This window comes from Petromyzon marinus, unplaced genomic scaffold, assembly GCF_048934315.1.
Source record: "Petromyzon marinus isolate PM22_M1 ecotype Great Lakes invasive population unplaced genomic scaffold, UKy_Petmar_22M1.pri1.0 PM_G_Scaffold_155, whole genome shotgun sequence".
NCBI lineage: Eukaryota > Metazoa > Chordata > Hyperoartia > Petromyzontiformes > Petromyzontidae > Petromyzon > Petromyzon marinus.
Window position 1 is genome coordinate 61,314 of NW_027422712.1, and position 72,089 is coordinate 133,402.

A 72,089-nucleotide genomic window follows, 5' to 3' on the forward strand; every position below is an offset into this window, starting at 1 on the left:
CCCGGCCACGTAGTTTTACCCGGGCCCGCTCACCATCATGAAGGTCCTTAATGATCGTGAGCAGAGGGTCCGGTACTCCAAAAGCACGAAGAACAACCCAGAGCCCAGGCCTATTGATGGTATCATAGGCCTTGACCAGGTCAATAAAGTAGAGATGTAGGTCTTGCTTGAATTCCCTACACCTCTGCTGTAGCAGACGGACAGAAAATATGGCATCTGTGCAGGACCGCCCTTTCCTGAAACCGCACACACACACACATACACACACACACAACAACAACAACCGCCATTCGCCACTAAGTGGCGGTGACGTCACCACGACGCTTGTGCCAGGACATGTGCACCTTGAGGCCACGTGGAGTGTCGAACACCCGCTGCACATACACACATACACACATACAACAACAACAACAACCGCCATTCGCCACTAAGTGGCGGTGACGTCACCACGACGCTTGTGCCAGGCTATGTGCACCCTGAGGCCACGTGAAGTGTCGAACGCCCGCTGGCAGGAGGTCACGGGGCAGACCCAGGTGCCACGGGTCGACTGACTGAGATGACTGGCTGATGCACCACCTGTGCCCCCTACTGTGCCAACCTGCTGTGCTTTAGCCACCCGGCGCTCCGCTCGCTGTTGTGAGCGTCGCTCCTCCGCCCTCCGTTGTTGTTGGAGGGCGACTGCCTCCAACTGCCCAGTAGCATCCTTCACGAGCCTCCTCCACAGAGGCCGATCTTGACACCGCTGGTACCAGTCATCGGCAAGTCCACTCAGCTCCACGTCCTCCTGTACCACATCACTCCATCTCTTCTCTAGCCCGTGCCGCGCCCGCTTAGCCCCCTCAATCCGGCCAAACAAAAGCTGTTTCGGCATGCGGTGGCTGGGCATGCGGGCTACATGACCCAGCCATCGCAGCCTTTCCCGCCGGAGGAGCTCACCGATGGGACCTTGCCCAGATCTTTCAAGGATTTGTGAGCTCCTCACACAATCCAGTCTGGTTAAACCCAGGATGGATCGTAGGCAGGTCAGCCTAAATGTTTCTAACCGGCGAAGATGTTCCATTAGGGGGGTCCACGTTTCGCAAGCGTAGAGAAGGGAGGGAATGACCGTGGCCGAGAAGACCTGAAGCTTAGTGCGGAGCGACAGACCAGGTAGCTTCCACACAGCGTTACGCAACCGATGAAAAGATATTGCCGCTCGACTGATTCGGAGTGAGACCTCTGCTGTTAAACTGGAGCCAGTCATAAGCACACTGCCCAGGTATGGGAAACTCTCCACTCTCTCCACAACTGCCCCATCACCGATTGGGAGTTGTGGGGGTGGAGTGTCCGATGGTACAAAATACCCAGGCAGGTGCTTAGTTTTGGTGGGGCTGATGGTAAGGCCCCACCTCTTAGTGGCACGCTCCAGTCTCAGCAGCAGCGTCTCCAAATCCTCCTCTGAATGAGCAGCTATTACCAAATCATCAGCATACATAACGTGGTTGAGCAATAGGGAGCCATCCCTTGACCGCACACGGGCGTCGATCAGCCTCCCATTATATCTGTACCATATGGAGATTCCCCCGGTACAGCTATTGAAGGCTTCACGAACTACGTGGTCAAAATAGATGTTAAATAATGTGGGAGCCAGAGGACATCCCTGTCGCACCCCAAGGTGTACAGGGAATGGCTCTGACTCCCGGCCACGTAGTTTTACCCGGGCCCGCTCACCATCATGAAGGTCCTTAATGATCGTGAGCAGAGGGTCAGGTACTCCAAAAGCACGAAGAACGACCCAGAGCCCAGGCCTACTGATGGTATCATAGGCCTTGACCAGGTCAATAAAGCAGAGATGTAGGTCTTGTTGGAATTCCCTGCACCTCTGCTGTAGCAGACGGACAGAAAATATGGCATCTGTGCAGGACCGCCCTTTCCTGAAACCGCATTGGGGCTCCGCAAGCCTCTCCTCAGCGTGCCTGGCAAGGCGATGCTGAATAATCCTTGCCAGGACCTTTCCCGGCACACTGAGGAGTGAGATGCCCCTGTAGTTGTTACAGTCTGTGCGGTCCCCCTTCTTAAAAAGGGGGACCACCAGGGCATCCTTCCAATCCTGCGGAACCCGTCCAGTGGTCCAGACTGTTGTTATGATGTCATATAGGGCAGTCTGTGCACAAACGCCACCCTCCCTCAGCATTTCGCTTGGGAGATCATCTCTGCCCGCTGCCTTTCCTGGTCTCAGACTCCGGATCGCCTTCAATACTTCCTAAGCAGATGGCACCTCAGCCAGCCACTCGCAGGGGGTGACTTCATCCAATATTTGAGGCACCGCAGCCTCAGCAGGGTCATCCTCACTTTGTGCCACGATGTTTTCCTGGCTGTGGGATTTTCCCTCCCCCAGGATCTCACAGAAATGCTCAGCAAATCTGCGAACCTGTTCCTGGGGGTCGGAAATTGGATCACCGTTTTTTCCCCTAATGATGGTAATAGGTGTGGCGCTGCAGGTTACTTTTTTGATGGAGTTAAATAGCGATTTGTGATCACGGGCCACTGAGGCAGACTCCATCTCCTCAGCAACCCGCGACCACCACCCATCCTTGCAGCGCCTCACGGCTCTCCGAACCTCCGAGCGAAGGCTGCGGTAAGCCTCCTCATTCTCTGACGTGGGATTCTGTAGCCGATGACAGTGGGCCTGTCGCTTTTTCTCAACCATCCTGAACAACTCCTCTGTCATCCAGGGTGTCTGGGGAGGTCTGGACCGCGTACCCAAAGCAGCCATTGCAGCTGCATGAGTCACCGTCCTAAACCTCGCCCATTTACCCTCGACATCAGGAGGAGTCGGGGACGATGCCAATCCCAGCTGCAAGCGATGATGAAATTCTCGCTTGCAACTTTCATCAGATAACTGAGACCAGGCCACTTTAGGTTGGAATGGGGTCCTGGGTGTACACCCACCACCGGAGTGGAAGAATGGCAGGCGCATCTTACAGATGACTAGTCGATGGTCAGAGGGCAGATCAGCTCCACGGTAGGTCCTGGTGTCAAGGACATGGGCTCGCATTCGCTGGTCCGTCACTATGTAGTCCAGCAGATGTTCTTGCTTGGACCCGGCATGCATCCATGATGTTGTGTGGATGCGCCGATGCCGGAACAGCGTGTTGGTAATTACAAGCCCATGGGCTGCACAAAAATCTAGCAGCCTCCTACCGTTGTTATTGAGCTGATCTGGCCCATGCCCTCCAATCACTCCAGACCAGGTGCCAGTATCATGACCAACTCGGGCATTGAAGTCACCCAACATGATGACTCTATCCCGAGGGGCCACTTTAGCCAGCACCTGTGACAGGAGGTCATAGAAGGCATCTGACTCATCGGCTTTGCCTGCATCCCTCCACGGATGTTCATCTTCGGTGGGGGCATAAGTAACCACGACCACCATTCCTCGCCTCCGGTTGATGGGAAGGCGAGCCCAAAGTAGCCTGGGGCTTACAGCTTCCCACACCTCACCGCCACGCTCCCACGCCCCCTTCATTCTTTTGTTCAAAAGAAGACCCACACCCTGTTGTTTGGCAGTCTGCTGCCCCGAGTAGAGGACTGTCCACCCCTCATGGTGGCAGGAGCCAGAGCCGGTCCACCGGACCTCCTGAATGCCGCATAGATCCAGGCGGTACCGGTCCAGCTCCCGACAGAGGAGTGGCAGCCTCTCCTCTGCAGTGAGCGTTCGAACATTCCACGTGGCCACCCGTAGTGGCTTTTCGTTGTTTCTGGAGTAGCCCCGAGGGTAGGTATTCAATCTCCTGGCTCCGCCAATTGGGGTTTGGCCAGGAGACGTCATAGACGCCTGGCCCCCCGGGGCCTCCGGCACAAGCTTAGTTGTTACATATTTCACTTTAATTCGTGGTTTTGTGGTAATTAATTGAAGGTGGAGGGGTTACCAGCCCCTCGCACCCGTCCAGAGCCCCCGTTTAGCCCCTGTGGTGGACACATATGCCATGAGGGGAGGAGCCAATCAAAATTGGAACTCCCCCCACAGCACTGTCCACGACAGAGATGTGTATGTGTGTACATACACACATACACATACACACGAATGTCTTACCGCCCGCCCAGCCTCTCGATGCGTTTCCTCTCCACTGGATCCTCCGGCTTGTGGTCGCGTGTCAACGCCACGGCAAGTAGCGGCACCACCTCGTCCACCACCTCGTCCACCACCTCGTCCACCACCTCGTCCACCACCTCCTCCTCTACCTCGTCCACCACCTCGTCCACCACCTCGTCCACCACCTCCTCCTCCTCCATCTCGTCCAGCACCTCCTCCTTGTCCACCACCTCGTCCACCACCTCCTCCTTGTCCACCTCCACCTCGTCCACCACCTCCGCCTTGTCCACCTCCACCTCGTCCACCACCTCCTCCTTGTCCACCTCCACCTCCACCTCGTCCACCACCTCCTTCTTGTCCACCTCCACCTCCACCTCGTCCACCACCTCGTCCAGCACCTCCTCCTTGTCCACCTCCACCTCGTCCACCACCTCGTCGTTGTCCACCTCCTGTCGGGGCGGTGGCGGTGGTGGTTGTGACAGTGGTGGTTGTGGTGGTTGTGGTGGTTGTGGTGGTGGTTGTGACAGTGTTGGTGGTTGTGACAGTGGTGGTGGTGGCGGTGTTGGTGGTTGTGGTGGTGGTGTTGCCACGGCTTGGCCGATGGCCGCTATGAAGTCCGCCGCGACTTGGCCATGCGTAGGTGGGGGGCCGTCCCAGGCTAGGTGGGCCTTCACAGAAGGGGGGCCCGTTGCCGAAGGGGGGCCCATGGAAAAAATGGGGTGCATTGAAGGGGGGGGGTCCGTCGGGGTGGCGCTGGGCGATGACGGCTCGCGAGTGCCCCACGTGGGCGACGTAGAGCTCGTCAGCGCCCCTGATGAGGCAGCAGCAAGCCGTGGTGCCTGCCGTGCTGGGATGGCCCTGCGGTGTGCGCGGCCAGCTGCCTGTAGGGGGGGGGGGGGTTAGACAGGGATGTGGGTGAGTGACTGAGTGGGTGAGTGACTGTGTGATTGAGTGCGTGGGTGGGTGACTGAGTGGGTGAGTGACTGTGTGAGTGGGTGGGTGGGTGAGTGATTGAGTGGGTGGGTGAGTGACTGAGTGGGTGAGTGACTGTGAGTGGATGGGTGAGTGATTGAGTGGGTGGGTGAGTGACTGAGTGGGTGGGTGAGTGACTGAGTGGGTGAGTGACTGTGTGGGTGGGTGAATGACTGTGTGGGTGAGTGACTGTGTGAGTAGGTGGGTGAGTGATTGAGTGGGTGAGTGGGTGGGTGAGTGACTGAGTGGGTGAGTGACTGTGTGGGTGGGTGAATGACTGTGTGGGTGAGTGACTGTGTGAGTGGGTGTGTGGGTGAGTGATTGAGTGGGTGGGTGGGTGTGCCAAAAAAAACCTCTCGAAGGTAAGATGGACAATTGTTGCTCGGAATTTTATGTTATTAAATTGTTAAAAAATTTAAAATTGTAAAAGTTTTTTTTGTATTTTGAAACGTTTTACAATTTTCAATGTTATTGAACAAAAATATATCAAACATGAAAAATGTTGCGAGAATCTCTTACACATTAGCCATGGGTGAAATAAATGTATCGTGCAACATTCACTGCCATTAATGCAGTGCTACAGTGAAATGCAGCGAAGTGTTTGATGACGTTATTTCTGTCAATATTCCCTGCCATTACATTGAGACAAAATAAAATTAGACTCTGATCAATTTATTGGTAACTCTACCGCTTCTCTTTGCTCTTCGTGATTTCCTAGGTAACTTCAGACAGCATCAGCCACACACACGTTTCTTCACTCTCCGCTATCAAGCAGCATCCATCGGAGAAGATCAAATTCATTATGAGACCTCCTTTGCCAGTAACAAGATATAGTAATAGGTTTTACCCTTTTAACTGGCACAAAAACTGACACCTTTATTCAAGGCATCATGTTTGCAATAACCACAACACAAGCAGTCAAAATGCAAAAAAAAAGACAACTCTGATAATAATATGCACTGTCCTTGAATTTGATTGGTCAACACCCGAGACGGCTTTTCTTAGAGACTAGTCTCCACTGGTGTTGGACCAGAAGACGCCAAAAGGCGTACAACTCAAAAACAGCGCACTATCAGAGTATTGAGGGCTCGGGGTGAGCATTTACATTATGATACCTCCTTTGCCAGTAACAAGATATAGTAATAGGTTTTACCATTTTTATTATCAGAGTTGTCTCTTTTGTTTGCATTTTGACTGCTTGTGTTGTGGTTATTGCAAACATGATGCCGTGAATAAAGGTGTCAGTTTTTGTGCCAGTTAAAAGGGTAAAACCTATTACTATACTAAGATAAAATTCGTCAGTTAAGAGCTTCGGGTGATTGAAAACAGCGCTAAGGTGAAGTTACGGGGGGGGGGGTTGTTCAAATTACGCAGCAGCCAAAGAGATTGTTCCCCCTTCGTCTATTGTGGAAGATACAGAAGACTTCCCTGATCAACAAATTAAACCAATTTCAATGTTTATTTTGCCTCTATTAGCTACATTTGGCCCCAACCACACGACAAAACGTTGCGCCTTTTGGGGTCATCATCACCTGGTCTAACACCGCAAGTGTGAGACGTCATCATCATCACCTGGTCTAACACCGCAAGTGTGAGACGTCATCATCACCTGGTCTAACAACGCAAGTGTGAGACGTCATCATCATCTGGTCTAACACCGCAAAGTGTGAGACGAGGCTCTAAGGGAAGCTGTCTCGGGTGTGGACTTATCAATTCCACTCCAATGCATTATCAGAGTTGCGTGTTTTGTGTTTGCATTCCGACCGCAGGTATTGTGCTCAATGCACAAACAATGACTCCTTGTACACAACAAACATTGGTGTCAGTTTTGTTGCCAGATGAAAGGGTAAAAAAAAACAATAATCATATTGTGCTACAGGCAAACGAGGTTCCAATGGTGGAACAAAACGTCAATTTAGTGTAGTGTATAGTGTAGTGTATAGTGTAATGTAGTGTGTAGTGTAATGTGTAGTGTATAGTGTAGTGTGTAGTATATAGTGTAGTGTATAGTGTAGTATATAGTAGTGTATAGTGTAGTGTATAGTAGTGTATAGTGTAGTGTATAGTGTAGTATATAGTAGTGTATAGTGTAGTGTATAGTAGTGTAGTGTATAGTGTAGTGTATAGTGGTGTAATGTATAGTAGTGTAGTGTATAGTGTAGTGTATAGTAGTGTACAGTAGTGTAGTGTATAGTGTAGTGTATAGTGTAGTGTATAGTAGTGTACAGTAGTGTAGTGTATAGTGTAGTGTATAGTGTAGTATATAGTAGTGTACAGTAGTGTAGTGTATAGTGTAGTGTATAGTAGTGTAAAGTAGTGTATAGTAGTGTATAGTGTAGTGTATAGTGTAGTGTATAGTAGTGTATATTGTAGTGTATAGTGTAATGTAGTATAGTGTAGTGTATAGTGTAGTGTATAGTGTAGTGTGTAGTAGTGTATAGTGTAGTGTATAGTAGTGTATAGTGTAGTGTATAGTGTAATGTAGTGTGTAGTGTAGTGTGTAGTATATAGTGTAGTGTGTAGTATATAGTGTAGTGTATAGTGTAGTATATAATAGTGTATAGTAGTGTATAGTGTAGTGTATAGTGTAGTGTATAGCGTAGTGTATAGTAGTATATAGTGTAGTGTATAGTAGTGTAGTGTATAGTGTAGTGTATAGTGTAGTGTATATAGTAGTGTATAGTGTAGTGTATAGTGTAGTGTATAGTAGTGTATAGTGTAGTGTATAGTGTAGTGTATAGTAGTGTATAGTAGTGTAGTGTATAGTGTAGTGTATAGTAGTGTAGTGTATAGTAATGTATAGTGTAGTGTATAGTAGTGTAGTGTATAGTGTAGTGTGTAGTGTATAGTAGTGTAGTGTATAGTGTAGTGTATAGTAGTGTATAGTGCAGTGTATAGTAGTGTAGTGCATAGTAGTGTATAGTAGTGTAGTGTATAGTAGTGTAGTGTATAGTAGTATATAGTAGTGTAGTGTATAGTGTAGTGTATAGTGTAGTGTATAGTAGTGTAGTGTATAGTGTAGTGTACAGTGTAGTATATAGCGGAGCGCGCGTGAGACCCACCCAGCTCCTTCCACATGGCGCGCTGGCACGCCAGGAAGCCGTCACGGATGGCGTGGCAAACTCCCGCGGGGTCGGCGGCGCCCCACAGCCCGGGCTGGGCGCGGATCGAGGGCCAGAGGCAGCGGCGGGCGAATCGAGCGGCCTGGGAGCCGCCGTGGCCGTCGAACACGGCCAGGAAGATGGCGTCCCCGTCGCCCTCGGCGGAGACCTGCGGGCACGGGGGGGGGCGGCGAGGGGAACGTCACGTGATGTGAGCGGTGCATTGTGGGTCGACTCGGCCTCGACCGGCGACCCGCCGGACAGAGACAAAGATCTCCCGTGTAGGCCTTGGCGGACCGTGGAGGCGAGCGCCGTTAGCGAGCGGCGCCAGCGATGGCCGCGAGGGCACACGAGGGGGTGGGTGGCCGGCACAACGCCCGGCCGCCTTTGTCTCCCCGATGGCGATGTTCACGCACCGCACCAGGTACTCGTTTGAGGCTGAATCGACCTAGGGGGAGGCCCAGAACCGGTTCAGATAATCGTCACTGGTATTGGCCGTGAGCGGGAATCGAACTCGGGGTCGCCGGGTTCATAGCGCAGCGTAGCGCTAACCGCTACACTACCGCTACACACACACACAGACACACACAGAGACACACACAGAGACACACAGATACACACACAGAGACACACAGACATACACACACAGACACACACAGAGACACACAGAGACACACACACAGACACACAGACACACACACAGACACACAGATACACACACAGAGACACACACAGACACACAGAGACACACACACAGAGACACACACAGACACACACAGAGACACACAGACACACACAGACACACACACAGAGACACACACACAGACACACATAGAGACACACACACAGACACACACACAGAGACACACACACAGAGACACACAGACACGCACACACAGACACACACAGACACACACACAGACACACACACAGAGACACACACACAGACACACACGCAGAGACACACACACAGAGACACACAGACACGCACACACAGCCACACACAGAGACTCCGCCCACCTCGGTGATGTCCTCCATGTAGCGCCGCCCCCCACGGTTGGAATCGGCGCTCACGATCAGCTTCAATGGGCTCGACATGGTGCAACCTTAACACACAGACACACACACAGAGACACACACACACACAGACACACAAAGACACAGACACACAGACACACACAGACACACACAGACACACAGACACACACACAGATAGACACAGACACACATACATACACACAGACACACACACACATACACACAGACACACACACACAGACACACACACACAGGCACACACACAGACACACATACACACACAGACACACACACAGACACACACACAGACACACACACAGAGACACGTACACAGAGACACACACACAGACACACATACACAGACACACACAGACACACACACACACAGAGATACACACACAGAGACACACACACAGACACACACAGACACAGACACACACAGACACACACACAGACACACACACACAGACACACACACACACACAGACACACACACAGACACACACACACAGACACACACACAGACACACACACAGACACAGACACACAGACACGCACACACAGACACACACACAGACACACACACAGACACACACAGACACACACACACAGACAAACACACAGACACACACAGACACACACACAGACACACACAGACACACACACAGACACACACACAGACACACACACAGACACACACACACGGACACACACAGAGACACACACAGACACACACAGACACACACACACAGACACACACACAGACACACGCAGACACACACACACAGACACACACACAGACACACACACACAGACACACACACAGACACACACACAGACACACACACAGCAACCTGCGTCTCTGTGTGTGTCTGTGTGTGTCTCTGGTGCAACCTTACCCCACACATACACACACAATAACCTGTGTGTCTGTGTGTGTGTCTCTGTGTGTCTGTGTGTGTCTGTCTATGTGTGTCTGTGTGTGTCTCTGTGTGTGTGTGTCTGTGTGTGTCTCTGGTGCAACCTTACCCCACACATACACACACAATAACCTGTGTGTGTCTGTGTGTCTCTGTGTGTCTGTGTGTGTGTCTGTGTGTGTCTGTGTGTGTGTGTGTCTCTGTGTGTCTGTGTGTGTGTCTCTGTGTGTGTCTGTGTGTGTGTCTGTGTGTGTGTGTCTGTGTGTGACTGTGTGTGTGTCTCTGTGTGTGTGTCTGTGTGTGTCTGTCTATGTGTGTCTGTGTGTGTGTCTGTGTGTGTGTAGTCGTGCACTCACTGAGGGCTACTCACAACACTGATGACAAATGTCGCCGTGACTACCACGTTTTTGCCGTTGTAAAATGGCAGATTAATAATAAACAAAAATTAGGTTAATAATGCAAAATGACAGATTAATAATAAACACAAATTAGGTTAATCATGAAAAATGACAGATTAATGACAGACTCATAATGAACAATGACAGATTAACAATGAAAACCACAGACTAATCGTTGAAAATGACAGATTAATAATAAACAGAAAAGCCTTAAAGCCCTAAGCGTGTTGTGGTGGCAGCAGCAGCAGTGACGAGGCACACCACGTGACGTTGCCGGGGCAAGCCGGGGCAACACACAGCCTTACAGTACACACACACAGCCTCACAGTACACACAGCCTCACACTACACACACAGCCTCACACTACACACAGCCTCGCACTTCACACACACAGCCACACACCACACACACAGCCTCACACTACACACACACAGCCTCACACCACACACAGCCTCATAGTACACACACAGCCTCACACTACACACACAGCCTCACACTACACACAGCCTCATACCACACACACAGCCTCACACTACACACAGCCTCACACTATACACACACAGCCTCACACTACACACACACAGCCTCACAATACACACACACACAGCCTCACACCACACACACAGCCTCACACTACACACAGCCTCACACACACAGCCACACACACACAGCCTCACACTACACACAGCCTCACACCACACACAGCCTCACACCACACACACACAGCCTCACACCACATACACAGCCTCACACTACACACACACACAGCCTCACACTACACACAGCCTCACACTACACACTACACACACAGCCACACACACACAGCCTCACACCACACACACACAGCCTCACACTACACACAGCCTCACACCACACACACAGCCTCACACTACACACAGCCTCACATTACACACACACAGCCTCACACCACACACACAGCCTCACACTACACACAGCCTCACACTACACACACACAGCCTCACACCACACACACACAGCCTCACACTACACACACAGCCTCACACCACACACACAGCCTCACACTACACACACACAGCCTCACACTACACACACACAGCCTCACACTACACACACAGCCTCACACTACACACACAGCCTCACACTACACACACAGCCTCACACCACACACAGCCTCACACTACACACAGACTCACACTACACACACACAGCCTCACACCACACACACACAGCCTCACACTACACACACACAGCCTCACACCACACACACACAGCCTCACACACACAGCCTCACACCACACCCACACAGCCTCACACTACACTCACAGCCTCACACCACACACACAGCCTCACACTACACACAGCCTCACACTACACACACAGCCTCACACTACACACACACAGCCTCACACTACACACACACAGCCTCACACTACACACACAGCCTCACACCACACACACAGCCTCACACCACACACACACAGCCTCACACTACACACAGCCTCACACCACACACAGCCTCACACCACACACAGCCTCACACTACACACACACAGCCTCACACCACACACACAGCCTCACACTACACAACGTGACGTCACCACAACGCTTGTGCCAGGCTAGGTGCACATTGAGGCAGTCACGTGGTGTGTCGAACGCCCGCTGGCAGGAGGTCACGGGGCAGACCCAGCAGGTGCCACGAGTGACCGAGATGAGTGGCTGATGCACCACCTGTGCCCCCTACTGTGCCAACCTGCTGTGCTTTATTCAGCCGGCGCTCCGCTCGTTGTTGTGAGCGTCGCTCCTCCACCCTTCGTTGTTGTTGTTGGAGGGCGCCTGCCTCCAACTACCCAGCAGCAGCAGCAGCGACCTTCACGAGCCTCCTCCTCCTCCAGAGGTCACACTACACACACACTGCCTCACTACCCCCCAAAGCCCCGCCCCTCACAGGCTCCGCCCCCCCCACAGCCCCGCCCACAGCCCCGCCCACAGCCACAGCCCGCTCACAGCCCCGCCCACAGCCCCGCTCACAGCCCCGCCCACAGCCCCGCTCACAGCCCCGCCCACAGCCCCACCCACAGCCCCACCAACAGCCCCGCCCACAGCCCCGGTGCGTGACAGATGGAGGCTGCTGTTGTGTTCAGCTTGCAGGAGGAGAATCCCAAGAGCTGTGAAGCCTCTACGGGGAGCGTCTCCACGTCGCCGTGAAGATCTTTTAACAAACTCCCGAGCACAAGAAAGCCCATCCCGATCGAGTCGCTCGCGTGTCCTGAAGAGATGTGAGCCACTCTCAAAGGGAACGCCGGTCTCATTTACACACCGACCCCCCTGCCTCCATCTGAGGGGGGCTAGTGCCCCCCTCCACACTCCCAATTAGGTGGGGGGGGGCTGACGTCACACTCCCTTCCCCTGCGAGCGGGTGGAGTGTGACGTCAGCACCCCTCCACCCCCCCACTCGCCGCTGGCGGCTGCTCAGAGTTAATTATTTATTTATACTAAGTCGTTGTGTCAACAGCCAACAGGCGCGCTGGACGGCCCTCCCCCACCCACGTGACCCCCTCCCCCACCCACGTGACCCCCCCCCCCCGCGCGCGTGGGTGCGGGCAGCCGCAGTAGGGTAGTTTAATATGCGGCGCGCGCTCGGTAAGCAATTAATTAATCTCTGCACGCGCTCGGTAAGCAATTAATTAATTAATTCCTGCACGCGCTGGGTAAGCAATTTATTAATTAATCTCTGCGCGCGCTGGGTAAGCAATTCATTAATTAATCTCTGCGCGCTCGCTCGCGGTGAAGGTCAAACGTCCCTCTGTTTAATTATTTATTTATGGCTGCCTATGCTGATTAAAGCCACCCACACACCACAAACACCGTCGTGCGCCGATCGCTGTCCCACCGCTCTTCACAAAGATCCCCCATATAGCCTTAACAGACTGTAGGGGCAAGTGCTGTTAGCGAGCACCTATGAAGGCCATAACCGCTCTTCACACACGCACACACACACACGCACACACACGTCACAAAGTCAGTCTGCGCTAAGATTTATTTCCCGTGTATGTCTCCCTCCAGCCAGCAGCAGCCCTTCCTCCTCTCTCACCTACCCGTCTCAGAGTGCGTCCACCGCCTAAGCCCGAGCCGACCGAACTGGCCTCCCTTGTCCGTGTCCGCCGCTCACCTCTGCCGCTGCCGCTGCTGCCCGACGCGGCCGAGGGAGATGTTCTCTCTCTCTCGCCTTGGGGGACTTTGTCTCGTCGATCGCTCTCAGCTCCACCCTGCAGGCGTCCTGAGCGCGGACCCTGAGGACGGCTAGTTTGTCTCCCGCCGCTGCTCCAGAAGGACTCTGCCACAAATTCTCCCTCCTGCACCACCCTTATATATGTCCCAAGCCCCTTAACCCCGCCCCCCACCCCCCGGGTCATATGACGTCATCCTGTGCATCCAATCGAATCCCCCCCACCCCACGGGTCATGTGACATCATCCCGCGCATCCAATCGAATCCCCTCCACCCCCTCCCCCGGGTCATGTGACGTCATCCTGCGCATCCAATCGAATCCTCTTTGCGGCCGTTAGGAGCGCTCTGGCCGTTGGGGATGGGGGGAGGGGGTGGTCACGTCATCCACCCCCCTGTTGTATACGGCCCTTTTTCCACAATTAATATCCATAATAATATTTACGGATGCATACACATAGATTTATTTTTCCTTTCTTTCGTGACAAACAATATATATTTTTTTAATAATGAATAAAACCCGTAAGCCAGAAACACGAAAAACCAGATGTCGGTCATAAACAGGCCATATATATAAAGAAATAATAAAACTCTCAAGGCGAGGATGTAACAGCTATCGGCGAAAATCCCCAGATGAACAAGAGTTTGATGGGCCCCTTAGGAAAGGTCCCTCCGAGGTCAGAACACCAAGAGAGCAGACACGGAGACGCCAACAGGGTAAATCGTATACATATTCTTTTCCTTATTTGCCAGTAAAACAACAAAAAAATTAAAAGGCAACAACAAGAATAAGATAAAATTAGCGATCCTAACGCTCACTCCAATTAAGAACAGGCCACCAGACACATCAGTGAATTATTATCCAATGATTAATTCGCTATCAAATGATTTTCACCTTTAATACTTTTACTGTTAAAACAAAGCTTGGAGCAGGAATACCGAGTCACATCAAAGGTTATCGAGAAGGAATGAGACAACGGGCAAACTTGCGAAAGAGTTTAAACAATATCCCAAGCAACCCCCGACCACCTTTGTCTCTCTCACAGCGCGGAGAAGCAGGAATTACACCTTATCACAAGGGGCCATCTGGAAAAGCCAGCCGGGTTTGATGAGGAGACACACCCCACCCCACACACGGCAACCAGGCAAACAAGTTTTAAAGAAATTGCAATATAACATTAATAATAACATGTTAACCTTAAACGATATTCCATTATAGAACCTTACAGAACCAAGGGATATGGATTCCAACAATCAAGAAACGGACCTCTTAAACTCAGGATGAAAATTATTTTTCTTTTTAATAATTCCATCATAACAATGCGAACCTCGGTAAACCGAGAGGTGTCGGGAAGACGTAGTTACAAACACGAGTCTTGGCGAACATGGGACCAAATGGTATTTGAGAAATATAAGTCAAAAGTATAAAGAGGTGCTCCCGACCACCTTTGTCTCTCCCGAAGAGCGCGAGAGAGGAATTTCACGCCAGGGCAAACAGATCGTTATCGCGGGGACCATCTGCCACACACGGGACTTAGTAGTGGCCCCCACCCCACCCTGCACACGGGCAGCAAAAGAGCGAGCGAGCTTAAAGTTAAACTGTCACACATTTATAAACACACAAAGTGACGAAAATTAATAAACTAAGTAAGAGCCAAGGTAACGGGGTGGATTAGGCTGGTAGAATGTAGAGTCGAAATGATATTTGCAAAGTATAGAGAGATGGGAAGATCCCGGCCACCTTTGTCTTTCCCTGCAGCACGTGATAAAATGCATACGCTCGGAAGAGCATCTTCACTTGGAAATAAATCAAATACTATGAATCACAAGCAGGATCATAACTGTGCATGATAAGATACCAACCGTGACGTGAAATGTTAAACTTTAAAAATATTAACCATTTCTTTGTGCGTCGAAAACGTGTACGAAAAAGGGGGGGAACCCGCCCCTCTCTCTAGATGGATGGAGTAGACAACCAGACGCCTCCAAGATGAATCGAGGTGTCTGTTGTCTTGATGTTTATGGCTTGAGGAAAGACCCCAACAGAACCGTGTCATAAATGACACACACACAAACATACACACTGACACACGAACCCCCCTCACCATCGACACACGAACCCCCCCCACCGACATACGATCAGATCAAAGATAGCTCCGCCTCGTGAGGAGGAGCCGAGAAGGAGAGAGATTTTTGGCATAAAAAGGAGCCGTTTCAGCATTGAAATCAGCTCATTTGCCCTCGGGGCCAGCTCAACAGAAGAAAGCTCATCTGCCCTCGGGGCCAGCTCAACAGAAGAAAGCTCATCTGCCCTCGGGGCCAGCTCAACAGAAGAAAACTCATCAGCCCTCGGGGCCAGCTCAACAGAAGAAGACTCATCTCAACTCAGCTCAACAGAAGAAGACTCATCTCAACTCATGTCAGCAGAAGACCCGCTCAACTCGTCTCAGGAGAAGATCAGCCATCACCGACGCTGGAGACGCCTCTACAACTCGCCGATTGGCGACCCGCTGCCGCTGTTAGCGGCCAGCGCCACCACGAGCGAATCGTGAGCCTGCAATCTACAACCACCGACGACGGAGCACCAGCGTGCCAGCTGCTCGCAGACGCACTGCGCGCATTACCTACCGTCCGCGTACAACCGCGCCGCTGCGGGCGTGCTTCTAACGCCATCAACCAGACGGTCATCGCAGCTACAACAACGTATCTACTCGTTCACCAACGTCCGTCGAGTTCGAACCAACTACTGAAAGAAGAATCAACTGATACGTATGATACACTGCCCCCCACTACACGACAAACCAGACGTCTGCTTGACGCAAAGAATCGATTCCGAACATTGGCCTACTCTGTCACCACTCATACCATTCAACACACACACACGGGTCATTAACAAAGCCTAAAACCTCAAGCCATTGAACCATCCGTGATTGTGGAAACATCGTAACGACCGAGTGAATAATCCATCGTTTTTAAGAGTGTTCATAATTTTCCTCTGTAATATTGTGCTGGGGCTGTACTTCTAACCGCATAAATTACCAACTGACCCATTAACAAGGATTAATTCTTGGCACCTCACCACGGAGCACCGCTCGCGGGGGTGGAGAGCGTGTTCAACCGGTTCCCTGTCAGGGGTCTGGCCACAATTAATTAAAAGATTGGCCCGAGATAAGGATCTCAAAAGGAAACATCGCCACCCATTGAGTCGCGTTGAGAAGTTGATTAGAACTACTTGAGTCGTTCGTTAATATTTGTCTTTCTGCATAATCTTGCTGGTATCCACGAATGAAATAACGAATTAAAACGCATATTTGTGCCTCCAAGAATTATACTGGTTGGAGTGCCCTTTCAACGAGTAGCGTTGCATAATAATCAGTCATCCTATTGTTAACAACGTGACAATAATTGCATTAAGGGCCGCGCATGATCAATGACCGAATGCTGTGTTGTGTGACAATTCAAGTAACGAAGCATTGCGGCCATCGATTGGTGTTGATAAGGCAATTAGAAGTATTTCAGTCGAACGCTTTAAATTCATAATCATTATGAATCAATGAACGAACATCAACGTGGTACTGTGCTGACGATTTCAAGCATAATGACTTCGCATATCAGAATGTATTAAGGATTGGATACGAATCAAAGACCAAGTGCCGTGTTGTGTAACAATTCAAGTATACGAGTTTGCATATTATAAAGTTAAGGTTTGATAGAATAGTTCGCATGTTATTAATCTCTCTCTCAACAACCGATCGATTGCGTTACGCGTCGGGAATTAACCACAGGTGCCGCTATCGAGGTGAAACAACGCAATCGTGATGGTATCATGTTAACGCTGTGTTGAAATTCCAACATCCCGAGATTGAGTTTTCATATTATCCAAAAACTAAAGTTAGCTAGAAAATAAAATTGATCAAAGCAGAAGGTTTGTGTGTGATTCTTCCTGAAATTCTGCGTAATATTGTTCTGCGTATGAGATCTGAATCCTGGGGACCTATCACAAGCACACTATCACCACACATAATCGGTAACACACATAATTCGTAATGTTCAATCGAGAGTAATCGTATCCTTATCGATAATACGGAAGTAAAGAGCACAGTCGAATCGACTCTCTCTCATTCACGCTCACAACGCCTGCGTCACTGCATACGATTAATTGCGTTATTCCAATTCATAACACAATCCTCGTCACCGAGGCTCGACCTTATAATCCATAACGACCTGCATTATCATAACCACGCCCACTCGCATAAATTAATACGATTATCTCTCGAATCAGCATAATTTATGTGCATAATTACACTGATTAACATAATTTCGGATAAATTATGCAAATTTCAAATTTCATTTAATTTTCATTATTTTCATCAATTTTCATAACACCTATATATACAACATAATGGGGGCGTCGTCCTGGATCTCTCGCAGACAGTTTATGCTTGAATTAAGGAACAAATCACTGTTGTATTAACCAAGGTTTTATGGTCTAACGTTACCCTGTGACTGTAACGGGTGTAAAACAAACAAAAAAACGCACTCTGAAGGGAAATTCCAGAGTAACAGTTGAAGTAAGATTATTTGCTCGAGTCAAACTGACCACATCCTGTGATACAAGTGTTTTTATACGTGCTCTGAAGGGAATACCAGAGTCACACGAGTCGAACTGATCCATTCTGGATACAACTGTTTTGATATGCACTCTGAAGTAAAATTCCAGAGATGCTCGTATTAAGAGGAATTTTTGAGTGGATTGCGGGATATTGGGAACTTGTACCAAAACGGTCAGGCCGATCTGCTACAGAGCAAACAAATCAGGGAGACACATGGAAAGGGAGCTGTATTGATGACATTGGGACACTGCTTAATAACTGGATAAAATGGGACAAAAGCGAACACGATGTAAAAACCTCAGGAATAGCTACGCTGAACTCAGACCCTCTCGCACAGACAGATAAACAGAGATTACGGAATGAGGAAAAATTCGGAAAAGAAACGGGTGGGGCTGATTACCCCGAAGTCAGAGTGAGACAGAATATTAAAACCAAGTCACTAGGGGATTCTGTACTGATAACGCGAGAAAGGGCGGAGCCGAAGCTCCGAGGCAACTCTCCAGGAAAACGCACACCACGCACAGACGGCCGACACAAACATCGCGACAGGCACGACGCACCAGACAAATATAAATCAAACACCCCACAAAAACCACATAAGTATGAGCCATGGGACAAACATGAGTCACCGAGCAAAGTTGACCCACGTTACAGGCGCAAAATACACTACAAAAATCATGTTAAGCAACGCCACCGTGATGTTAATGACTCATCCGAATCTGACTCGGATGACGATGATCAACTTTCCGAATACTCGTTCAGTAGTAACACTCTGAAATTGATGGACAAAGCTCTCGTCAGAATTTCCTATTTTGATCCACACAATAAGAACAGGGACATTCACACTCACATCGCAACAGTAGAAGCAGAAGCAATGATCAGGGGTCTGAGGAAAATGGATGAAAAAGCGAGTTTGCTGAAACGCAGCTTGCATGGACAGTCCATATCATGGGTAAAGTCGCTACCATACGAGGTTCGGAACGATTTTAAAAAGCTGAGCCTTGCAGTGATTCGGAAGTTTGGAGAATATCCAACACTGTCTGAGGGATTTAACGCTGCAAAATCTATGACCCAGTGTGCAGACGAGGATCCTCGGGATTACCTCATGCGATTTAAAAGAGCGTACTATGCGGGCGATGTGGATCAGTATCATGAAGGTGACAAAAGGTTCAAAATTATGTTTTTTGGATCTTTGAGTCCAGAGATTACAGAAATTGTGGGAATGGTCTTGAGTCCAGAGACAGCCTCCTTAGACCACATAATGGATCGGGCACACATGGCTTGACTGTACCGGGCTAAAAACAATGATTTCACAGCACACAGTGAACAGGACAAGGCAACCAGCCTATCAGAGGAAAAGAAAACACATGTGAGGCATTTGATGCACGCAGGCCCACAGTGCAGAAAACAAAAAGCACCCACGGATTACCAACATAATTACATACACGGGTGGTCAAATAACAATTACACGAGACAATGGCACACAGACCAGGAGCGTTCACAGCGTGCAGAGACGCGTATTTGCGACAATCGCCACGGGTGGAAGCAAAGAGCAGGACCATATCTTCACCCAATGCAGCGGCACACAGCCGGCCAAAATTACCCACACAGATGGCGAGATAACAATTACGGTCGACAGTGGCACATAGAGAATGGGCGGCCACGACACACAAAGACACATAATCGCGAGAATCACGGCGTGTATAGGCCAAGAGCAGAATCATGCCGATTCCGCATTCCACGATACACAAGGGGCACACATGGCTTGGCTGTAACAAAGAGGGTGACATGGGCACGTGATAAATCGCTCACACTGGTTGAGAGCAAAATGACAGGGAAAGAGGTGTCCGCTGATCTGAAAAAAAAATCACAGCCCTTTGAAAAAATCAAGCAGGTTGGAGGTTACAAACAGAACCAGGAGGGGAACCATGATTGTGTAAAACTAAATGCGTCATGCACCCGCTCTGATAATGTGGTGGAGAACGCGAGAGTCGCTCCCGTGGTGAACACACCTATTGAACAGGGAAAAATAACCATTAAATGTGATCCAACAGGAAATGATAACCAACAGTATCAGGAGGAGAAACATGCTTGTTTGGTAAATGGAAACACGATCAATTGTGTCGCAAAATTGCGTGAAAGTACTGTAAAAGTGCCAGGGAAACGCGTTACGGAGACAAAAATCCATGATGGATCGGGGAATGTGTGGAAATCCAGCACATGCAAAAACATGGAATCGAATCGAGGCACGGAATCGAATCGTGGTACGGAGTCAGCAAATCTGCACATGGCTGCGGAGAAGGCAAATGACCCCAACAGTCAAGCACGGAAACTCGTGTTGTGTACTAATCCTGATGGCGCTCGACATGGCTTCACGCCACATAAACCCACAGGGAAGGCGAGGGATAAAAAAATTACCGATACGAACCAAGGAACCATGCTCATTTGGCTAAAGCCATACCGACGATGAACCAAAACGACGATGTGATGATGTTGCATGGAAAGGTCACAGGTTACTCTAAAATACCTGGTCATGAGAAAAATTATTCTGCACTCTTGACCAAACGTGGCAGTAAGGTTGCCAATAACTTGGTAAACATTAAACAAAGAGATGCCAGGAGGGAAACGGTGTACCACCGGGCTCGAAACCGCTATCCAGTGTTTCCCAGGAACTGAAACAAAAATCAAAGTAGCAATAATTGATAACAACCGATGTAACATGTTGCCTTTATTTTTTTTTATTTTTCCTGTTCTTTTATTTTCTTATTTCAAATGTAATCATGCTGTGACACATACGCGCGCGTTGTAAGGAAAAATCAGTCAACTCGAGTAATGTCGATGGTTCGAGATGGAAAAGGCATTTTTCTTTTCTTTTTAAAAATAATCCGTGGCAGACCACCGATCATTTTTAAAAGGGCAGTGTGTTGTATATGAGCCTTTTCCAAAATTGATATTAACAATAATATTTGCGTTATATATAATATATTTTTTTAACAACCAAAAAAAATAATCAATATAACCCGTAAGCCAGGCACACGAAAAACCAGATGTCGATCATAAACAGACCATTAAAAAATAAAGAAATAATAAAACTCTCGAGGCGAGGATGTTAGCAGCTATCCGCGAAGATCTCCAGATGAACAAGAGTTTGATGTGCCCTAAGGGAGGTCACGCAGAGGGAAGCCCTCCGCAAGCCAGAAATGAGGACGCCCACGGGTCAAACTATTTTTTTTTTAAAACAACGGTTCAAATTTAAAATGCAATGACAAGAATAAGCTAAAGTTAGCGGTCCTCGCGCTCACTCCAATCAAGACCAGGCCACCAGATACATCAGTGAATTATTATCCAATAATTAATTCGCTATCAAATGATTTTCACCTTTAATACTTTTACTGTTAAAACAAAGCTTGGAGACAAAATACCGAGTCACATCAAAGGTTATCGAGAAGGAATGAGGCGAACGGGCAAACTTACGAAAGAGTTTAAACAATATCCCAAGAAACCCCGACCACCTTTGTCTCTCTCACAGCGCGGAGAAGCAGGAATTACACCTTATCACAAGGGGCCATCTGGAAAAGCCAGCCGGGTTTGATGAGGAGACACACCCCACCCCACACACGGCAACCAGACAAACAAGTTTTAAAGAAATTGCAATATAACATTAATAATAACGTGTTAACCTTAAACGATATTCCATTATAGAACCTTACAGCACCAAGGGATATGGATTCCAACAATCTGGAAACGGACCTCTTAAACTCAGGATGAAAATTATTTTTCTTTTTAATAATTCCATCATAACAATTCGAACCTCGGTAAACCGAGAGGTGTCGGGAGGACGTAGTTACAAACACGAGTCGTGGCGAACATGGGACCAAATGGTATTTGAGAAATATAAGTCGAAAGTATAAAGAGATAGGTGCTCCCGACCACCTTTGTCTCTCCCAAAGAGTGCGAGAGAGGAATTTCACGCCAGGGCAAACAGATCGTTATCGCAGGAGCCATCTGTACACACATACACACACGAACTCACACACACAGACCCCGCCCCGTCGTTTTCCACTGCGCAGAGAGAATTGTCTTTGCATATAACGGTCAGCCGCATTTTCAAAAGTCAGTGAAGTTAAGTCAAGAGTCAAGACAGATCAGCGAGTCAAGACGTCCACAGGACGAGCAGTCGCATGGAGCGGCTGGCTCCGAGCCTCGCTGAGTAGCGAGGATCGCTGAGTCGCGATGTATCAACAAAAGTGAGTCATACAGCAGTGGAGGAAACCTGCTGTCAGCGAACCAGCACGGGCGCGTTCGCGCACTTCAACAGAGAGAGCACGTGCGACTCAACTCACTCAACTGAAGAAAAAGCTTGGCCAACCGCCAACAAAGTATCAGCGAATCAGCGCTGAGAGCGCTCGAGCATCTCCACAAAGAAAGCACGTGCAACGTGGCTCAACCAGCAGCGGAAAAGCACGAGCAGCCGCCAACAACTTCAGCAAACCAGTGACCAAGCGCGTGCCACTTGAGTCATACAGCAGTGGAGGAAACCTGCTGTCAGAGAGCCGCCAACAACCTCCACAAAGAGCGCGTGCGACTCGGCTCACTCAGCAGAAGAAAAACTTAACCTGTCGCCCGCGAGCGCAGCGTCAGATACTACAGCAGCGGAAAGAGCGCGCACCGGCGCAGCTCATCCAGGAGTGGAGGAAACTGCTGTCAGCGAATCAGCACGGGCGCGTTTGCGCATCTTCAAGGAGAAAGAGCGCGGCCAGCAACGCCAAGCAAGAGCGTGCAGCAGCTCAGCCAGCAGTGGAGATAAACTGCTATCAGCGAACCAGCACGGGCGCGTTCGCGCATCTTCAAGGAGAAAGAGCGCGGCCAGCAACGCCAAGCAAGAGCGTGCAGCAGCTCAGCCAGCAGTGGAGAGAAACTGCTATCAGCGAACCAGCACGGGCGCGTTCGCGCAGCTTCAAGGAGAGGGAGCGCGCGCCACCAGCGTGCCATCAGCACCAGCATCAGAACCAGCGCGTGCCAACAGCGCGCCACCAGCGTGCCACCAGCACCAGCACCAGCGCGTGCCAACAGCGTGCCACCAGCGTGCTACAGCGCGCAACTTCGCGTCACCAGGGCTGAGAGGGCAGCGGCCCCGCACTCAACACCCATCGGCGCGACGACGGCGAGCGTCGTGCTGACTCATCCAGCCAGCGGTGGACAGAAACTGGCAGTCGTTCGCATGCCCCCCACACTCTCCCCCCCCTCCTCACTCCCCCACCGCTACACAACCAACAAACATTTTTTTTGACAAGGAAATCAACCTAGGCGTTTGCTCAACCAAAGAAATCAACAACCCTCCCATTAAACATACAAGACTCATGATAACTGCGTCAACTATTAGCTGATAACGAAAAACATCGCCACCCATTGAGTTATGTTGATAAGGCAATTAGAAGTATTTCAGTCGAACGCTTTAAATTCATAATCGTTATGAATCAATGAACGAACATCAACGTGGTACTGTGCTGACGATTTCAAGCATAATAACTTCGCATATCAGAATGTATTAAGGATTGGATACGAATCAAAGACCAAGTGCCGTGTTGTGTAACAATTCAAGTATACGAGTTTGCATATTATAAAGTTAAGGTTTGATAGAATAGTTCGCATGTTTTTAATCTCTCTCTCAACAACCGATCGATTGCGTTATGCGTCGGGAATTAACCACAGGTGCCGCTATCGAGGTGAAACAACGCAATCGTGATGGTATCATGTTAACGCTGTGTTGAAATTCCAAAATCCCGAGATTGAGTTTTCATATTATCCAAAAATTAAAGTTAGCTAGAAATAAAATTGATTACAGCAGAAGGTTTGTGTGTGATTCTTCCTGAAATTCTGCGTAATATTGTTCTGCGTATGAGATCTGAATCCTGGGGACCTATCACAAGCACACTATCACCACACATAATCGGTAACACACATAATTCGTAATGTTCAATCGAGAGTAATCGTATCCTTATCGATAATACGGAAGTAAAGAGCAGAGTCGAATTGACTCTGCTCTGAGAGAGAGTCGAATCGACTCTCTCTCATTCACGCTCACAACGCCTGCGTCACTGCATACGATTAATTGCGTTATTCCAATTCACAACACAATCCTCGTCACCGAGGCTCGACCTTATAATCCATAACGACCTGCATTATAATAACCACGCCCACTCGCATAAATTAATACGATTATCTCTCGAATCAGCATAATTTATGCGCATAATTACACTGATTAACATAATTTCGGATAAATTATGCAAATTTCGAATTTCATTTAATTTTCATTATTTTCATCAATTTTCATAACACCTATATATACAACAGTGCCTGTCGGATTTGAACTTTGAATCTCTGCAACAAATAGAGAATGCGCTACCATATTCCTGGTTCTTTCGGTAAAGTCACGTAGATAGAAAACAAAAAATAAAATAAAAGATTAAAAAATGAAAAAATGTAATACAAATAACAAGTAAAAATAATACATTTAAAAAAATTAATTGATGATAAGATGCCATGGGTCGACTGACTCAGATGACTGGCCAATGCACCACCTTTGCCCTCCACTACACACAAAACACAGCGTGTACACACACACACTGTGTGTGTGTGTGTACACACACACAGTGTGTGTATATACACGCTGTGTGTGTGTATGTACGTACACTGTACGTACATACACACACACAGTGTGTACACACACACACTGTACACACAATAATGTCCACGTTGTTGTTGCCGAGTTCACGCACCCAAGGGAGGGGGCAATGGAAAATGAATCTAAATCAACTTAAACTCCATCTCCGCTCTGTGATGTCACCACTCAGCATGACCTCATCGGCATGAAGTGCAAGCGGGTGGGGTACCTCGCTCGTGACGTCATGTCACCAAGGTATTCACGCTCCCCCAACCCCGTCCACGGCGCTCTTGAGCGTGACGTCACCTCCGCTTGGGTCACTGCCGATATCAATCCAGTGGCAATCCTTATTTGGACAAAGGGTACGCCCAGTGACTAGCGGGTCATTAACATAATGTATTCGTTGAAGCGGTCGAGAGTTTATTGTGACGGGTTCAGCAGCCACGCCCCATCCTTCGACATATGTCCTGGACTCATTAACATAATTTATTCATATTCTTAGTTTTTTCGGTAAAGTCACGTTGAAGAGAAACAACAAAATAATAAAATATATATTTTTATTACTTTGTAAGAGACACGCCCCTCCCACAATGAGCAGCTCTGTAACTGAATAAATTATATTTTGATTTAAAGCTTTCGTGACTGCAGTAATTCATATTCAAAGTAATAAAATATATATTTTATTATTTTTTTGTTTCTCTTCAACGTGACTTTACCGAAAAAACTAAGAATATGCATTACTGCAGTCACGAAAGCTTTAAATCAAAATATAATTTATTCAGTTACAGAGCTGCTCATTGTGGGAGGGGCGTGTCTCTTACCCCGGAAGTGACGTCATGTTACCTGTTTACCCGCGTGACGTCGCGAGGTAACAGGAGGCTGCCGATCCGCGCTTGCACTGAAATCCGAGGTGAGAAATTCTCATGGTGGTGGTGGTTGTTGTTTACCAAGGTAGAGCCTCTCTCTCGTAGGGATGTCAGTTGAGTAGCAGCGAGCATGGGAATCGATGTCCAGGTTGGAACTTTACAACGCGGGGCCTAGCCACGCGGGGCCTTGCCTCCTGCCCTCGCCTGATTGCATTTACTTTAATTATCTCGCTTAAGTTTAATTTGTCTTCACCCGGCTCGCCACTTTGTAACTTTGTTTTATTGTAAATATTCACGCAGTTTTTATTTTCTTTTGTTAGCAGGCCAAGCCCGCTTGAGCTGCTATACCGCTCTTGTTATCAGAAGCGACCTGCCCACAACAACACAAGGTGAGGCTTTGTCAACGTGTGTGAATGTTTTGACTTAAAACTTTGGTGACTGCAGGAATTAATATTCTTGGTTCTTTCGGTAAAGTCACGTAGATAGAAAATAAAATAAAATATTTTTTTTAAAATAAAGCAAAAAACCCACGACGTTTCGATCGCAACACAAGTGGTCTTTATCTTATTAAATTTAATCTGTTATTTTTATTTTCTATCTACGTGACTTTACTGAAAGAACCAACAATACGTGCGTCAATGTATCTATCGGTCAAAGACGCTAAGTGCGTGCCGCTGTTGACTCTGAATGTGTGGAGGGGAACACCTTCACCACGGGGAGAGAGAGACAGAGACACGGATAGCCTCGGCTATGTTGATTGATCCTCGATTAATTACTTGGTGGAGTGAGGAAGAATTAATGCTGAGCAGATGAAGGTGGCCAGGCATAGTTCTGGTCACACCACCACCTGTTTACTTATGGCAGTGTGTGTCAAGTTTGTGTTTGCAGTAAAGTCTATTAACTCTGTTGAACACGACAGGTTATATCAAAACAATAGTTTATTTTTGTTTTCCTCTGAAACTCTTTATAAGAATCGAAACAGGAAGTTTACACAGCACACACATTCAGCTGAAGTCGGATCTGTTCATCCCAGCATTCAAGGACATCTGAGCCTGGATTCACACCTCTAAGTTGCGATTTAACATTAATTTATGCATTTCTGCATAACACAAATAGTATAGTTTTCAACACCCTTTGCTGTCAGCTGAATTTAGCTTTCATAAATATTCCTTTTGTAGTCAGACAGCCGAAATTGTGTGCTTAGAGTTTTGAGTTAACATTCATCTTGAAGATACGAGGGCTTCCAGGCATATTCATGACATTTCCCCTCTCATTGTGTGCCCTAACAGCCCGTGGAGAGAAACCCTTCAGGTGCACTCTGTACGTGAAGGCGTTTGCAGATTCATCAAATCTGATGAATTTGGGAAAATTTTCACTACATCATGAATATATTAATAAGTATAGACGTGTAAGTCACGTGTGCATTCCTCTGTACCTGACGTGTAGATGGTGTGGATATTCTTTTTTTCTGTCTGCAGCTGACGCTTCCTCTGCAGAATTGGTCTGATGGAGCAAAGGCACTCAGCGCAGCTCGGTACGACAAGTCAACAATGCGACCGGCGTGCATACAGCACGGACCGGACTGGAAATTTGACACGGCACCAGAGAACTCACACGGGAGAGAAACCCTTCATATGTACTGTGTGTGGGAAGGCATTTTCATGGTCATCTGCTCTTAAAAAACACCAGAGAACACACACGGGAGAGAAACCCTTCAGGTGCACGATGTGCGGGATGGCGTTTACACAGTCATATAATCTTGTAACACACCAGAGAACACACACGGGAGAGAAACCCTTCAAGTGCAGTGTGTGTGGGAAGGCATTTTCAGATTTATCTACTCTTAAAAAACACCAGAGAACACACACAGGAGAGAAACCCTTCAAGTGCAGTGTGTGCGTGAAAGCATTTGCACAGTCATCTGATCTTGTAAAACACCAGAGAACACACACAGGAGAGAAACCCTTCAGGTGCAGTGTGTGCGTGAAGGCATTTGCACAGTCATCTGATCTTGTAAAACACCAGAGAACACACACGGGAGAGAAACCCTTCAGGTGCACGATGTGCGGAATGGCGTTTACACAGTCATGTAGCCTTGTAACACACCAGAGAACACACACGGGAGAGAAACCCTTCAAGTGCAGTGTGTGTGGGAAGGCATTTTCAGTTTTATCTACTCTTAAAAAACACCAGAGAACACACACAGGAGAGAAACCCTTCAAGTGCAGTGTGTGTGGGAAGGCATTTTCACGCTCATCTGCTCTTGTAACACACCAGAGAACACACACAGAGAAACCCTTCAAGTGCAGTGTGTGTGGGAAGACATTTTCATGGTCATCTTTTAAAACACACCAGAGAACACACACGGGAGAGAAACCCTTCAAGTGCAGTGTGTGTGGGAAGACATTTTCATGGTCATCTGCTCTTAAAACACACCAGAGAACACACACAGGAGAGAAACCTTTCAGATGTAGTGTGTGTGGGAAGACATTTTCAGATTTATCTACTCTTAAAAAACACCAGAGAACACACACGGGAGAGAAACCCTTCAAGTGCATTGTGTGTGGGAAGGCATTTTCACAGTCATCTGCTCTTAAAACACACCAGAGAACACACACAGGAGATAAACCCTTCAAGTGCAGTGTGTGCGGGAAGGCATTTGCACATTCATCAAATCTTCAAGTACACCAGAGAACACAGAAGCATCAGAAGATCCACACGGAGTGGAGTCTGAATTCAGCTTGTGAAAGTCGAAGTGCCGCAATGAGCCCACCCCTCATGAAACATGAACCGGAAGAAAATCCCAGCTTGGACACTTTTAAAGTTATCGAGGTGAAATATGAAGAGGTGATGGTGAAGAGGGAAGCAGTGATGAGCGAAGAAGTGAAGGTAAAATATGAAGGTGAAGATTCAACTCCAAAATGGGACCTTCACAACGTGAAGCAGGAGGAGAATTCTGAGGCAGAGTGAGGCAACTCCCAGCAGTTTGTGGAAGTGGAGGTGTGGGTGGACTTCCTCCGAGACAATACAAAGTCAAGTGGAGACACAGTAGATGTGTAAGCCAGAGACGATGTCGCTCCAATAGATGCACCTTTGTCACAGGCCTTAATGACAAGAACGTGAAGTTGGACACTCAGTTGCTAGGTTCAACCTGCAGAGTAAGAGCGGCCAGTATTTGTGGGCCCGTGGGATGGGTTGATCTTTAACCAGGAGCGAGAGACAATAAGCTCCCAAGCATTCACTATGTTATAATATTTGCATTTACACGGTGCTTGCTTAACCGCCTCAGCAACTCGGAGTTTTGTGTCGTACCTCGTCTGAAACACTCGAAGAGCATCCCCAAGTAGCAGCTGCCCCTGCGTGGCACAAGGTGGTGGCCCAGCACCGGCCTGCATGTGGACAAGAGCCTGTCAGTAGGGGGCGATGATTGGTGCGTCATCTCAGTTGTGTAGTTTGTAGGCAATGTTGATTCGAAGCTGTTGTGACTGCAGGAATCCACACTCTTGAGTTCTTTCGGTAAAGTAACCACGTGGGTAGAAACATAACAGATCACGGCGTTTAGATCACAACACGAACAATCGTCATCAGGTGGGACAACCACAGCAAGAGAAACTGCTGAAGTAGGCGCCTACTCCAGTAGTTTCTTCTTCTTGTTGCTTGCTTGTCCCACCTGATGATGATTGCTTGTTTTGCCATCGAAGCGCCGTGACTTATTATTTGTAGCGTAATGTTTTGAATTTGCTACATTTTGACCCAGACGCCAGCATGCAACGGTCTACTCGTTTTGAATGACGCAACAATAGTACGTTGTACATACACTGTTAAGCAGACGGTGCGTATTTTTTTAAAACAGCTTCTTGTTAATACGATGTAACGTGATGCAGTATATTTCGCTGCAGTAATTAAATGTTGTTAATATGCCCGTCAATAATTTAGAATTAATACTTGTCTGACTGTGCGCGTACAGGTAACATTTTGTCTGTGAGGGTCAAACATTGAATAAGTGATGTTAGGACAAAGTGTGTGTGTGTGTGTTTTGGAAGTAACCTGTACAGAGAACTCAGGTGAGACCCGTTGTTCTTGTGATACAGGTCAAAGGGTACTTTTGTGTTTCACGAAGCGTCTGCTTCTGGAGCAACTCATCGTCTTTGAAATAGGGAGCACGCTCGGATCATTCATCAGTTACAAGGCATACCACTTGAAAGTTACACGTATAGGAGCAGGTACATTCTCTACAACACGAATTGTAGTTTTGTCTTACGTGTTGACGTAGATTTTGTCTAACTGGGACTAGAAATGCTCCTTGCTGATTCACGTCTGGATGTTCGTAACCATCGGTTGAAGCAAACCCCACTGCTGTTGTTGAGACGCTGTGCACCAATAAGGGTCCAACACATTGACGGCCTTCAGGCCAGGAAAGTCACAACATTTGCACACGAAGGACGCATTCACGCAAGTACCCCATGCTCCGTTTTGAAGTTTTAAAATGAAACATCTTTGAATTGTGTTGTGTTTTGAATTGGATGATTTTATTTCTTCATTAAAAGCTTGTATCAATTTACATGTGGAAGACTTAATTGAAAAGGACATTTCGTGTGAATTTTCTCTCGTCATTAAATAGATGGCCTTGCCGGGGGTTCGGTTCGATGCGGACTTTCACCTGTTTGGGATTGCGGGATCGAGATAAGGCAACACTGAGCTGGCCGTGCGAGAAGACCGCCGTCTGCAGATTGATTCCAACGTAATCGAACGTCTGTCCCTGCACCTCCGTCGTCCATGCAGGGGGTGCGTAGGTTTGTAGCGCCCCCTGCATGAAAACAACGGAAAGTGCAGCGCTCATCACAGATAGATAAAGTTGTGCGCTTATATTTAAAATGTTATTCTTTTATAAGGTGATGTTGAAATCGGAAAGTATTTGGCCAGTTGATGATTTCAATCAGATTTATTCATTTATTTTGCACCACATATCCGAGCTTTTGTGGTCCTGTTGAGCTAAAGTTGGAAAAAGTCCGTGACTATAACTTCGCTCAATATTGTAAACGTGTTTCTATTATTTAGTTATTGTTTAATACAAACTTCTTCAGATAATGGGTTTCAAGATGTACTTGAATGGCACGTTCGTTGTTCCGGTGTTTAATGGCTTGGATGTCATGGCAAATGGCTTCCATCGATGTGGAAGTCAATGGTGGATGATAATTTGACACTTCGGTGTTGATTTGGAGTAGATTGTTTAACTGTTGCATACCGGGTGGTGAAATGCTTTGCCGAGTACCTGAACTGTTTGACCAAGTGAATTCATGAAGAGTTCGATACGAGTTTGAGCGTTAATATTCTTGCGGAACAACAAAGGTCGGATATTTTAAAGATTCCTGACCGTACGTTTATTGCGACAATGTTCAAGGGGAACACGTGTGGAGGAGAGTTCCGGGTGAAGTCTCCCCTTACCTGGCAACCATGGTGGCTGTCCGCTGATCACTCTCGCTCCGTCACAGCTACGAGCTGTAGGGACGGGATTCTCCACCCTGGCGCTGTTTTAATTCACGGCACCAAGAGTGGAGAGCCTCATCACTGCAGTTCCCTCCTGTTGTGCCGCAGCATTTACCGTGTAACGAGGCAATGTTTTCATGAGCAGTGCGTTCCACTACACACCCACACGAGCGAACCATGTGCAACAGTGTGCGTACATACAAACACGAACAAACACGCGGGTGCACATACACACACGAGCGCTTACTTGCAGACACGGACGAGTGGAGATGCACGCACGAGTGTGGTCACCACCTGGCTAGCTACACTAGTCACGTGATAACTAGTATACTAAACTATACACTACACTATACACTGCACTACTATACACTACACTATACTTAACACTTATACACTACACTATACACTACACTAAACACTACTATACAATACACTATTATACACTACACTATACACTTATACACTGCAATATGCACTACTTTATACTACACTATACACTACACTATACACTACACTATTATACACTACACTATATACACTTATACACTACAATATTCACTACTATACACTACAATATACACTATTATACACCACACTATACACTTATACACTACACTATACACTACTATACACTACACTACTATACAACACACTATTATACACTACACTATACACTACACTTATACACTACAATATACACTACTATACACTACACTATACACTACACACTACTATACACTACACTATACACTACACTACTATACACTACACTATACACTACACTGTACACTAAGCTATACACTACACCATACACTACTATACACTACACTATACACTACACTATACACTACTGTACATTACACTATACACTACACTACTATACACTACACTATACACTACTACACACTAGTGCTGCACTAGTCCCCAAACTGCAAAGACAAAGGCTCCCCAATGTAGACTGACGCATCCACAGACCCACACATGGACCCACGGACTCGCACAGAAACCCACGGACTCATCGACTCCCACTGGGCGTGCGCTGTTAGCGAGCACCGGTGAGGGTCGCAATGGAACAACACCAGGGGCTGGTGTGGACAGAACCACGGCTGGCCGCTCGTCTCTCAAATTCTGATGTTAGCACCCCCACCCACCTCACCACCTCCTTAATTATGGCTGAGTCCACCTAAGTGACGCTCAGGGCTGCTTCAGGTAAGGGGCCGACCTTAAATGACGTCACGTGATTTTAGAGGATTTTTGACCCCCCCATCGTCACACGACGTCACACTAAAGGCAGACCCCTCCCCCTCAAATATGACGTCACAAAGCTCTGCCCCCCCCCCCCCCAAAAAAATATATAAAACATGCTTCAAATCGCTTTCAACTATTGTTGTAGTGCGTAGTTAATGTGGCGCTGCACTCTGATGTTGTAGGTAGAAAACTTATTACAAAGTATATTTAATTAACTAGAACGTGTTTATATTTAAAGTTGTGCAATTTGATGTGACGTCACATTTCTCAAACCCCCCCCCCCCTCGTCACATCGTCACAAATGTCTGACCCCGCCCCCCCTAGGTGCGTGACGTCATTCACAGACGGCCCCTAATTGTCACTGGTATTGGCCGTGGGTGCACGAATAAGCCCGCTCACTCGCCGCTGGTGCAGGCAGGACGAATGATCTCGGGCGTACCTCCTGACGTGGAAGGCGAGGGAGGTCGGAGTGCGCGTGTGAAGAGAGACGGCAAGGGGCGGGAGGAGAGGGGGGCGATCGGACGGAGCGGAAGCAGGAGGATGAGGGCAGGAGAGACAGCGGAGCCGTGGAGGAGTCTGGGCGCGCTTGGTGGTGAAAGTTGACGTGGACGCATGCTGCAGAAGAGAAGAAAATCTTCACGCTCGGCGCCACACACAGCCAGACCTAGCTCACCTCATCCATCTTGCTGACGATGTGAAGGACGACTAAACTCTGATTGTCTTGTAGCTCTGTGGAAAGAAGGAGAGGTGTCTTGGGTCCAACAAGGCCCTCTGCCACCGGTGTGGGCGGGGGGGGGGGGGGGTACCCTAGTGGAGGGCTGAGCATGGGAGTGAGTCGAGGGGAGGGTGAGTGGTGGTTGACATGAATTTGAATTCTTATACATGCTATGTATTGTAACATTTATTGTCGTATGGGTTTACATATGGTAGAACATATAGGCTATTAGACGAGGACCAATTCAGTACTAACATCGTTAACACGGACCCACATCGTCATCAGGGACCCACATCGCCAACAGGGATGCTCGTCTCGTCAATAGAGACCCACATCAAAAGGGACGCTCACCTCTTTAATCTGGACCCATATCTTCAATCGGGACCCACATCGTCAACAGTGACCCAAAACATGAATATGGACACTCACCTCATCAGTAGGGACCCACATCGTCAACAGTGACCCACAACATGAATATGTTCACGTTTTTGTTTGTTGCGGTTGCACCCGAGTCAAGGGCCGCACGGCTCACAGGGCTCTACACCTGACACGTGAAACTTAAATTAAACTGAAGACGACGTCTCGCCAGCATGCATCTATCCTCCACTCGTGGCCTCTGTCACGCTACTTCCACGATTTCGCCTGAGAGTCTCCCGCCGCGTGCCCCCATAAGTCTTCTCCATCGGTCGCTCGACTCGCGTAGACCATTCATCCGCGTGGTCCACGTGGTCAAAGAAGAAGTTGGTACCAGCCAAGGCAGCACAACGCCAGTAACACAGACTTATGTTAGTGGTCGATAAGAGTGAAGTACAGTACGTCATAACCCACTCATTTCAAATGCTTGCCACATAATTCGTTGTTATTGGTCACATAAAGAACTTGGAATTGCTAATGCTGTGCCACCTCAGGTTCTAAGGCAAAGGGAAATGTCTGCTCTGGGCTGGTCAAGGGCACCATTTCTGGGATGAAACTATCACATTCACGACACGTGATAAAGCATTTAAGCAGTATGCACTGCTGTAACCTTAGCAGGTACCCACCACAGTATGCACTGCTGTAGTGAAAGCAGGTACCACCACAGTATGCACTGCTGTAACCTTAGCAGGTCCCACCACAGTCAGTATGCACTGTTGTAGTGAAAGCAGGTACCACTAGTCAGTATGCACTGATGTAATTATAGCAGGTACCACTAGTCAGTATGCCTGCTGTTATCATAGCAGGTACCACTAGTCAGTATGCCTGCTGTAAACATAGCAGGTACCACCACAGCAGTATGCACTGCTGTAATTATAACAGGTACCACCACAGTATGTACTACTGTAATAGCAGGTACCACCACAGTCAGTATGCACTGCTGTTATAGCATAAAAAAATATAACGATACTATCATAGAATGTTAACTAAACGAGCATAAATTTTTAACTAATTGAGGATAAACATAATAAACTTAATGAGTATGGATAAATAAACTACATTAGCATACAGATTCAAATTAATTAGCATACCAAAATTAGCATAGGACAACCATTGACCAATCGCTGCGCACCATCGCCGGAGACGCGCCCAGGTTTGCCTCTCGACCAATCGGATCGCTGGCCCTCCCCCCCTCCCCACTTTGGCACGCGGCGACCAATCAGATCGCGGGAGGACGCTACCATTTTTAATGCCCCACACGCTGAACGCCGCGTGCCCATGTGCGTGTGAGTGTTTAGTTGTGTTTTAATTATTTTAATCATTAAAGTTCGCGAGTGTCAAGGTAAGCTATGTTGACTTTATTTTTTAAAGCATTTTCTCAAGAGAACCGTTGTTGTTGCTGCTGTTGTGAAAGGCCCGGTACACCCTGAGGCCTTGCCTAGACTAGTTGCTGTACGTACATCATTAAAATTACACCGATTGTAATACGTCACCAAAGACGACACAATTTTAATTTGACCACCGGGTCTGATCGCGTTAACTGTGCAGGTGGCGGGTCGAGAGGTGACTTGCACGTGTGTGCAGCTTGTTGAATATTGACGTGCGATGACTTGTGGAGAGGAAGAATGATGATGATGATGCAAGTCTTGAAGTCTGACGTTCTCCGAGTTGTGTAGCCTACCGCGTGCGACTTTGGGGATTGCGTAATGTCATTTTAGTTTCCTCTGGAATTTTTTATTTGGTTGATTCTAACGATGTAACTGACATAGGGCGGGCTTGGGAGCGGCGTTGACGATGTGTTTTGGCGTTGCACCAACCCAGCACCTTTGCATTCAGAAGTTGGAGGTGCTTTGATTGTTACAGCGAGAGGTGGAATCATCACCGCCATCGTCATGGGTTTAAGTGGGCACGGAGCCCGTCAAGGGAATGGGTAGGTAGAGGAATGGGGTTGGAGAGTATACACAACTTGCATTTCTAGTAATTTCAACAATTTATGGGCATGCGCATCATTAACAGTATCCTGATTGATGAGCAAAACAAAATTGCAATTTAATCGTGAATCTCTTGTCATAAATGAGTCCGAAATATCAATAGTCATGCTCAAAACCGCATTCCTATTATGAAAATAATTGAACCCCCATTCATGATAATTCCAATATGGTCATTATGATGCTCAGAATTACACTTATATTCTCAGAATCATGAACATTTATTAAAAAAGATTCTAATCAAAGAAAGTCCTATGTATCTTGGTGTTTTCATGCTTATCCATTGCGCGCCCCCCCAAAAAATATACAAAAGTGTATTTTTATGTTTGCATGGTGTACAGTCTGGAAATTACCCACATGGCAAATTTCAAGCTTGGTGCGTGTCGGGAAGTACGCTAAACATTTTGAACAGACACACATTCACAACTTTGCCTTTAATATATGTGGAGATTGGTAATAAATTGTTAATTTTACTACTTTCACGTTGACGGATTGGAAATAGGAATAGCACTGGCTCACCACGGGGCTTATCGCGTGGTATCTGGGCACTTTATTTGAAACGTAAACCCCACAGTGTGTGAGTACAATTCCTCGCAAGTTGCGTCCACAGAGACAGACAGACAATGACGTTTCTAGGTAAGAGTAAGAAATGAATCTACGTGTCGAGGAGAGATGAGAGAGCCAAGAGGTCACCTCGGGAGACGGGGCGGCGCGTCAACCTTAGTCACGTGACTGAAGGAGTGTGGGCGTGCCGTGCGTACGTGTGTGTACTGTGTGTGTACTGTGCGTGTGTGTGTACTGTGCGTGTGTGTCGTGCGTGTGTGTGCACCGTGTGTGTACTGTGTGTGTGTGTGTACTGTGTGTGTGTGTGTGTACTGTGTGTGTGTGTGTGTACTGTGTGTGTGTGTACTGTGTGTGTGTGTACCGTGTGTTTGTGCGTGTGTGTGTACTGTGCGTGTGTGTACTGTGCGTGTGTGTGTACTGTGTGTGTGTGTGTGCACCGTGTGTGTGTACCGTGTGTGTGTACCATGTGTGTGTGTGCACCGTGTGTGTGTGTACTGTGTGTGTGTAACGTGTTCGGCGGTAGTCCAGCGGTTAGTACGCTGCTCTACGAACATAGCGACAGCCAACACCCAGTGACAATTATTTGAACCGGTTCTGGGCCTCCCCTAGGTCGACTCAGCCTCAAGTGAGTACCCGGTGTGGTGTGCAAACATCATTACTGGGGAGACAAAGGCGGTCGGGCGCGGTGCTGGCCACCCACTCCCTTCGTGTACCATTCCGGCCTTCATAGGTGGTGCTGCTACTTGCTAACAGCACTTGCCCCAACAGTCTGTTAAGGCTACACAGGGGATCTTTGTCTTTGTATCACCACCCAGGAGTCACGAAGTTTTTGAGGCTCCGAGCCACGTGGGGATCCACAACAGCGTGAGGCGGTGCCACTCACAGGTGAGACTCGGGGATATGTGATTTCTAATCGATAGCCATCCGTCAGTTAACCCATCGCAACTGCTGAGTCTGTCACGCGACTTCCTCCTTCCAGCGAGCCTTTGACGCTTCACGTGGCCTCAAAGTGTACACAGTGTGTACGTATACACAATAATGTCCACGTTGTTGTTGCTGAGTTCACGCACTCAAGGGAGGGGGCAATGGAAAATGAATCTAAATCAACTTAAACTCCATCCCCATGACCTCATTGGCATGAAGTGCCAGCGGGAGGTGTACCTCGCTAGTGACGTCGTGTCACCAAGGTATTCACACTCCCCCAACCCGTCCACCGCGCTACTTGATCGTGACGTCACCTCCGCTTGGGTCACTGCCGATATCGTTCCAGTGGCAATCCTTATTTGGGCAAAGCTACGCCCAGTGACTGGCGGTTCATTAACATAATGTGTTCGTTGAAGCCGTCGCGAGTTTATTGCGACGGGTTCAGCAGCCACGCCCCTTCCCTCGACATTGGGCCGGGCTCATTAACATAATTTATTCAGTTACAGAGCCGCTCATTGTGGGAGGGGCGTGTCTCTTACCCCAGAAGTGGCGTCATGTTACTTGCTTACCCGCGTGACGTCGCTAGGTAACAGGAGGCTGCCGATCCGCGCTTGCACTGAAATCCGAGGTGAGAAATTCTCATGGTGGTGGTGGTTGTTGTTGTTGTTTACCAAGGTAGAGCCTCTCTCTCTCGTAGTGATGTCAGTTGAGTAGCAGCGAGCATGGGAATCGATGTCCAGGTTGGAACTTTACATCGCGGGGCCTAGCCACGCGGGGCCTTGCCTCCTGCCCTCGCCTGATTGCATTCACTTTAATTATCTCGCTTAAGTATAATTTGTCTTCACCCGGCTGGTTACTTTGTAACTTTGTTTTATTGTAAATATTCACGCAGTTTTTATTTTCTTTTGTTAGCAGGCCAAGCCCGCTTGAGTTCCTATACCGCTCTTGTTATCAGAAGCGACCTGCCCACAACAACACAAGGTGAGGCTTTGTCAACGTGTGTGAATGTTTTGACTTAAAACTTTGGTGACTGCAGGAATTAATATTCTTGGTTATTTCGGTAAAGTCACGAAGATAGAAAATAAAATAAAAATAACAGATAATAATTTTTCTTTTTTTTAAATTAAGCAAAACACCCCACAACGTTTCTATGGCAACATTAATGTTGAAGATGCGAGGGCTTACAGGAATATTTATGACATTTGCCCTCTCATTGCGTGCCATGACAGTGCTGTTTGCACAGTCACACAGAGTCACTGTAAGATGTTTTTCTTGGTCGTGTTTTTGTTTTTTTGCTTGTTGTGGTTGCACCCGATTCAAGAGCCGAATGGCTCACGGGACTATAACCAAAATAAATAAAACTGAAAATCAAAAAACTGAAACCGTGTGATGAATTTTGGGAAAGTTTTTCACTGCATCTCCAAATATATATAAAAGACAAAGTTGTGATTGTATTAAGTCTATTGCATTGCAAAGTATTCTAAGTAAAAATATAAATTTTATTAAACCAATATTAGATCATAAATACATTTCTACCCGACAATATACAAATCTACATTGTGCTAATGTTTTAATTCTACTTTTATTAACTCACAAACTTTCAAATATACTGTCTAGGACACATTTTCAAAGAAATATTTTCATGTACCCAGACAATATTTGCACGTGCCCACATAAAAAAAAAAACTTGCAGACTGCATACGTAGCTACGACAATGCAAAGCAGCACACACAGCCATGCATTCAATAGCTTTTTACGTTTCGCGGGTTTCTCTCTAAGTTTATTCGGTTTCTATTTCAGCTTATTGGGGTTTTCTGTCTCCTAGTGAATGGGCAGTGATGAGTCTATGGGCAGTGCTGAGTCTACGGGCAGTGCTTATCAGTTCTACGGAATCTCAGCCTCGCTAAACACGTGATCGCCTATCCGCGCTACGTTTTCTGAAAGCGTCAAGCTAAGGCCTCTGACGCGATCACAGGCACGCGCGCAAGTCACCCGTCCGTGGTAGTGACACGGAACGTCGGACATAAGCGACCTCCTCTTCCACCAGCGCACTAGGAAACAGTTTCGTGTGTAACCTCATCAAGACCCCTCCCCCAGACACCTACGGAGCTTTGCGCCGGTAAGTGCCGTAGTGAGGCCTGGTCCCCGGGAGTGTCGCCGGTCTCGGCTAGATTGCTCACCCGGCCCAGGGTGGCGATGTTGGCCGCATGGGGCTCGCTGGGGAGACAAAGGCGGGCGCGCGCTCAGGCGCTTGGTCACCCCATCGTGCGCCACACGGCGGCAGCTGCTGCTGCTGGAGACTGAACAGCGGCTCGCCCCCCAAGGGTCTCGTTCCAGGGCTCGTACGGTGGGGGGGGGGGGGCATCTCTATAGTTTGTCTTTGATGGTGGTGGTGGTGATGGTGGTGGTGTTGGTGGTGGTGATGTTGGTGGTGTTGGTGGTGATGTTGTTGGTGGTGGTGGTGATGGTGGTGGTGGTGATGTTGGTGGTGGTGTTGTTGGTGGTGGTGGTGGTTATGGTGGTGATGGTGGTGATGTTGGTGGTGGTGATGTTGGTGGTGGTGATGTTGGTGGTGGTGTTGTTGGTGGTGGTGGTGATGGTGGTGATGGTGATGGTGGTGATGTTGGTGGTGATGGTGGTGGTGGTGGTGATGGTGGTGGTGATGGTGGTGATGTTAATGGTGGTGGTGGTGGTGATGGTGGTGGTGATGGTGGTGGTGATGATGGTGATGTTGGTGGTGATTGTGATTTTGGTGGTGATGTTGGTGGTGGTGATGGTGGTGGTGATGTTGGTGGTGGTGGGGATGTTGGTGGTGATGTTGGTGGTGGTGATGGTGGTGGTGATGTTGGTGGTGGTGGTGTTGGTGGTGGTGATGTTGGTGGTGGTGATGTTGGTGGTGATGGTGGTGGTGGGGATGTTGGTGGTGATGTTGGTGGTGGTGATGGTGGTGGTGATGTTGGTGGTGGTGGTGGTGATGTTGGTGGTGGTGATGGTGGTGGTGGTGATGGTGGTGGTGATGTTGGTGGTGGTGATGGTGGTGGTGATGTTGGTGGTGGTGATGGTGATGTTAGTGGTGGTGATGTTGGTGATGTTGGTGGTGGTGGTGATGGTGGTGGTGGTGATGTTGGTGATGGTGGTGGTGTTGGTGGTGATGTTGGTGTTGGTGATGGTGGTGATGGTGGTGGTGATGGTGATGGTGGTGATGTTGGTGGTGGTGATGGTGGTGGTGATGTTGGTGGTGGTGATGGTGGTGGTGGTGATGTTGGTGGTGGTGATGGTGATGTTAGTGGTGGTGATGTTGGTGATGTTGGTGGTGGTGGTGGTGTTGATGGTGGTGGTGGTGGTGATGTTGGTGGTGATGGTGGTGGTGTTGGTGGTGATGTTGTTGGTGGTGGTGGTGATGGTGGTGATGGTGGTGGTGGTGATGTTGGTGGTGGTGTTGTTGGTGGTGGTGGTTATGGTGGTGATGGTGATGGTGGTGATGTTGGTGGTGGTGATGTTGGTGGTGGTGGTGGTGATGTTGGTGGTGGTGTTGTTGGTGGTGGTGGTGGTGATGGTGATGGTGGTGATGGTGGTGGTGATGTTGGTGGTGATGGTGGTGGTGGTGGTGATGGTGGTGGTGATGGTGGTGATGTTGATGGTGGTGGTGGTGGTGATGGTGGTGGTGATGATGGTGATGTTGGTGGTGATTGTGATTTTGGTGGTGATGTTGGTGGTGGTGATGGTGGTGGTGATGTTGGTGGTGGTGGGGATGTTGGTGGTGATGTTGGTGGTGGTGATGGTGGTGGTGATGTTGGTGGTGGTGGTGTTGGTGGTGGTGATGTTGGTGGTGGTGATGTTGGTGGTGATGGTGGTGGTGATGTTGGTGGTGGTGATGGTGGTGGTGATGTTGGTGGTGGTGGTGGTGATGTTGGTGGTGGTGATGGTGGTGGTGGTGATGGTGGTGGTGATGTTGGTGGTGGTGATGGTGGTGGTGATGTTGGTGGTGGTGATGGTGATGTTAGTGGTGGTGATGTTGGTGATGTTGGTGGTGGTGGTGATGGTGGTGGTGGTGATGTTGGTGATGGTGGTGGTGTTGGTGGTGATGTTGGTGTTGGTGATGGTGGTGATGGTGGTGGTGATGGTGATGGTGGTGATGTTGGTGGTGGTGATGGTGGTGGTGATGTTGGTGGTGGTGATGGTGGTGGTGGTGGTGGTGATGTTGGTGGTGGTGATGGTGATGTTAGTGGTGGTGATGTTGGTGATGTTGGTGGTGGTGGTGGTGTTGATGGTGGTGGTGGTGGTGATGTTGGTGGTGATGGTGGTGGTGTTGGTGGTGATGTTGTTGGTGGTGGTGGTGATGGTGGTGATGGTGGTGGTGGTGATGTTGGTGGTGGTGTTGTTGGTGGTGGTGGTTATGGTGGTGATGGTGATGGTGGTGATGTTGGTGGTGGTGATGTTGGTGGTGGTGGTGGTGATGTTGGTGGTGGTGTTGTTGGTGGTGGTGGTGATGGTGGTGATGGTGATGATGGTGATGGTGGTGGTGATGTTGGTGGTGATGGTGGTGGTGGTGGTGATGGTGGTGGTGATGGTGGTGATGTTGATGGTGGTGGTGGTGGTGATGGTGGTGGTGATGATGGTGATGTTGGTGGTGATTGTGATTTTGGTGGTGATGTTGGTGGTGGTGATGGTGGTGGTGATGTTGGTGGTGGTGGGGATGTTGGTGGTGATGTTGGTGGTGGTGATGGTGGTGGTGATGTTGGTGGTGGTGGTGTTGGTGGTGGTGATGTTGGTGGTGGTGATGTTGGTGGTGATGGTGGTGGTGGGGATGTTGGTGGTGATGTTGGTGGTGGTGATGGTGGTGGTGATGTTGGTGGTGGTGGTTATGTTGGTGGTGGTGATGGTGGTGGTGGTGATGGTGGTGATGTTGGTGGTGGTGATGGTGGTGGTGATGTTGGTGGTGGTGATGGTGATGTTAGTGGTGGTGATGTTGGTGATGTTGGTGGTGGTGGTGATGGTGGTGGTGGTGATGTTGGTGATGGTGGTGGTGTTGGTGGTGATGTTGGTGTTGGTGATGGTGGTGATGGTGGTGGTGATGGTGATGGTGGTGATGTTGGTGGTGGTGATGGTGGTGGTGATGTTGGTGGTGGTGATGGTGGTGGTGGTGGTGATGTTGGTGGTGGTGATGGTGATGTTAGTGGTGGTGATGTTGGTGATGTTGGTGGTGGTGGTGGTGGTGTTGATGGTGGTGGTGGTGATGTTGGTGGTGGTGGTGATGGTGGTGGTGTTGGTGGTGATGTTGGTGGTGGTGATGTTGGTGGTGGTGATGTTGGTGGTGATGATGTTGGTGGTGATGGTGGTGGTGATGTTGGTGGTGATGGTGGTGGTGATGGTGGTGATGGTGGTGGTGGTGATGTTGGTGGTGGTCGTGATGTTGGTGGTGGTGGTGGTGATGTTGGTGGTGATGGTGGTGATGTTGGTGGTCGTGGGGATGTTGGTGGTGGTGGTGGTGATGATGGTGGTGGTGATGTTGGTGGTGGTGATGTTGGTGGTGATGTTGGTGGTGTTGGTGGTGTTGTTGGTGGTGGTGTTGTTGGTGGTGGTGATGTTGGTGGTGGTGATGTTGGTGGTGGTGGTGATGGTGGTGGTGGTGGTGATGTTGGTGGTGGTGATGTTGGTGGTGGTGGTGGTGGTGATGTTGGTGGTGGTGGGGATGTTGGTGGTGGTGATGTTGGTGGTGGTGGTGGTGTTGGTGGTGGTGATGTTGGTGGTGGTGGTGATGTTGGTGGTGGTGGTGGTGATGTTGGTGGTGGTGATGTTGGTGGTGGTGGTGGTGATGTTGGTGGTGATGTTAGTGGTGGTAATGTTGGTGGTGGTAATGTTGGTGGTGGTGATGTTGGTGGTGATGTTGGTGGTGGTGGTGGTGATGGTGTTGGTGGTGGTGATGATGTTGGTGGTGATGTTGATGGTGGTGGTGATGTTGGTGGTGGTGATGTTGGTGGTGGTGGTGATGTTGGTGGTGGTGGTGATGTTGGTGGTGATGATGTTGATGGTGGTGATGTTGGTGGTGGTGATGTTGGTGGTGGTGATGTTGGTGGTGGTGGTGATGGTGATGTTGGTGGTGGTGGTGATGTGGTGGTGGTGATGTTGGTGGTGGTGATGTTGGTGGTGGTGGTGATGGTGATGTTGGTGGTGATGTTGGTGGTGGTGATGTTGGTGGTGGTGATGTTGGCGGTGGTGGAGATGTTGGTGGTGGTGATGTTGGTGGTGATGTTGGTGGTGATGATGGCGGTGGTGGTGATGATGTTGGTGGTGGCGGTGATGTTGATGTTGGTGGTGGTGGTGGGGATGTCGGGTGGGACAGAACAGGGCAAGGTTCCTATGTAATTGGCCACTGATGTTATCCATTGTGGGAGTTAAACTCAGGTGGATAGGGTCATGGCTCAGTGTTCTAACCACTGCACCGCTGCTTCATCCACGTTACAGACTTGAGTCTCAGCAGCTGCTGAAGAGGCCCACTGAGCTTAGTGCAGCTCTGTTGCAAAGACGACCGCAGCCCAAGGCCGCCGCCAGTTGCAGGACATTGCAAGGTGTAGAGATGCGCCTACTGACAAGAGCAAAAACAACTTACTTCCACGAAATAGTTTAAACGTTACATTTTGATTTAAAGCTTTCGTGACTGCAGTAATTCATATTCTCAGCTCTTTCAGGTAAAGTCACGTTGAAGAGAAACAATAAAATAATAACATATATATAAAACATATAGGAATAGGTTTTACCCTTTTTACTGACACAAAAACTGACACCTTTATTCAAGGCATCATGTTTGCAATAACCACAACACAAGCAGTCAAAATGCAAACAAAAAAGACAACTCTGATAATAATATGCACTGTCCTTGAATTTTGGCGTCTTCTGGTCCAACACCAGTGGAGACTGGGCTCTAAGAAAAGCCGTCTCGGGTGTGGACCAATCAAATTCAAGGACAGTGCCAATATTATTATCAGAGTTGTCTTTTTTGTTTGCATTTTGACTGCTTGTGTTGTGGTTATTGCAAACATGATGCCTTGAATAAAGGTGTCAGTTTTTGTGCCAGTTAAAAGGGTAAAACCTATTCCTATATCTTGTTACTGGCAAAGGAGGTCTCATAATATTTATAAAACAATATTATTTTATTGTTTCTCCTTCAACGTGACTTTAGCGAAAGAGCTAAGAATATAGTTTAAACGTTGTTCTCAAGGCTGTGTGATGCACCGAGTCGGAGTGTGACTCTTCCAGTCCGAGTGGCAGCCAGAGGAACGCAGAACGCGCCCGAGAGTCCAACCCAGGGGTGGGCAGATTTCTTGACTCACGGTGCCACCAATGGGTTCTAAAATTTGACAAGAGGGTGCCGGGCCAGGAACAGACGGACGGAGCGTTTGTGTGAACTAAATATAAATGACGGCGTTAAAAATCATTATGTGGAAGGATTTGGCCTTTAACAGGTAGCAAAGCGTTCATTTGCAAGGCAATTTTAACAAATTGCATGAACATGAACGACACAAAAACGTGTCGTAACGTGACTGATCAAACATCACGAAAACGTCTGAGGCCTGCGCCCAAAACAATTACCGCACTCCCGGTCAAAGTGCGCCGTCTAATCTGGGAAACGGGGGCATTACAGGAGAAAGGTAAAATTTAATTTAACAACAAAAACAATAATAATATTTGGACAAGTTCGGCAGGCCGGATTAAAAAGCCCAACGGGCCGTCCTTTGCCCACGTCTGGCCCAACCCGTGTAGAGACGGCGCTACGGGATCGCTTCGTGACGCAGGAGTGAAGTGTAACGTGGCCCTTGCAGTACCGAGAGCGACTGACAAGGGGGGTGCCCTTCACCCCGCAGCGGATAGACCACGGCTGAGACTGATGACGGACCGGTTGAGGGTCACGGCGTTCCTCTGAGGCCGAATGAATCAGCCTCGCCCCCCTCCGCTGCACTCCGGGCTCTCACGTGATGTATCCTGTACACAAATCGAACGTCTCTGAATATGGATTCAACTGTCGCCGGTTCCAACGTGCAAGCCTCATCTCCCCTCTTACACCAGGCACCGCCTCCGTGCGCTCTGCGCCGCAGGAGCCGAAGGTTTCTGATCGAAGCAGCGAGTTGACCTTCTCCTTGTGTAGAGGTCAACCCTCGGTTCGTCTTTTGCTTCGCCTTCTCCTCTTGCTGCCTCCAAGATCTGGAACTTACTTCCCTCAACCATCTGTCCACGTCCAAGCTAAATACATTTCCTCCTCTTCTCTGCCTATGGCCGTCTCTCTCTTAAAATACCGGACAAATATCACGCCTCGTTGTTACCGGTTAGGTGCACGCGTCTGTTGTGGTATAGCGTCGTGAGATTCGGTTGCATGTAGATGCTCTCTAAATAAAAAATCGTGTTAACTTATTCTGTACAAGCTACACCACTGTCGTCATGTATAATTATCACACACACACACCATTCACGCTATTCGCCACCGCAGAGTTAATCGTGTAGGCAATGTCACAACAGTAGCGCAGCTACCGACCTACTCACCTACAAAGAGTGCAATATAGCTAGGAGCTGATATGATTAGTCGATTAAGTGAATTGACTTATAACTTTTGTGTGCATGTATGTTGTTGAACTTCTTTCACGCTGTACGGTAGTTAACCGTGCCAATCAGAGATGTGGGGGAAGGACGAAAGACTAAACACAAAGCAGTTACATTTTGATTTAAAGCTTTCGTGACTGCAGTAATTCATATTCTTAGCTCTTTCGGTAAAGTCACGTTGAAGGGAAACAATAAAGTAATAAAATATATATAAAACAATAAAAATCATGATGACCGTTTGTGTTATGGTCGAAACGTCGTGAGAATTTTTATTGTGTTTTATATATTTTATTATTTTATTGTTTCCCTTCAACATGACTTTACCGAAAGAGCTTAGAACACAAAAAGCAGTTCTAAAGAAATGAGTTTTAAATCTAGATGTGAATGTGCATAGCTCCAGTGGCTTCCTAATATAGTAATAAAAAGTATTCCAGGCGGCTGCAGAAACACACCTGACAGCGTGCGACACCGTGACCGTCTTTGTTCGGTGGCTGAGCCAAAAGGCACTGCGAGGATGACCGCAGTTTGCGTGAAGGTTCCTTAACCAGAGGAACGCGTGGTCAGTAACTCGGGTGGATTAAAAAACAGGGACCGTTTCAGCGTCACGCTTCCCGAAGGTAGGAAACCCCCTACAAGCCACGCCCAGCATGATACAACTGATTATGCCGCGCCCATAACCTCCCATCCAGTGGCACATATGCGGACAAATTTAAAAAAAAAACTAATTATTTTCCAATTTGTCGAGTAATGAAACCGATATATTTGGTTGAGTGATCGACGACTTGAGAAATATGATGATATCCCAGCTCTAATTATAACTGCGGTTATTTAAGAGATGGTCAAATCAAAATTCATCACCATAATTCATGACACATTTATAAATTCATATATATAAAATATTTTACTTAATTAAAACCATGCGATATTATTTATTTCGTTATTGAGCTACGTGAATTGTAAAACATGCACTCCATTGATTTAAAATATCCATTTAAAAATTGTATCCTTTTAGCAACTTGATCAAAACCTATTTGCGATTTGGCATCTTCATGAGATCAAAGATGAATCGGCCGACTCTGAAACACAAGCAAAATGAATATCTGAATATGAATGGCGTGACCAAATAAAACATATGCTGGATCGTTTTGGTGAACGCTACACTAACAACAATAATCATTTCTATACAACGTCTGGCTCGCGTGATTACTCTGTGTGGTTCATAAGGTGGGGGGCGTGTGCTGCTTTGATGATGGCAATTCAACCCCAGACCCACCACCCTCCCCAACAACTCGCTCCAACCATTCTGCGGTCATGATTTGGGACTGTGCTTCCATTTGCAAGTAAACTCACATTTCAACAATGAGGGTTTGAAAGCATTAAGCATTAGCTCTGTCTGCATGTCTGCTCTGTTGTAAAGATGATCCAATATGAACACAATTGTAGTACAACAGCTCTGTTGCTGTTAGGGACCTAACAATGTTGAAAACTGGCCAAAATTGATTAAACGGCCCACTCATGGTCCAGAGCAGAACTCGGTACCACCTAAGGTAGCAAAACTTAAGTCGTACCCATTTATTTGGATGGAAAATGAAAGTAAATTACTTGATAGTCTCACTTATTGCATTTGTTTATCACTGGCCACGTAGAGAAATTGAAACTGCTCAATTTAGGCCACCTCACGTGGTACCGACAAAGGAGACATCTCATGGGCTATGAAAAAATATGAATAGGTTGTATCCTTTCTGGCAATAAAACAGATCTTAAGATTCATTGAAGAAGGTTTCTGTTTGGTGTTTTAACATCTAAACACCCGGTTTATTGCCAAAAAAGGATCAAATCTATTCTTATTTTGTCATACTTTGATACCGGCAAAACGGTCTCATTTTGAAGCGTCTCATGGACTATTGGATGGGGAGAAAAAAACCGGCGCTAAAAGTCAGTGCCGACCTCTCCTGTCATGCCCAGTGATGTCATCACGGGCGAAGTTCACCGCGCGAAGTCAAACGCCGCTCGAAACGCAAAATCATCGCTCGGTGAACATTTCCGAGGACAAACAAACGCATGCCGGGAACCGTGTGAGTTTGTGTTTCTTGTTTCCTCTGCGCATTGTGGGGGAGGGCTTCATCGAGCAGTGGATTGACAAAAGCGCTGTATGCATACTGCACAGGCTACGCTAACGTCACATTTAGGCCCATGGACAGAACAAACGCGTCTCTCTTTCTCCATCCGTCTCCACTCTCTCTTCCTCTCTTCACTGCTGGCCTGTAGGTTTGGGCCGAGCGAGTTCCTGCCGGGGATTTGGCTTTTCAGGAGCTGATTCCCCCCGTGGCTTTGTCGGCACGAGGCGACCGCGCGGAGTGTCAAGGGCTCCACCGGGCCCCAAGGCGCTGCCCCAGCACCACCGTAGTAGCCAAACCATCGGTGCTCGACATGGCCTGCATGAAGGTCCTGCTGGACCTCATGTTGCGCACGGGGTACAGCATCGTCCAGGAGAGCAGACAGAGGAAGTTCGGACCGCCGCCCGACTGGCAGGGGCCCCCTCCCGCCCGTGGCTGCGAGGTGTTTCTGGGGGGGATCCCGCGCGACCTCTACGAGGATGAGCTGGTGCCCGTGCTGGAGATGGTGGGGAAGCTCTACCAGCTCCGCCTCATGATGGATTATAGCGGAGAGACCCGCGGCTATGCGTTCGCTACCTACGCGACGCTCGCCCAAGCCATGGATGCCGTCAAGAAACTCAACAAATTCGAGATCCGTCCCGGACGCCGCATTGGAGTCCACTTCAGCGTGGACAATCGCCACCTCTTCATTGGGGGGCTGCCAAAGGACAAGAAGCGAGCGGAGGTGATGATGGCGATGAGCGGTGCCACGGAGGGCGTGGTGGACGTCACGATGAGCGTCTGTTACCGGGACAAAACCCTCAACCGAGGCTACGCGTTCATCGAGTACCGGAGCCATCATGCGGCCGCCATGGCCCGGCGGAAGCTCCTTCGAATCAACTTGCAGCTATGGGGCCGGACCATCAAGGTGGACTGGGCGTGGCCAGAGGCGTGGCTAGGCCCCGCCTCCGGCCACGCCCTCTCGTGAAACCTTGGAGCAGGTTACACGAGAGGGCGTGGCCAGAGGCGTGGCTAGGCCCCGCCTCCGGCCACGCCCTCTCGTGGAACCTTTTGAGCAGGTTACCGGAGTAACTCGGCTAGCCCCACCTGTTGCCTTTGCCCCAAATGCGCCTCCTTCCCTGATTGGTTGTTACCTCTGTGGCTGTACCTGTTAAGCCCTTGCCAGGCCAGCAGGTGTCACCCTGTCATGTCAGCAGGTGTCACCCTGTCATGTCAGCAGGTGTCACCCTGTGATGTCAGCAGGTGTCACCCTGTGATGTCAGCAGGTGTCACCCTGTGATGTCAGCAGGTGTCACCCTGTGATGTCAGCAGGTGTCACCCTGTCATGCAAGCAGGTGTCACCCTGTGATGTCAGCAGGTGTCACCCTGTGATGTCAGCAGGTGTCACCCTGTGATGTCAGCAGGTGTCACCCTGTGATGTCAGCAGGTGTCACCCTGTGATGTCAGCAGGTGTTACCCCTTGTCATGTCAGCAGGTGTCACCCTGTGATGTCAGCAGGTGTCACCCTGTCATGTCACCAGGTGTTACCCTGTGATGTCAGCAGGTGTCACCCTGTGATGTCAGCAGGTGTCACCCTGTGATGTCAGCAGGTGTCACCCTGTGATGTCATCAGGTGTCACCCTGTGATGTCAGCAGGTGTCACCCTGTGATGTCAGCAGGTGTCACCCTGTGATGTCAGCAGGTGTTACCCCATGTCATGTCAGCAGGTGTCACCCTGTCATGTCAGCAGGTGTCACCCTGTCATGTCAGCAGGTGTCACCCTGTGATGTCAGCAGGTGTCACCCTGTGATGTCAGCAGGTGTTACCCCATGTCATGTCAGCAGGTGTTACCCTGTGATGTCAGCAGGTGTCACCCTGTCATGTCAGCAGGTGTCACCCTGTCATGTCAGCAGGTGTCACCCTGTCATGTCAGCAGGTGTCACCCTGTCATGTCAGCAGGTGTCACCCTGTGATGTCAGCAGGTGTCACCCTGTGATGTCAGCAGGTGTTACCCTGTCATGTCAGCAGGTGTCACCCTGTGATGTCAGCAGGTGTCACCCTGTGATGTCAGCAGGTGTTACCCTGTCAGCAGGTGTCACCCTGTGATGTCAGCAGGTGTCACCCTGTGATGTCAGCAGGTGTTACCCTGTGATGTCAGCAGGTGTCACCCTGTCATGTCAGCAGGTATCACCCTGTCATGTCAGCAGGTGTCACCCTGTCATGTCTGCAGGTGTCACCCTGTCATGTCAGCAGGTGTCACCCTGTCATGTCAGCAGGTGTCACCCTGTCATGTCATCAGGTGTCACCCTGTGATGTCAGCAGGTGTCACCCTGTGATGTCAGCAGGTGTCACCCTGTCATTGCACTTTAATGAAAACCGACAACAGAATCCTTGAAGAAAAAACGAATTCAGGTGTTTGACATGTCGACGCCATTTCGTTTTGAAAATGTAGGGGAGAAAAATATATATTGTTCACATCGCATTCTGTTTTGTCAATAATCTCTGTAACCTGCACCTGCTCTGCAAGCCATGCATTAACCCCTTTCTGTCTCAATTTAATTCCCAGCATGCAATTCTCCAAGCCTCAGATTTTATAAAATCTTTCGCGCAACTTTAATCCTAGTAAATATATTTTTTTCTTTTAAAACACAAGCATTATATTTAGTCTATTGCATGGCTAAAGTATTCTAAGTAAAAATATAAATTGTATTAAACCAATGTTAGATCATCGCTATGATAAATATATTTCTACCCTACAATATACAAATCTACATTGTGCTAATGTTTCAATTCTACTTTTATTAACTTACAAATATAGTGTCTAGGACACATTTTTAAAGAAATATTTTCATGTACCCAGACAATATTTGCACGTGGCCGCATAAAAAACTTGCAGACTGCATACGTAGCTACGACAACAGAATCCTTGAAGAAAAAACTAGTTCAGGTGTTTGACATGTCGACGCCATTTCGTTTTGAAAATGTAGCGGAGAAAAATATATATTGTTCACATCGCATTCTGTTTTGTCAATGATCTCTGTAACGTGCGACTGCTCTGCAAGCCATGCATTAACGCCTTTCTGTCTCAATTTAATTCCCAGCATGCAATTCTCCAAGCCTCAGATTTTATAAAATCTTTCGCGCAACTTTAATCCTAGTAAATATATTTTTTTCTTTTAAAACACAAGCATTATATTTAGTCTATTGCATGGCTAAAGTATTCTAAGTAAAAATATAAATTGTATTAAACCAATGTTAAATCATCGCTATGATAAATATATTTCTACCCTACAATATACAAATCTACATTGTGCTAATGTTTCAATTCTACTTCTATTAACTTACAAATATAGGACACATTTTCAAAGGAATATTTTCATGTACCCAGACAATATTTGCACGTGCCCACATAAAAAACTTGCAGACTGCATACGTAGCTACGACAACAGAATCCTTGAAAAAACGAATTCAGGTGTTTGACATGTCAACGCCATTTCGTTTTGAAAATGTAGGGGAGAAAAATATATATTGTTGACATCGCATTCTGATGTCAAAACATTTGATTCTTTATAAAATTGAAAAACCCTTGAACAACTTTGCTGCACATGGAGATGTCTGTGCACCGCCTCGTTTCCACAGCCTCTATCCCGGTGCCATTTGTATTTCATGCACATACCGCTGTTAAGAGTTTGATGTTTTATTGATTTTCAATTTTGGTGTTTTTTTGCTGTAATGTTTTTTTGTTACTTTTTTAGTGGAAATAAAGTCCTGAAAAGTCTATTCCTCTCTCTCTCTCTCCACTCTCTGGGCCGAGTCTCTGCCACTTTTGGTTCTGAGTGTCGCATGCTTGGGATCCTTCTCTCCCTCCTCTGTGGATTTAATTTGATTTGCTGATTTACACGTCAACATATTTCAGACTTTTTCCTAATCATTACCAACGTTTCCATGGCCATGCACTTTAGAGTAACTTATTACCTTTTACCACAGCATCATAATATAATTTTCCTGGATCATCGCCTTCATAGCTTTGATCAATCACCAATGGTTTACTGGTTCGTTTTTGTATTTACTTATGCCACCGTCTTTCCCCGTGGGACCATGTGCGTGAAGTTGTGTCGCACATAAACAGAATCTGTTCACATCACGAGTTTCCGTACTCGACTGTCAGTTGCCATCTCCGGGGCAATATGCACATTTGTCGACTCGGCGAATCGACTTGATTTCGGGCCCCGTTGGGTCGCCCCTTTTGTGCTTTTGCGTGAGCCGGATTTCAACGCAATTCCCGATCCGCTGTGGTGCCACGGTCTCGGAGCAACTCTGCCATCGCCTCGACTCCCCCGTGCCCCCCCACACCGAGCACGCACCTGCAGCGCGCGCACGTAGTGTCCTGGCGGGGGATTGCCCGGCACGACGGATTTTCATCCGAAGGGTCTCTGGGATGAAAGTCCCGCGGTTTCCCGGTGCCAGGAGAATGGCCGACCCTCGCAGAGCGAGTCACATTGCGGCGCTCCTGAGTTGGCTTCAAATTGTTTGGGCGCGCGAAGTTTCGCCGGGTCGGCGGCGACGAGTCGCACGCGACGCTCCCCGCCTTCTCGAGCCGCTCGCGGCATCCGTGCGACACCGGCGAGCGCCGCTACGAGGCGGCGATAGGCAAAGTTCCCTTTCGTCTTCGTCCCTCCGACTCTCACGGCATCCGCGCGACGCCGTGAGCACGGCCGCGAGGTACGTGATGGGGCGTGCGAGCATTTGCGGACTTGGGTAGCGGTAGGCCTAGGGTCGGCTCGTAGAATATTCCCTCCGGGCGGTGCGGGGTTTGCGCCACGAATAAAAGTTAGCAGAGAGCATCGGTGTGGTGCGCGTGTGATTCCCGTGCGGAGCGGCTCCGTGGGCGGATGCGCGGCGAGAGCGAGGGCGGAGCCGCGGCCGGAGCTCGCGCGTTGAGATCATCGCTCGTCGGCGTGGACGCGAGTGGGCTGCCGCGTGCTGCGTCAGCATCAGCCGTAGTGGGCGCGCGGCGTGCACGGACGCGCGTTGAGATAATCGCCCGCAGGTGCGAGACCGTTCGGGCCCCGTGTTAACGACAACTGCGGTGCGCGCGGATGCTCGTGGAGGTAATCGCTCGCCGGTGTAGGCGCTAGCGTGCCGCTGTCCGCTGCGTTAGCGATAGCCGCGGTGCGCGCGGGGGTGCGTGGGTTTACTCCGTGCGGCCGTGAGCCAGCAGCACGAGTCTGTCCCTCGGAGAGGGCGCTAGCGCGGGGGGCCCCGATCGCTCGGTCGGCGGGGGCCCGGCGGGAGCCGACCGACGCGGTGGAGGAGGCGGCGGAAGGGGCGGACGTCGCGCCCCACCTGCCCAGCGAGGGCGGTGGGGTGGACGTTGGCCCCCACACCGCCATGGCCCTGTACACGTTAAAGTATTGAGCACAAACTCAAGGAGCAGGGAAAATGGTAATGTTGCTTGGATTTAATTTTAATATCATTGCAACTGTATAGTTTTGATATGTTTTATTGAAAAACATTCACGTGCATTGGCATGTCCCTCTGTCTCAAACATTAATAATGTATCATCTGCAAATGTCCTTTAGCAATGTAAATGTTTGTTCAACATTGCTATGCAGCTTGAAGAATGACGGAGTCTTATAACTGAAGACACTTTGGATTTTCAATCAAAATTTACAAATAATCCACTCTACCATAAACATGCTACATTCCAGCTAAAGTATAGTAGTATATTACTGTAAAGTAGTATGGTGTATAGCACAGATATTTTGTACAAACCCAGTGAGATGGGAGTGCTGCTTTGATGCATTACGCTTGGATCCGATCTCATGGGTTCAATTCAGGCTAACCCCTAAGGGTACAATTTTATTTTTACAGTTTCAATCGGACCAAGTACCTGGGGAGGTTTATTCCAAGTCAACATGGCTTAAAATCTGCCATGCTGAAATAAAATAGCTGGACGTTATTGCTTCTGACGTGAGTGCAGGACTCGCTATCCATGCCAAGGTGCGGAGGCTCATTTGGGCGACCAAAGGAATTCCGGATGCATGTTACAATAACGTTAATTTCAGATGACTGGATTCATTGGTAGAGTGCTCCAACTTGGACAGATTTCTGGCTGGAAAGTGATGTGGTTAAAACGTTTGTCTCGCAGTTTTAAAGGTTGCAATTTCAAAATACAGTTTGGGCATCAGAGCTCAATAAATTGAGTACTACTCTGTGTGAGGTTAACAGGAGTCATCCAATGGAGAGACTGGGCTACGCCATATAAATGTGGAATTTATATCAGTTGACAGGTCAAACGTACTCTTTGTCCTTTTTGGTCACTTTATTATTATAGGCTAGTGGTGTTTGTGTGTTTTAATCACAGAGATGGGGGGGGGCCTTGCACCTCGCTACACCCATCCACTGCTGACGGTAGAGGTTGTGTCTGTGTGTGTACACACACACACATTGTACACACACAGTGTAAACACACACAGTGTGCACACACACACATTGTACACACACAGTGTAAACACACAGATTGTACACACACAGAGTGTACACACAGTGTACACACACACAGTGTACACACACAGTGTACACACAATAATGTCCACGTTGTTGTTGTAGCTGAGCCCATGCACCCAAGGGAGGAAGCAATGAAAATGAATCTAAATCAACTTAAACTCCAATCCCGCCCTGTGACGTCACCACTCAGCATTACTTCATCGGCGTGAAACGCCAGGGGGAGGTGTACCTCGCTAGTGACGTCATGTCACCAAGGTATTACACCGCGCTCTTGAGCTTGACGTCACCTCCGCCTGTGTCACTGCCGATTGCGTTCCAGTGCCAATCCTTATTTGGGCAAAGCTACGCCCAGTGACGGCAACTCATTAACATAATTTATTCGTTAAAGCCGACGAGTTCATTGCCCACGACACATGGGACGAGTTACATTAACATTATTCTCTAGTTACGGAGCCGCTCATTGTGGGAGGAGCGTGTATCGTTCCCCGGATGTGACGTCATGTCACCTGCTGTCGCGTGATGTCACGAGGTAACACTGCACTGAAATCCGAGGTGAGAACTTCTCATTGCGATTGTGGTTGTTGTTGTGGTGGTGGTTGTTGTTGTTTACCAAGGTAGAGCCTCGCTCTCTCGTAGGGATGTCAGTTGAGTAGCAGCGAGCATGGGAATCGATGTCCAGGTTGGAACTTTACAGCGCGGGGCCTAGCCACGCGGGGCCTTGCCTCCTGCCCTCGCCTGATTGCGTTTACTTTAATAATCTCGCTAAAGTTTAATTTGTCTTCACCCGGCTCCCCACTTTGTAACTTTGTTTTATTGTAAATATTCACGCAGTTTTTATTTTTTTCACCAGGCCAAGCCCGCTTGAGCTGCTATACCGCTCTTGTTATCAGAAGCGACCTGCCCACAACAACAATAACAACAAGGTGGGACTTGATAATTGTTTTTTTTATCTGGAAACAAAACTGACACCTTTTTTACATGGAGTCATGTTTACATTGACCACAATGCCTGCGGTTGGAACGCAAACACAAAACAACAACTCTGATAATGTATGTGGCACTGTGGTGCATTGTCTATGGTCCAACACCAACGTGAGACGAGGCTCTAAAGAAAGCTGTCTCGGGTGTGGACCAATCAATTTCAAGGACAGTGCCACATACATTATCAGAGTTGTTGTTTTGTGTTTGCGTTCCGACCGCAGGTATTGTGGTCAATGTAAACATGACTCCTTGTAAAAAAGGTGTCAGTTTTGTTGCCAGATAAAAGGGTAAAAAAACCAATTATCATATTTTGTTACTGGCAAATGAGGTTTCCAATGGTGTAAGGTGGGGCTTGTCAACAGCGTGGTGGTGTTCACTCTAGACACGTGGTGGTGTTCACTCTAGACACGTGGTGGTGTTCACTCTAGACACGTGGTGGTGTTCACTCTAGACACGTGGTGGTGTTCACTCTAGACGTGTGGTGGTGTTCACTCTAGACGCGTGGTGGTGTTCACTCTAGACACGTGGTGGTGTTCACTCTAGACACGTGGTGGTGTTCACTCTAGACACGTGGTGGTGTTCACTCTAGATGCGTGGTGGTGTTCACTCTAGATGCTTGGTGGTGTTCACTCTAGACGCGTGGTGGTGTTCACTCTAGATGCTTGGTGGTGTTCACTCTAGACACGTGGTGGTGTTCACTCTAGACACGTGGTGGTGTTCACTCTAGACACGTGGTGGTGTTCACTCTATACACGTGGTGGTGTTCACTCTAGACGCTTAGTGGTGTTCACTCTAGACACGTGGTGGTGTTCACTCTAGACGCTTGGTGGTGTTCACTCTATACACGTGGTGGTGTTCACTCTAGATGTGTGGTGGTGTTCATTCTAGACGCTTGGCGGTGTTCACTCTAGAGTCTAGACACATAGTGGTATTCACTCTAGACACGTGGTGGTATTCACTCTAGACCCGTGGTGGTGTTCACTCTACATGTGTAGTGGTGTTCACTCTAGACACGTGGTGGTGTTCACTCTAGACGTGTGGTGGTGTTCACTCTAGACACGTGGTGGTATTCACTCTAGACACGTGGTGGTGTTCACTCTAGACACGTGGTGGTGTTCACTCTAGACACGTGGTGGTGTTCACTCTAAACGCGTGGCAGTGTTCACTCTAGACACGTGGTGGTGTTCACTCTAAACGCGTGGCAGTGTTCACTCTAGACACGTGGTGGTGTTCATTCTAGACGCTTGGCGGTGTTCACTCTAGAGTCTAGACACATAGTGGTATTCACTGTAGACACGTGGTGGTATTCACTCTAGACACGTGGTGGTGTTCACTCTACATGTGTAGTGGTGTTCACTCTAGACACATGGTGGTGTTCACTCTAGACGCTTGGTGGTGTTCATTCTAGACTCGGGGTGGTGTTCACTCTAGACACGTGGTGGTGTTCACTCTAGACGTGTGGCGGTGTTCACTCTAGACGCTTGGTGGTGTTCATTCTCTACATGTAGAGGGGAGACCGGGGGGTCGGGAAGGGAATCCACACGACCACGGGGAGAGAGAGAGAAACGCAGCCTCGGCTGTGTTGATTGATCCTCAATTAACTACTTGGTGGAGTGAGGAAGCATTAATACTGAGCAGGTGAAGGTGGCCAGGCGTGGGTCTGGACACACCACCAATTATGAACCATGCCAGTGTGTGACAGTGGTGGAGCCAGTGGGGGTGGAGTGGCACGTGCCCCCCCAACGATCCAATCGAAATCCCTCATTTTGATAGGATCATTGGGGTTTATTAGTAACGAGCTTCACTACCCAGCTTCGCCCGGGACTTGGATTCTTGTCTTTGGTTAACTTCGCATTCCCTTCTATTTCACTGAAAAACCCTGGAAAAAATTGATGCTTGCAAGAAAGAAAAAATCCAAAACAAATCAATTTCATATTTAAAGCTTTCGTGACTGCTAGGATCCATACTCTTTGGTTCTATTGGGTAAAGTCACGTAGGTGAAAATAAAATAACAAAAAATCACGACGTTTCGGCCACAACACAAGCGGCCTTCATCAGGTGAAGGGACGAGACTGTCTGGAGGACAGCGCTGGAGTGGGAGAAGCCACGCTTAGATCACGACCTTTAAGCTGTGTGAGAAGAAAAACACAAAGCGCCTTGACAAAGGAATTAGCATTGAAATGGCTCATTGAAATAGCTAAGTTAAAGTATACACATCCGCAGAGGTACCCCTTGACAAAGGAATTAGCATAGAATTTAGCTTTGAAATAGCTGAGTGATTAGCTTGTAACTGGTCACAGAAATAGCTATGTTAAAGTCAGAGCATATACATTCACCGAGGCACCTAGTACTCATCAAACAGGAGAAGTTAGCGAAACACAACCACGCTCAGACAGCGGACCTTTAAACTGTGTGCGAGCAAACAAGGTGTTCTGACAAAGAAATTAGCATAAAAATTAGCATTTGATTGGCGGATTTTAGGAAAGAGGTGGTGTACGTGCCGTTTGGCGCGGGGGGAAGGGGGGGAAGGGGAGTTTACCTATTGATGGTGTGAAAAGGGAATTTATAAGAGCTGCGAAAGTTTGGGGTACCAATACTTGAAAAATATACTGTACCATTGAAATTAGTTTAATGTTTAGTTCGATTTAGAACATCTTTCCAATGGTTGCTTAATTTGAAACCATCCTCGGTTGAAATTGTGTCTGTGTTTGTAGATCTGAATTGCTTCATGAACAAATCTCTGATCAAAGCCCGTGGGTTTGCAAAGAACCTTGGTATCGGAGAAAATTATATCGTGATCCCCCACAGCGTTGTAACAGTGATCATCCACGGCAGAAGAATTCGTTTTGCCGTGTTTCAAATCTGATTTGTGCTCGCGAATTCGGTCAGAGACATGTCGCTTTGTCTCACCGCTATAGCAATCACCGCAGGTACAACTCAATTTGTAAACCCCGGGGTACTGTAAATCAGGAATGACATCCTTCACGGATGGGATCAGATCACGAATTTTGTGTACTGTATTGAACCGGACCTGGATCTTGTGTTTGTTTAGAATTTTGGAAATCTTTTTAGTAACGCCTGCTATATATGGAAGTGTGATGGTTTTGACCGGAGTATCAAGTGGTTGTTTCTGTATGGAGGGAGAGACAGCTTGGCGGATGGTACGGTCAGAGTAGCCATTCCTTTTGAGGGCCAGGTGTACATGTTTTAATTCACTGGTCAGGTGGTGTTGGTCTGAAATGTAATGAGCCCTATGGTATAAAGTTTTGATGAGAGAATTCTTTTGGGCTGGGTGGTGGTGGGAATCAGGTTTCAAGTAGGAATCTGTGTGGGTGGGTTTCCTGTAGACAGAATGCCCCAATGAGCCATCAGGTCTCCTCTCAAACAGAACATCTAAGAATGGTAGCTTGCCATCTTTCTCCACTTCCATGGTGAATTTGATGGCGGGATGTCTGGAATTGATGTGGTGTAGGAAAAGGTTCAGAGCTGGGAGGCCATGTGGCCAAATGACGAAAGTGTCATCCACATATCTCTTCCACAGGAAAGGTCTGAGGGTGGAAGTCTGGATGGCGTCTGATTCAAATTTATCCATGAAAATATTGGCTATCACTGGTGATAAGGGGGATGCCATGGGGGTACCCTCATTTTGTTTGTAGAAGGAGCCATTCCAAGTAAAGTAGGTATTGTTGAGGCAGTGCCTAACCAGTGCAGGTGTGTCGGGGTCTAGTCCATGTTGGACCAAATTTTCAATTATTTCAATGGTATCAGGTACTGGGACCTTGGTGAACAAAGAGACCACATCGAAGCTGACAAGGATATCGTCAGGGGACAGTACAACGTCTTTGACCATAGAGACCAATTGGGCTGAGTTAAGTACTGCTGAGGCGGTCTTGCCAGTGAAAGGCAGCAAGGTATCTGACAGAAAACGGGCTAGTCTATAGGTAGGGGAGTTGATCCTGGATACGATGGGTCGAAGTGGGGTGCCTTCTTTATGAATCTTGGGAAGACCATAGAATCTAGGGGGTCTTGCAGCAGAAGGTTTTAGGGAGGGACGTTTAGTTGGGTCGATTAGGGAGGTTGAACTTGTGATGATCTTGTTGGTTTTTATCGCTAGGCTATTAGTAGGGTCATTTTTTATTTTTTAGTAACTTCCATTGTTGAGCAGATTCTGGATTTTGTTGTATGAATCTTTATCCATAATAACAGTAGCGTTGCCTTTATCGGCTGAGAGGATGACTATATCACTTCTGTTTTTTAAATTCGCGAGCTCAGAGCGTTCATTTTTGCTGATGTTACTAATGGGTTTCTTAGCATTCTTAAGAATTGTGGCTATTTCAGCTCTCGCAACGTCTGCTTGGATGTGTCCTACACTTTTGAGGGCTACATCGACCTGAGAGATGATATCATCTATTGGTATGTGTTTTGGGGTGACAGCAAAATTTAGTCCCCTAGCCAGTACTGTTTTCAGATTGTCCGAAATCGGGGTGCTACTCTGATTAATGACGATTTTGTTAACATCTAGTTTTGTTATATGTGTAACTGGGTTGTTCTTTGATAGGTGGTTGAATTTAGAAATCAGGTTAGCTTTACATTTGACTGACAGTGACTCAGCAGAAGAAGCAGTCATGTTGTCTACGTGATTCCAATCAGAAGGTGACATTTTTTGTGTTAACATTAAATGGGCTTGTAGGAGAGTCCTGTCTAAAGTATCGAGTTCAAATCGGAGTAGCCTTATCCTCTCTGAGATTAAAGATAGGCTGGCCTTAAGCAGAAACTGTTTAGAATTCGGAGAAGATACAGCAGCAGAAGTGAGTGTGAAAGCGATGGGTATTACTTTGTGATCGCGGCATCTTTTGAGGAAGGTCAGCGTCTCGATGAGTTGCGACTTTTTGTCCCGTTGTCTGTTAAAAGCTCTAACAGATAGGTGAAAGCCCTCCCCATAGAGGTTATCAATTCTAGATTTAAAGCTTTCGTGACTGCTAGGATCCATACTCTTTGGTTCTATTGGGTAAAGTCACGTAGGTGAAAATAAAATAACAAAAAATCACGACGTTTCGGCCACAACACAAGCGGCCTTCATCAGGTGAAGGGACGAGACTGGCTGGAGGACAGCGCTGGAGTGGGAGAAGCCACGCTAAGATCACGACCTTTAAGCTGTGTGAGAAGAAAAACACAAAGCGCCTTGTCAAAGGAATTAGCATATAATTTAGCATTGAAAGGGCTGATTGAAATAGCTAAGTTAAAGTATACACATCCGCAGAGGTACCCCTTGACAAAGGAATTAGCATAGAATTTAGCATTGAAATAGCTGAGTGATTAGCTTGTAACTGGTCACAGAAATAGCTATGTTAAAGTCAGAGCATATACATTCACCGAGGCACCTAGTACTCATCAAACAGGAGAATTTAGCGAAACACAACCATGCTCAGACAGCGGAGCTTTAAACTGTGTGCGAGCAAACAAGGTGTTCTGACGAAAAAATTAGCATAAAAATTAGCATTTGATTGGCGGATTTTAGGAAAGAGGTGGTGTACGTGCCGTTTGGCGTGGGGGGGAAGGGGGGGAGGGGGAGTTTACCTATTGATGGTGTGAAAAGGGAATTTATAAGAGCTGCAAAAGTTTGGGGTACCACTACTTGAAAAATATACTGTACTATTGAAATTAGTTTAATGTTTAGTTCGGTTTAGAACATCTTTCCAATGGTTGCTTAATTTGAAACCATCCTCTCGGTTGAAATTGTGTCTGTGTTTGTAGATCTGAATTGCTTCATGAACAAATCTCTGATAAAAGCCCGTGGGTTTGCAAAGAACCTTGGTATCGGAGAAAATTATATCGTGATCCCCCACAGCGTTGTAACAGTGATCAGCCACGGCAGAAGAATTCGTTTTGCCGTGTTTCAAATCTGATTTGTGCTCGCGAATTCGGTCAGAGACATGTCGCTTTGTTTCACCGATATAGCAATTACCGCAGGTACAACTCAATTTGTAAACCCCGGGGTACTGTAAATAAGGAATGACATCCTTCACTGATGGGATCAGATCACGAATTTTGTGTACTGTATTTAACCGGACCTGGATCTTGTGTTTGTTTAGAATTTTGGAAATCTTTTTAGTAACGCCTGCTATATATGGAAGTGTGATGGTTTTGACCGGAGTCTCAAGTGGTTGTTTCTGTATGGAGGGAGAGACAGAGATATGTGGATGACATTTTCGTCATTTGGCCACATGGCCTCCCAGCTCTGAACCTTTTCCTACACCACATCAATTCCAGACATCCCGCCATCAAATTCACCATGGAAGTGGAGAAAGATGGCAAGCTACCATTCTTAGATGTTCTGTTTGCATTTCCGTCCAGGAACACATTACCAGTGAACTCAAGCACGTACACCAGGCTCGCAGGGCTAATGATTGCTCCGACTACACAATCCGCAAAGCCATCACTCCAGTCATGAAGAAGGATCCTCTTGTGGAGCCACTCAAAACCATCACCTTACCCTACATTGCAGGGGTCACTAAAAAGATCTCCAAAATCCTGAATAAACACAAGATCCAGGTCCGATTCAACACAGTACATAAAATCCATGATCTGGTTCCATCTGTAAAAGTTGCTGTTCCAGACATACAGTACCCGGGCGTTTACAAACTAAAGTGCCTCTGTGGTAGTAGCTACATTGGAGAAACCAAACGACATATCTCGGACCGCATCCACGAACATAAAGCAGACTTCAAACACGGTAGAACGAACTCCTCTGCCGTGGCATATCACTGTTATAATTCAGTGGGCTCACATGACATTGACTTCTCGAAGACGGAGGTTCTTTGCAAACCAACCAGCTACCATGAGAGATTCGTTCATGAGGCCATTCACATATACAAGCACAGAGACAATTTCAACCGAGAAGATGGATTCTGGCTTAGTATCCATTGGAAAGATGTTTTAAACCATTTCCGTTCTTAATTAATTGTATTTTATGATGACCTTCAGACCGCAGCTCTTTCACTGGCATTGACTCTTAATACCTCTCACACCACGGTTAATGGTATGGTTTACAACATGGAGTATAACAGCACCTCGCAGCTGTCTCTCTCCCCCTCCTCCATTCCGACCATGGATGAACTCGTCCGTCTGAACGGGGCTCGTAGCTATGCGTGGTGCTAAAGTTGAGGGTAAGAATCCACCCATTTTTTAGCCATATAGCATTGTGATATATAACGACTTATTGTTGGTAGTTTAGCTGATTGGAGAATATATAGAGTTTATTGATAACATTGAGGTAATTTATATTTTAGTTTTTATTGGTTTACTATGTAGTATTCATTATATAGTGTAGTGTATACCAAGTTACTGTTAATAGCTCAGATGTGTATGCTTTGACTTTAACATAGCCATTTCTGTGACCAGTCACAAGCTAATCACTCAGTTATTTCAATGCTTAATTCTCCTGTTTGATTTGTACTAGGTGCCTCTGTAGATGTGTAGGCTTTAACATAACTATTTCTATGACCAGTCACAAGCTAATCCCTCAGTTATTTCGATGCTAAATTCTCCTGTTTGATTTGTACTAGGTGCCTCTCTGAATGTGTATGCTTTAACTTTAACATAGCCATTTCTGTGACCAGTCACAAGCTAATCACTCAGCTATTTCAATGCTAAATTCTATGCTAATTCCTTTGTCAAGGGGTGCCTCTGTGGATGTGTATGCTTTGACTTTAACATAGCCATTTCTGTGACCAGTCACAAGCTAATCACTCACCTATTTCAATGCTAAATTCTATGCTAATTCCTTTGTCAAGGCACTCTGTTTCTTCTCACACAGCTTAAAGGTCGCGGTCTGAGCTTGGCAGTGTTCGCTCCAGCACTGTCCTCCAGACAGTCTCGTCCCTTCACCTGATGAAGGCCGCTTGTGTTGTGGCCGAAACGTCGTGAGAATTTTATTGTGTTATTTTATTTTATCAATTTATTATTTTGTTCTCATTCTACGTGACTTTACCGAAAGAACCAAAGAAGATTAATCCTTGCAGTCACGAAAGCTTTAAATCAAAACCTGCATGGGTATTTTGTGCCACCAAACACTCCACCCCCCGTTGTTGATGAAGCAGATGTTGAGAGAGTGGAGCGTTTTCCATACCTGGGCAGTGTGCTCATGACCGGCTCTGGTTTGACAGCAGAGGTCTCGCTCAGAATCGGTCGACCGGCATTACGAGAAGAGACGGAGTGCTGTTGGATTTGGAGCTGAGTGTCTCAATCGGTCTCTGTGGAGGAGGCTCGTGTAGGAATCTGCTACTGGGCAGTTGGAGGCAGGCGCCCTCCGTAACTTTCGTTCGGCACTTCACGTGGCCTTAACGTGCACACAGCCTGGCACAATCGCCGTGGTAACGTCACGACCACTTAGTAGCGAATGGCGGTTGTGTTTGGAGATCTGAAGTGTAGCAGTTAGCGCTACGCTGCACCACGAACCTGACGACCCAAGTTCGATTCTCACTCGCATCCAACATTGGTCACGATTATTTGAACCGGTCCAGGGCCTCCCCTAGGTCGACTCCGCCTCAAATGAGTTCCTGGTGCGGTGTGTAAACATCGCCACTGGGGAGACAAAGGCGGCCGGGCGTGGTGTTGGCCACCCACCCCCTTCGTGTGCCATGCCGGCCTTCATAGGTGCTCGCTAACAGCACTTGCCCCAACGGTCTGTTAAGGCTACACGGGGGATCTTTGTCTTTTTGCGACCCGGTGAGTGTGTGCAGCAAGTGTCTCTGCTGGGCGTATCAGAAAGCAACGAAAATAAGGACAACTTGGCAGTCACACAGACACAGTGACACACATGCGCAGAGACAGACACACATGCAGAGACACAGACACACGCAGAGACATAAACACACACGCAGAGACATAGACACACACACAGACACATGCAGAGACAGACACTGATACAGACACATGAACACAGATACACACAGACACACGCAGAGATACACACACACTGATACAGACACACACAGACACACACATAGACACACGCAGAGACAGGCGTGTGTTTGTTGGGATGATTAAAACAAAGCGTTGTTGTTGTTGGGGAGTTTTTGGTGTTTTCACTTTGGGAGTTCATAGATGAGAGATGTAAACATCTCTAATAAATACATCAGTCAGTGGGTTCATAATGGCCGTATCAGAGACACTGACACCCTGGGTTCAAGCCCTGGGTCTGGGTATCTTTCTCTCTCAGTGGGTTCATAATGGCCGTGTCAGAGACACTGACACCCTGGGTTCAAGCCCTGGGTCTGGGTGTCTCTCAGTGGGTCCATAATGGCCGTGTCAGAGACACTGACACCCTGGGTTCAAGCCCTGGGTCTGGGTGTCTCTCTCTCTCAGTGGGTTCATAATGGCCGTGTCAGAGACACTGACACCCTGGGTTCAAGCCCTGGGTCTGGGTGTCTCTCTCTCTCAGTGGGTTCATAATGGCCGTGTCAGAGACACTGACACCCTGGGTTCAAGCCCTGGGTCTGGGTGTCTCAGTGGGTTCATAATGGCCGTGTCAGAGACACTGAGACCCTGGGTTCAAGCCCTGGGTCTGGGTGTCTCTCTCTCAGTGGGTTCATAATGGCCGTGTCAGAGACACTGACACCCTGCGTTCAAGCCCTGGGTCTGGGTGTCGTGGGTTCCATGCCGACCCTGATGCCCGCTGCTGCTGTATAGACTTTGTCTCTGTCCCTTTTGTCGTGTGGATTTTTTTCCGGGCCCTCTGGTTTTCCCCTCCACATTTGAGAAACGTGAGTTTCGATTTAAAGCTTTCGTGACTGCAATGATTCATCTTCTTTGGTTCTTTCGGTAAAGTCACGTAGAATGATAATAAAATAATAAATTGATAAAATAAAATAACACAATAATATTCTCACGACGTTTCGGCCACAACACAAGCGGCCTTCATCAGGTGAAGGGGGCGAGACTGTCTGGTACGACAGACTGTCTGGTAGGACAGCGCTGTCCTACCAGACTGTCTCGCCCCCTTCACCTGATGAAGGCCGCTTGTGTTGTGGCCGAAACGTCGTGAGAATATTATTGTGTTATTTTATTTTATCAATTTATTCTTTTATTATCATTCTACGTGACTTTACCGAAAGAACCAAAGAAGAAGAAAAACGTGATTTGTCGAGTATTTGTCAACTGCTCTAAAGGTCCATGTGATGATGACGATGATGATAATAAACCGAATTGCTAGAGCTATCATTTGTAATGGTCAGGTCAGAGCCTTCTGAAAGAGCTACGCCGCATCTCAACGAGGGCCTTACCCGGTAAAAATAAAACGTTTTGTTTTTAGTTCAAGTCCCGTGCACAACATCACGCGTCCACCTGTTAAGAGGAGGAGGAGGAGTTCCAGCCCAGGTAAGTGAACTCGCCACCTTTATTATCGTCACCACCACCACCACCGCGATGTCTCCAGCAAACAACGAAACAGCTGCCAGGCCCCCTTCAGTCTGGGGGCAGGCAGGGAGAGAGGGGACGAGGCCACGACAGACCACGTGACCCACAACCAACGCCGGGGCACGTGGCGACATCAAACAGAACCGTGACGCGCAAAGCGCCCCCACCCCACCCCCCCCTGGGTGGGGGCGAGTCGAACGGACGACGATTCTCTGTCGACTCTCTCGGATCATTCTGGAAGATGCATTGTGGACGCGCCCCAACAACGCACGCACAGCCTCACCACCCACCGGGCCATCGATAAAGTTGTGCGAGTCTGGTGAGTCTTTGGGTCTCTGTGTGGTGAGTCTGTGGGTCTCTGTGTGGTGAGTCTGTGGGTCTCTGTGTGATGAGTCTGTGGGTCTCTGTGTGGTGAGTCTTTGGGTCTCTGTGTGGTGAGTCTGTGGGTCTCTGTGTGATGAGTCTGTGGGTCTCTGTGTGGTGAGTCTGTGGGTCTCTGTGTGATGAGTCTTTGGGTCTCTGTGTGGTGAGTCTATGGGTCTCTCTGTGGTGAGTCTTTGGGTCTCTGTGTGGTGAGTCTGTGGGTCTCTGTGTGATGAGTCTATGGGTCTCTGTGTGATGAGTCTGTGGGTCTCTGTGTGATGAGTCTATGGGTCTCTGTGTGATGAGTCTATGGGTCTCTGTGTGGTGAGTCTGGGTCTCTGTGTGGTGAGTCTATGGGTCTCTGTGTGATGAGTCTGGGTCTCTGTGTGATGAGTCTGTGGGTCTCTGTGTGATGAGTCTATGGGTTTCTGTGTGATGAGTCTATGGGTCTCTGTGTGGTGAGTCTGTGGGTCTCTGTGTGATGAGTCTATGGGTTTCTGTGTGATGAGTCTATGGGTCTCTGTGTGATGAGTCTATGGGTCTCTGTGTGATGAGTCTGTGGGTCTCTGTGTGATGAGTCTATGGGTCTCTGTGTGGTGAGTCTATGGGTCAAACTCAGAAATATCCAGCGGCGGCAGGCATCGTCAGGGGTCGGGATGGAACCCACGACCTCCCGCGTGCCAGGCGAGGTGGTCGAAATCTCCTAACCACCGCGCGGTGTGATTGGTGTGGCGACGACTTGGGGAGCGGCTTTCATCCGGCGGTGTCAACCGGGGGCGGGGACGAGGTCCTAAAGTTCCGATTTCTGCTCCACCGCGGTTGTGGCGGCGGCGGTGGCGGCGGCGGTGGCGGCGGTGGTGTCGGCGGTGGTGGCAGCAGCGGCGGTGGCTACCTGCACTCGGCAGAGACAATATCAGGCTTGGGGACCAGGCCTGGGGCGTTCCCCCTTCGCTCGTTCGCCGGGGAACGAGAAGATCACGCAGGGTGGGGAGAAAAACTCACAAGGCACGGAACTCGAAACAACAGCCAGCAGCAGCATCATCAGGCACGATGATGATGATGCCGGTGGTGGTCATTGTAATTAGCGGTGAGGTGTCACCAGGTACTTGAATTGTGAAGGTTGTTGTGGGTTTACTCTACAACACACTACCGGTTCGTACTGAACAAGCATACTACACTGTACACTACACACCACACTGTACAGTACACTGCACTGTCCACTACACTATACACTACACTGTACAGTACACTATAAACTAGTAACTAATTGGCACGTTTTCTTTACGTGACACTAAACCTGACTAATTGGCTGCGTCAGGTGGTGGCGGGTTTTACGACACAGCGTTTATATATTGACGCCACTTAACACAAACAAATTCGACTTTGGACACAACGGGAATATTGTGTTCATATTGTAGCAGCAGGAGGAGGAGGAATCCACAAATGTACGGTTGGGGGTACGGGGGTCAGAACGTTACAACAGCAAACACGACATGCAAACACGACACGCAGACACGACACGCTAACACGTCACGCAAACATGACAAGCAGACACGACACGCAGACACGACACGCTAACACGACACGCAGACACGTCACGCAAACACGACACGCAGACATGACACGCAAACACGACACGCGCCGTCGGTACATGCCAGGTATAGCAAAGGTTAACAAATCAATAAAAATAAATATATAGACACAAATATTTTGTGTATCTTACCAGGTAAGCCCCCCGCTGTGCTACTACGTCACTTGTTTAGTAGAAGCTACACCGGCTACCACAAGTGACAGCTCAACTCAGTGGCTTATCATCATCATCATTATCGTCATCATCGTCATCATCGTCATTATCATCGTCGTCATGGTCATCATCGTTATCATCGTCGTCATCGTTATCGCCATCGTTGTCATCATCATCATCATCGTCATCATCGTTGTCATCGTCATCATCGTCATCATCATCGTCATCATTATCATCGTCATCGTCATCATCGTCATCATCATCATTGTCGGGTGGCAAATATAGAGCAGCATCCAAATGGCTCTGAACGCGTAGAGACGCAGGAAGTGTCAGGGTCGGGATAGGACCCACGACCTCCTGCGTACGAGGCGAGGTAATAATAATAGGGTTTTTCCCCTTTTTGGTACTGGCAAACGAGGTCTAATGATGTAGATGATCCAGGCGAGATAGTTAACATCTCATAGCCACCGTGATGATGACGATGATGATGAGGGAGACACCGCAAACTCCAAATACATGGGTGTCAGGGGCGGGGAAGTATCCCACGCCCTCCCGTGGACCAAGCGAGGCAGTCCGCATCTACGTAGCCATCGCAACGCCACCGCCGCCCACCGGGATGCTCGCCGGCGTTCCGTCTGCCCCGCACGTTGCACACCAGGAAGGGGAGCAGCACCAGCACCATCAGCACCGTCATGGCCACCGTCAAGCTGATGGGGTAGATAGTGCTGCTGCTGGCGGGGAGCGTCGCCTCGTCTCCCGTAGACACCGCGGACGAGGGTGGGGAGGTGGATGGGGTGGTGGTGGCGGTGGTGGTGGCGGCGGCGGTGGCATTGGTGGTGGTGGTGGTGGCGGTGGTGGTGGCGGTGGTGGCGGTGGTGGTGGTGGTGGCGGCGGTGGTGGTGGCGGCGGTGGTGGTGGTGGTGGTGGCGGTGGTGGCTACGGGATTGGGGACACACGAGGAGATTCGGTGAGTCGCAGGGAGATAACGGGGAGATACGGGTAGACATTGGGAGGCAGAGACACGGGGAAACAGAGAGACACAATGAGACAGATACAGACAGAGAGACAGATACAGACAGAGAAACAGACAGAGAGAGACTGACAGAGAGACAGAGAGACACAGACAGAGTGGGATGCTGAGCAGTGTTGTTGGATGAGGTTAGTGAGGAGGAGGTTTTGGTCTTAATCACTTCTCTGTGTATGTGTGTGTGTATGTCTGTGTGTGTGTCTGTATGCTGGGCTGGCTGAGTCATGTAGCCCGCATGCCCAGCCACCGCATGCCGAAACAGCTTTTGTTCGGCCGGATCGAGGGGGCTAAACGGGCGTGGCATGGACTGGAGAAGAGATGGAGTGACATGGTACAGAAGGACGTGGAGCTGAGTGGACTTGCCGATGACTGGTACCAGCAGTGTCAAGATCGGCCTCTGTGGAGGAGGCTCGTGAAGGATGCTACTGGGCAGTTGGAGGCAGTCGCCCTCCAACAACAACGGAGGGTGGAGGAGCGATGCTCAGAACAATGAGCGGAGCGCCGGGTGGCTAAAGCACAGCAGGTTGGCATAGTAGGGGGCACAGGTGGTGCATCAGCCAGTCATCTCAGTCAGTCGACCCGTGGCACCTGGGTCTGCCCCGTGACCTCCTGCCAGCGGGCGTTCGACACTCCACGTGGCCTCAAGGTGCACATGGGCTGGCACAAGCGTCGTGGTGACGTCACCGCCACTTAGTGGCGAATGGCGGTTGTTGTTGTTGTCTGTGTGTGGCTGTTTGTCTGTGTCTGTGTGTCTTTCTGTGTCTATTCAACACCGCCTTGCCAGGCATGCTGAGGAGAGGCTTGCGGAGCCCCAATGCGGTTTCAGGAAAGGGCGGTCCTGCACAGATGCCATATTTTCTGTCCGTCTGCTACAGCGGAGGTGTAGGGAATTCCAGCAAGACCTACATCTCTGCTTTATTGACCTCGTCAAGGCCTTTGATACCATCAGTTGGCATGGGCTTTGAGTCATTGTTCGTGCGTTTGCAGTCCCTGACCCTCTGCTCACGATCATTAAGGACCTTCATGATGGTGAGCAGGCCCGGGTAAAACTACGTTGGCCAGGAGTCGGAGCCATTCCCTGTACACCTTGGGGTGCGACAGGGACGTCCTCTGGCTCCCACTTTATTTAACATCTATTTTGACCACGCAGTTCGTGAAGCCTTCGATGGCTGTATCAGACCAGAGGAATTTCCATCTGGTACAGATGTAGCGCCGTAGATGTGACGGTGGTGCCTCGTGCTGTCAGGGGAGGGGCTGCAGCGGCAGCCCTAGAGGGGAGGGGCTGCTGGGGGCTCAGGACCCCTGACAGCCCCACCCCTCGATGGGCAGGAGGCACCAGAGGGGACCTCCCCGGCCGATCTGGAGCCAGCTGCGGCCCAAGAACGAAGACCGGCGGCGGCGGCGGCCGGGTAGGACCCTGGACCCCCTCGCCCCGCCGTCCTTGTGCAGGGTGGTAGTTGGTGACGTCACGTCACGCTAGCACTCCGGTACAATGACGTCACGTGCGGTGACGTCACGGACAGGGGGCCGGGACGGTGACGTCATGTCCCCCCTGGGGTATTTAGGTTGGGACCCCATGACGCGTCCGAGGCCGTTGGCGGGGAGCCAGGAACGTGTGAAGTTGGGAGTTGGGACCCAGGGTAGGGGGAGATTGGCACCGGGCTAGGGGAGCCTGTGGGTGTGCTAGGGACCTCCCCAGTACCCTTCCCCTGGGGTGTGGAGTGTAGGCAGTGAGCGTGCAGTACACGGAGTCGTGGTGTGTGAAGAGAAGTCTTTAATAAAACAACTGGCGCAAGCCCCTACACGAAGATCTGCCTCCGAGTCGTCATTTACGCCTCAACACTTGTGTAGTGTTGTAAGGACGAGCAGACTTCTTTAAGAGGCACACTCTGTTTATTGTATTATTTCCTTATACAACGCTTAACACACACAGAGGGATATTCGGTCCCCTCACCCGATACCCTAGAGAGGTACAGCCTCCGGACCTGGCGGGACTCACACGTCTACCGCTAACCTCCTTGATACCTAAGGAGGTACAACCTCCGGACTTGGCGGGACTCACACGTCTACCACTATCCTAGTCCTCCGGCTAGGACTAGGGGAGGCTATCTGACGCACCGCTGGCCCGGTGGGTCCTGACCACTGGGTATGCCGAACCTTAGCCCTTAGAAGGGCTGAAAGGCTGGTCCAGGGTCCTAGCTAGGCTTCAGCCCAGTCTTCTATCTTCGTGCAGGGAGAGAACTCCCTGAGGTCCGTTGGGTCACCTGTCTTATACTCCTTCGTGGCCAGGTAGAACCAATCATACATTCCCACGTGGAACTGTCTGATTGGTTCGTACCAAACCCTGGCCACGATCCGTTTCACCTCGACTGACCCCAACCGTTGTACCCAGGGGTAATGCTGCACTGCCCTGGTGGCAATGCAGGTTACGCAACAGCGCGTAGTTAACACCTCTACATCACCCCCTCCTTCGGAAGCTCCATCCGTCCCGGCTGCAACAATGGGAAACTCCGAAATTACCAACGGTAGAAGAATTGTGAGTGTGCCTCACGAACAACAAGAACAAGAACAATAAAACCCCTATAAATACCCCCCTTAACAACATAACATATGTACAAGGCACTAGACATGCCAAAAAAACATTATAACCGGCGAGATTTCGCGCGAGTGTGTTTCGCGGGACCATCGTAGGGGATGGCAGGCTTCGTCGGCGGCACAAGGGAAGGAGGAGGATGAGCCAGAGCATCCGGTGGGCCTTTAGGCATCTCCACGGGGACACCTGCTGCTCCACGGTCCATTGAGGCCGAACGTGGCCTGTATGGAGCCGTCACTCCCGCGTCATCTGCAGGAGGAATGACACACCTGCGCTGTGGGTTAGGCACCAACGGGGCAACATCCGGCTCGTCGGACGCGTCGCACACTCGGCCCCCGTGTCGTGTGTGTTGTGGAGGGATGCGTGGCGTGACGAAGGGTTTCAACCGAGAGGGGTGAACGCACCAGCGACGCCGTCCCCAGCGAATTTTAACACATTGGGGATGCAGGACTTCCACTACCTCAACCGGGCCTCGCCATGGTCTGAGGAGTTTGGCCGACGTGGACACCGGCACCTGGGGGCAGTGGAGCCATGCCCTGTCTCCCGGTGCCCACTGATGCGTGTGCGTCCGAGGG

General features: G+C 48.6%; 1 pseudogene; it reads left to right on the plus strand.

Moving 5' to 3' along the window:
* The first annotated feature begins 38,087 nt into the window (after positions 1-38,087).
* On the plus strand, positions 38,088-49,099 carry LOC142910837 (putative RNA-binding protein 46 pseudogene; annotated as a pseudogene).
* Positions 49,100-72,089: the final 22,990 nt, after the last annotated feature.